Source organism: Chiloscyllium plagiosum, unplaced genomic scaffold (assembly GCF_037043375.1).
Source record: "Chiloscyllium plagiosum isolate Xiang-an unplaced genomic scaffold, Cpla_swu_hap1 HiC_scaffold_1, whole genome shotgun sequence".
Classification (NCBI taxonomy): Eukaryota; Metazoa; Chordata; class Chondrichthyes; order Orectolobiformes; family Hemiscylliidae; genus Chiloscyllium; species Chiloscyllium plagiosum.
Window position 1 is genome coordinate 131,292,230 of NW_028270139.1, and position 72,089 is coordinate 131,364,318.

Here is a 72,089-nt window from a genome sequence, read left to right on the forward strand (position 1 = left end):
GATGGAAGCAGAATGTTTGACAAATGAGAAATAAAGTGATTTGTTTGGGACTTGAAGGAAATAAATTTGAAAGGTTACAAGCATAAACCTGTGGAAGACATTTGCTATATTTTGAATTGGCATGGACTTAATGGACCAAAAGCCTCCTCAGTGATAAAAACCCAAAGGTAACAGAACCAGTGGTGAACCACAGTTCACCAGTCATAGTCATAGAGGTGTACAGCACAGAAACAGACCCTTCAGTCCAACTCGTCCATGATGACTAGATATCCTAAATTAATCTAGTCCCATTTCCCAGCACTTGGCCAATCTCTCTCTAAACACTTCCTATTCATATACTCATCCAGATGCCTTTTAAATGCTGTAATTGTACTAGCCTCCACCACTTCCTCTGGCAGCTCATTCAATGCAAGCACCACCCTCTGCATGAAAAAGTTGCCCCTTAGGTCCTTTTTAAATCTTTCCCTTTCACCTTAAATTTATGCCTTCTAGTTCTACTCCCCCACCACAGGTAAAGAACCTTGTCTATTCACCCTGTCCATGTCCCTCATGATTTTATAAACATCTATAAGGTCATCCCTCAGCCTCTGACACTCCAGGGAAAACAGCCCCAGCCTCTCACTACAACTCAAACCCTTCAGACCTGGCAACATCCCTGTAATTTGTTTTCTGAACTTTTTCACATTTCACAACATCCTTCCTATAGCTGGGAGAAAGACTTGTATGCAGTATTCCAAAGAGTGGCCTAACCAATGTCCTGTACAGCTGCAACATGACCTCCCAATTCCTATTCTCAGTGCACTGACCAATTAAGGCAATCATACAAAACACCTTCTTCACTATACTGTCGACCTGGTACTCCACTTTGAAGGAACTATGAACCTGCACGCCAAGGTCTCTTGGTTCAGCAACACTCCCCAGGACCTTACCATTAAATGTACTTCAGCCCCAGGCTCCTGATCTTGGGCAGCACGGTGGCTCAGTGGTTAGCACTGCTGCCTCACAGTACCATGGACCTAGGTTCAATTCTAGTCTCGGGCGACTGGCTGTATAGAGGTAGCACATTCTCCCCATGTCTGTGTGGGTTTCCTCTGGATGCTCCAGTTTCCTCCCACTGTCCAATGATATGCAGGTTAGATGGATTGGCCATGCTTAATTGCCCATAGTGTTAGGTGCATTAGTCAAATGAAAATGGGTCTGGGACAGTTACTCTTCAGAGGATCAGTGTGTTCTTGTTGGGCCAAATGGCCTGTTTCCAAACTGTAGGGAATCTAATCTTACCGCTCCTGGTGCGGAGGGGTGTGGGCAGTTGGGAGGATCTCCTCTTCGGTCTGCTACTGGGCCTAGCCAGACTGGCTATAAACAGGTCCAGGCAGCGGGCCATGGAGGTGGGTCATCTATGCCAACTGCCTGTCCCTCTTCCACTGTAACGTTTGAGTCCAGGGTCCTTGGAGACGGAGTACATGGTGTCCACCGATATTCTCGATGTTTTTAGGAAGAGGTGGGCACCATGGGGTGGGGGTGGGGAAGGTGTTGGGTGGAGTGCTTTATTTCACTCTCCAACTCTATTTTGATTTAATCTCTACCCCCCCCCCCCCCCCCCCCCACCCCCCCACTTCACTTTCTTCACATAGCATTGCCCTTATCAAGCTTTGTTCGGTACTGCAGAAAAAATGCAAAAAATGAGCTCATGGGCTCCAGGGCAAATTGACAAATTTGGAACCAGGTTTGGCTTAGTGGCAAGAAGCAGGTGATGATCAAAGGGTGTTTTTGTGACAGGAAGCCTGAGTCCAGTGGTGTATCAAAGTTTGTTCATTAATCACCTAGATATGAACGCGGGAGGTATGATCAGTAAGTTTGCAGAAAACATAAAAATTGACGTGGTAAATAGCAAGGAAGAAAGTCTTACATGCGCTGGTCAAATGGGTTAAACAATGGCAAAAGAAATTTAATCCAGAAAAGTGTGAGGTTTTAGGAGGGCTAATAAGAAATAGATTCGATTCTCTACAATGTGGAAACAGACCCTTTGACCCAACAAGCCCTCACGGCCCTCCGAAGAGTAACCCACCCAGACTCATTTCCCTACGTTTTATCCCTGACTAATGCACTCAACACTACGGGCAATTTAACATGGCTAAGTCACCTGACCTTCGCATCTTTGGATTGTGGGAGGAAACCGGAGCACTCGGAGGAAACCCACGCAGACACGGGGAGAATGTGCAAACTCCACACAGATAGTTGCCGAGGCCGAAATCAAACCCAAGTCCCTGGCGCGGTGAGGCAGCAATGCTAACCACTGAGCCACCATGCTGCCCCTAAGGTGTATATGTTGAATGATAGGAGCTGTGGAGATACACAGGATTAGCAGTACTTGGTGTTCATGTCCAGAGATCTTTGAAGGCAGCAGAAAAGGTAGATAAGGTAATTAAGAAGGCATATGGGATACTTGTCTTCATTAGTCGAGACATTGAAGACAAGAGCAAGGAAGTTGTGATGGAGTTGTATATAATTTGAGTTAGGCCACTATTGAGCACTGTGCGTAGTTCAAATCACCACACTATTGGAAGGATATGACTGCACTAGAGATGGTGTAGAAGAGATTCAGCAGTATGTTTCTGGGCTGGAACAAATCAGCCATGAAGAGAGACTCGATAGGCTGGAGGTGTGTTCCTTGGAGCAGAGAAGGCTGAGGGAGGAAGTGATGTGTACAAAATTCCAAGGGTAGATATGGAGAAAACTTTCCCCTTTTAGTAGAGGTGTCAATAGCCAGTGGGCACAGTTTTAAGGCAAGGAGCAGGAGCTTTTGAGGAATTTGAGGTAACCAATTTTCATCCTGTGGCTTGTGGGTATAAGGAGCTCACCAAAGAATGTTAGAGGTGGGAACTCTCAGGGCATTTAGTCTATGGTTAAATACTTTAAATACCATATCATACAAGGCTATGGGCAAGTGCTGGAAAATGAAATTACAGTTGATGAATGTTTTTTTGACTGGTACAGTTAAATTATCACAGATGGGCCTCATTCCATGCTGCAAAAACTCCACAACTATGACCTTGGGATGTCCTAAGGAGAAGGCACCATATAAAATTTGTCTTTCTTCTTTTTCCCTTACACGCACCACTATAACACCTGCTATCTGATTTTGTAATTTTCAGTAGTTTCATCACAGATTGGTGCATCATGGCAGGATTAAAACCTATGTCAACCCTTCAGCCAATACCTCTCCTAGCTACTTCCACTGACAAACACGCACATACACTCATGCTGATCGAGATTTGGATTGGACTCTACTTTATGGCTTCCTCAGTCAAATAAACTTCTGACTCTATTGACTTTGATCAAAGGACTCTACTTGAGGAAAATATTGAAACATTATTGATGCAAATGGAACTACCAAATCTATAGAACCGAAGGTAAATAACTTAGTACATATGTTCATTCATTCATTCATTCAATTCTTTGCAATTATTACAGAAAAATAATTTTATTTTCAAATATACAGCATTCAATACATAAATAGCATTTAACAAGTGTAAGTCCATCATGTACAAAAATGTAGCGAGACAATATATACAAATAAGGCTATGAAACTGGCATTTGTCATTTAAATTATCAGCAGTATAAAAATTGTCGTGGCTTATAGCATTAGAGAGTCATTGCAATGGAAGCTGCGACTAGCGCAGGATGTCTGTAGGCTTTGTAATGGGAGTACAAATGTATTGTGGGAACTCAGTCCATGAGCAGCACAGCCAATGTTCAGGAGGTCTCTTGTCATAATGTGAGTACAATGTGCTAAACAAGCCCTGCAGAACAAATGAAGAAACTGTATGCTGTAGTAGGAATAGTCTTTCTTGAGACAAAGGCTGCGGCAACTCCTCGGGAAGGCATCCAGGAACTTGTCAACTTCAAGTCCCTTGAACATGCTGTAGCGTAACTCCAAAGATCACAGTAATGTTAAAAGTGCAAACTAAAGAAAATAAAAGGGAAAAAATATTTTATGTGCAATATGAAATTTAATAAAGTTCACAAACGCAGCAAGACACAGTCAATAAATCCAATAAATTGACTTAGGTTGAACTATCTACTTCACCCCTCAGGCTCTTCAGAATGCAAAAACAAATTTAATTAATTCTTCAACCCTTTTATGTTTTGTTTTATTCATTCAAGAGTTGAGGGGTTCACTGGCTAAGCCAGCGTTTATTGCCCATCCCTAATTGCCCAGAGGATAGTTAAGCGTCAACCACATTGCTGTGGATCTGGAGTCATATGTAGGCCAGACCAGGTAAGGATGGCAAGATTTCTTCCCTAAAGGTCACTGGTGAACCAGATGGTGTTTCCAACAATCGACAATGGATTCACAGTCAGCGTTAGACTCTTACTTCCAGATTTTACTGAGTTCAAATTACACAATCTAACGTGGTGAGATTCAAACCCAGGTCCCCAAGATATTACCTGGGTCTCTGGATTAACAGTCTAGCGATGATACCACCAGGCCATCCCCTCCCCTATAATTTTACTAAAATGTTATAATGCAAATAATTGTTATTTGCCTCATTGCCACATGTGATAATTTATATGTCAAGTTTTTATATTTTGTTTAGAAAAACATTACACCCATCTTTCTGCTATTCCTATTTCCCAATTTTAATTGTGTACCCTGCTATGTACATGGAACATAGAACATAGAAAAATACAGCGCAGTACAGGCCCTTTGGCCCTCGATGTTGCACCGATCCAAGCCCACCTAACCTACACTAGCCCACTATCCTCCATATGCAAATGTAATCCTTCTCCATGATGCCATGATACTGCCTTTGAGACTAAAAGTGTGCTATGAAAAAGCTTGTTTTTCTCTTATCTCTCACATGAAATATCAGAATGTTTTACTGTCATATGGAGAATGTGAACTGTTTCTTTTGTCCTTGAAGTCAGTTCTGAACATCATGTCTCAGGAGGGGTATGTTGACTTTGGAGAGGGTGCAGTGTGAACTTACCGATGATACCAGGTCTGAAGTTATGTTTCTAGTAGTTGCAATCTTTTGCTTGTGCAAAACCTTATTGCTAAACTCCCCAGAGCTCAAAAGTTTGAAGAGAATCTAATGAAGATCTTTCAGGTAACAAACGAACCTTATGGGCAGGGACTAAAACATTTACCTCAGCTAGAGAATTAAGGATTAGTGGGCAAAATCTTTAAATTGGAGCTAGGAATGAAATCAGAAAACACCTCTCACAAAATAATAGTAGCAATGTTGAATTCTGTTCCAGAAAATGCTATGAATTTTGAGAACATTTATATTTTTGATAAGTTTACATTTCGTAAGGATATCAAGGAAGATAAAAAGTACAAAAAATTGAATTGAGGTACGGATCTGCCATGACCTAACTGAATGCCAGAACCGGGTTAAGGGACTAAATAGCCTACTCCTGTTCATTCATATGTCTTGTGTCTTGCAGTGCCACTCTCTATTTCACCCTATAGGATAAACCAAATGAGAATCTGAAATTTCCATTCCTCTGATGCAGCAGATCAGAGAGAGTGGTCGTGACTTATGTTCAGCAACTCTCCCTGAAAGCACAGTGAACCTCAGAATCGGTTATGATTGCACTGTACTGCAAAACATTAAGTTATAAATGTGCAATAACATTTCCTCTTTAACCCCCATTCTACTGAACAAACAGATTCCAAGTAGACAACAAAAACATGATACTCGATAATATGCCCTCAGTGCAGTAGTGATGAGTTTGCAGCAAATCATGCACTTGCCACATGTGGAAGGTAAAATATTGACTTAGCTGGGTAATAAAAGACTCAGTAATTAGCATTATTAGGTAAATCTGCCAGGCCACAGTTGTGCATCTTTGAAGCCATGGAGTAGGAATTTTGGCACACAAAGGTCTGTTAGTTCTTTGAGAATACAAGGAATTTTTTTTTTTAAATGTTAATGTGAATGTCACTGCCAAGGCAAGCATTTATTGCCCTTGAACTGAGTGGCTTGCTGGACAATTTCAGAGGGCAATGAAGAGTCAAGCACCTTGCTAAGGCTGTGGAGCCACACATCAGCCAGACCAGGTAAAAATGGCAGATCTCACTCCCTCCAGGACATTAGGAAACAGATGGGTTTTTATGACAAAGTTTCATAGGACTACCTTTCAATTTCAGAGAAGTTCACTGAATTTAAATTCTACCAGGTGCTGTGGCAAAATTTGAACCTGTGTTCCTGGAATATTATTATGGGTTTCTGGATTACTTCTCAGTGACAGTACCATCCCTGTTCCCCTGTGAAAGAGGCAAGAACAGCATTGTCAATGGTGCCAACATCAAGCTGGCCTTTTGAGGACCACAAAGACAAGCACTGATGAAAGTCCTCAGCATGTCAGGCAGGAACTCTGAAGAAAAACAGAGCTGATATTTCAATTTGATGACCCTTGTCAGGACAGCTCTGATACGGTCACGCTGTTTCTTATACAGATAATGCCTAAGTTGAGTCCAGGAACTTATTAATCATTAGACTCATTAGTTTCCCTATCACTTTTTTCTCCAGTGATTGTTATTGTGTTTATTTCCTATTGTCCTTTTGCACCTTGAATATTTAGTAACTTTGGAAATATGATTAGTATTTTCTACTGTGAAGACTGATACAAAGTATTTATTCAACTCCTCTACCATTACTTGGTTCCTCATTATTATTTACCCAGCCTCATTCTCTAAGGCCTTTGTTCACGTTGGCTTCTCTTTTTTATATATATTTAAAGGAGTTCTCACAGTTCATCTTGATGTTACCTACAAGATTACCCCCAAAGTTTATTCTCTTCCTCTTCATTATTTTTCTGGTCTTTTTTTTTGTTTTATAAAACTTTCCCAATTTTAGGCTTACCATTAATCTTTTTTGTTCAATTTTGTTCTATCCTTATTTGCCATGGTTAACCCCTAGGTTAGCTTAGCTCCTTCCTAGAATCCTATAGCTCACTGGAATATGTCTTTGCTATAAGCCATGAACTATTACGACATTAACAACACTTGTCAACCCCATTTTAATTGTGATACAACGAGGCTTTACTTTGCATTTTTTGCAAGGGTCAAAGCGCATTCGAAATATTTACAGTCATGCATACTGACTTTATAGATTTGCATTCAATGTTTAACATTATTAAATTCCACTTTACAATGTGCCTTAACCTATAAACAAATCCTAAAGAATACATTAATTCTGCACAAAAATGTTAACAATGAAGTGTTGCTCAGTACCTCATTTTATTTTTTAATTGGCCAGCCATCTAGACACTTCGTGAACATCATTTCCCTTCCCGGTGAAATTTTCATGGTTGAGGGACTGGCCGCACAAAATGTATATCTGTGAATAAAACCAGCTTGAATTTAATTTCATTCTCCACAACCACGTGATGAAGGAGCAGCGCTCCAAAAGCTAGTGCTTCCAAATAAACCTGTTGGACTATAGCCTGGTGTTGTGTTTTTTTTTTAACTTAATTTAAAAGAACTTTTTCTTCCATCTCACCCTTTAGTTTTATCAACTGATTCTGTCTCTCATTCTTTTCTCTTTCTAACTAAAGGCTGCAATGTTTCGCAAGCAGAACAACTGAATGAATATTTCAAATGTCGTTGTCAATCTGCCGATTGGCCAACAGTTGTCACAACTGAATGACATTTTTATTGGATGGATTAAATGCCCATCAGTGATCACACTGAGAAATGGAACACTGCCATTTTGGCTACACAGCAGTCAGCATCGAGACCTCTCAGAATACCATTTTGTAAATAAATTAATTTTGCTCAGTTTTCATAAAAGTAGCATCAGCAGAGGACTTGCTATATATTGAGAAAATGAATGAGTTGGTGTTGCATGATGCTTTCTCTTGCATTTAGTGCAAGACACCATTTGTAGAGGCATTGGGAGTTTGTCCTATAACCATCTGCCCAGAGGATTGTTAAACAGCTGCTGTACTCATTGATGCTGTACAGCATTTTGGAGCATAATGCTTTATTAAAAACACACTCCTCACAGTGATCAATTGATTGGGCTTAAGTATGTGGCTGCCAAGGATTTTATACACAACTTAAAGATTTATAATTTTTTACAGTTCACTTATTTCCAGAGGTTTGAAGACAACTTTTGAATTATGTTGGGAAACTTTATGATCCTTTCTCAAGACTCCACCAATACTTCAGCAACAATTATTCTGGAAATTATCCAAGCTCTTCATTGAATTTATACAGTGTGGAAACAGGCCCTTCGGCCCAACAAGTCCACACCAACCCTCCGAAGAGTAACACACCTAGACCCATTCCCGTACCCTATTATCCTATATTTACACCTGACTAATACACCTAACCTAAACATCACTGAACACTATGAGCAATTTAGCATGGTCAATTCACCTAACCTGCACATCTTTGGATTGTGGGATGAAATCAGAGCACCAGGAGGAAACCCACGCAGACATGGGGAGAATATGCAAACTCCACACAGACAGTCGCCCAAGGCTGGAATTGAACCCAGGTCCCTGGTGCTGTGCAGCAGCAGTGCTAACCACTAAGCCACCATTCTCCCAAGTAGAATAATGCTCAACCAATGCACCTCATAGGAGTCATCAGGCGAAAGGGACTGCTTGCTCAGCTTTCAAGACATCTCCCTGCTTGGCAGAAGGAATGGGAGGAGGAGATAAAGCAAGACAGAGTAGCACCAGATACTACAGAAAAAAGGCACAGGTGGGGGAGCTGGACTTCTCCTCTCTGCAGATACTAGGCATCCTTTAACCTCTAGACCTCCAGTGGTGCATCCAAGAATATGTGTGCCCTTACATTCACTCCTTCAGCACTCCTGAAACATGGTGACCTGTGTCGATCAGCCCACTCCATACCATATTTACTTCTCCATGAAAGTAATGTCCAAACAATGTTTGTGTTTGCACTGCTAGGCAAAATCCAATTATGATAGTCAGCAACTTGGCCTAAGACTCTGTTAAAACCAAATTTCTAAGCAGGTATATGTCAGCAGTACAGCACCCAGCACTGGTGCCAAGGGTTGCTTTCAACACATTCTAAAGGGGGGGGGTGGTGAGATGGCCCCGGGTGTATATGTGCACGAGCATTAAAGGCAGCAGGACAGTTGGGGAGAGCAGTTAATAAAATATACAGTGTTCTTGACTTCATACATAGAGAGCACAAGAGCAAGGAGTTGATGTTGAACATGTATAAGGCACTTTTTAGATCTCAGCTGGAGTATTGTGTATAGTTGCGGGTGCCACATTATAGGAAAAATGTGACACATTGCAGAGAGTGCAGAAGTGATTTACAATAATGTTTCCAGGAATGAGAAAGTTCAATTATGAGGATAGATTGAAGAAATTAGGACTATTCTCCCTGGAAACAAGAAGGCTGAGAGAAGATTTGATTCAGGTTTTCAAAATCATGAGTGGACAGGATAGAGTAGATGGAGAGAAGTTGTTCCCACGCATATAAGCAACAAGAACAAGTGAGCCTGGATCTAAAGTGATTTGTAAAACAAGCAACAGCGATGTGAGAAAAACTTTTTCACACAGCAAGTAGTTAGGATATGGAATGCCCTACCTGGAAACCTGGTGGAGGCAGATTCAAGAGGAAATTAGATGATTATTTGGATAGGAACTATGTGCTTGGGTATGGGAAAAGAGCAGGAGATTGGTAATCAGTAATGATGCTCAATTGAAGAGCCACAGCTGGAATAGTGGGCCGAATCGCCTCCATTTATGCTTTAACAATTCTGTGATGGGAGATACAACTAAGGGCAGCTGTATCCCCCCACAGGTATTTGAGTAACGGCTACAATTGGGGTCCCAGCTGGCTTGGTCTGGTGGTGCGGTCTGTGGCAGTCAGCTGGAGAAAAGGACAGCCCTCCTCTCCACCAGTCCATCATCGAGATTTCCAGGTCTCTGCCTGCGATGCAGGGAGTGAGCTTTCCTTTCCTCTGAGCCCATGTGGTAGCAGTCAAGCATTACAGTGTGTGGGGCCGTTCCTCACTTCCAGCCTCTGAAGTGGAGAGTAGCTGAGCTTTAAGTATGGCAGCAGCAGCATGGAAACTGGAGAGTCAGCAGTGGAGAGCACTTTCACCTCTTCAGCTGCACAGTCCTATGAGGAAAAGGTATCCAAGAGCCCAGTCACAGAATTAATGAGGTGAAGAGCAGAAGATTGTGTGAGAAAAATCACTCTGAGCCTTTGTGGACAAAATACTTCAAACTGAAAATGGGAAATTTCTGCCCAAGGAGTCAGAACGAACTGGGAGCAAACCTACTACATCTGGGACCAGAGCAAATGTAAAATCACTTTCATGATGTGACAGGGAAGATTCAAATTGAAAAAAAAAGGTGTCACAGTAACATTTTTATCTGCTTCTTGTAAACCAGAACACTATGTACTACAGCTCACTGAATGTGAATGAAACCAAGGCTTTGTATTATTATAGGTGCTCCAAGGTCATGGTGACAACAGGATTAGAGCGCAGTGTATTAATATCAGGCCAAGCCTCTTGCATGAGCTGCCCCATTCATCAATTTGAGTGGGGAATCTGACACAACACAAACATGCAAATCATTCTGTTTCTTCATGTGCAAGAGTACATAATCATTATTTTGTAAGATGTAAGCATCATTGGCAAATCCAGCAGTAGTTGCACAACCCCAATTTCCCTTGAACCGAGAGACTTTATTCATTTGTGGGATGTAGGTGTCACTGGCTGACCAGCATTTATTGCCCATCCTTAGTTGCCCTTGACAAGGTGGTGCGTGAGCTGTCTTCTTGAACTGCTGCAGTCCACCTGCTGTGGGTTGAGCCACAATGCCTTTAGCGAGGGCTTCCAGTAACAGTGGAGGAACAGCAATACATTTCCAAGTCAGAATGGTGAGTGGCTTGGAGGGGGAACTTGCAGGTTATGGTATTCCCATGTATCTGCTGCCCTTGTCCTTCTAGATGGAAGTGGTCGTGGGTTTGGTAGGTGCTGTCTTTGATCAATTTCTGCAGTGTATCTTGCCAGACCATTTCAGAAGGTAGTTAAGAGTCAACTACATTGCTATAGGTCTGCAGTCACACAGAGGCCAGGGCAGTTAAAGATGATAGATTCCCTTCTCTAAAGGAAATTTGTGAACCAGATTGGCTTTTAGCAATGAAAAGGGATCATTTCACCAAGGTGGGATTTTCAACTCCAGGCTGGGTTTTTATTAATTGAATTTAAATTCCACAAGCTACAGGGTCAGCAAGGAGCTTGAAACACAAATCTGCATAGCATTGTCCTGGGCCTCTCGATTACTAATCCAATGACATTATGCCCATTTGAATTGCAGAGAGATAAACAGGCAACAAAATCGAGTAGCAGCTGCTGTACAACAGGGGAACTCTTTTCCAAACCAACTGTAAAGCTGATTAAACAGCAGCCTTTTCAGCACATTCTCTTTGTAATTCTGATAAGAACCCAGCAAGAAGGTTCTCATTAAAATCCTGATTCTGGCTCAATGTAGGAATTTCTTGGAAAACCTCTTGAGGGAAGAGTGCATAACTTCTCCAAACAAGGCTATTAATTCAGCAGGGAGCTGTGACAGTGCAGGGGATTCCCTACATCAGCAGTCTCATATTTCCATGTGGTCAGAAGGGTCGAACACTTTGTCAGCACTGAGTGACTGAACTGGGCATTGACTCAGCATCTAGTCAGAATCATTCTCAGGATTCGTGGAAAAATGTCATCTTCCTCTCCATGAAAATGATCTAACTATCTGATAACTATTAGGTTGTGCCAAACATTTCAAAATCTTGATAATGGTGAGTGGACTGCTCCTTGGTATTTCAGGCGCTTATTAGTATAGAGACCAATGTTTCCTTTCAAATATATTTCCTGTCCTGTACAGTCAAGTTTTCAGAGTTTGACTCTCTATATTGCCTCATGTGGTCTGTACATACACTATTTCTCCCAGAATGATGGCTCTGCAGTACCTGTCATGCAGCTGTGGAGCCACATAGTTTAAGCAGGAACATTGATCCAATCATTTTCCTGAGCTGTAAACCTTTGACTTTGTCAGTCATCATGGTCCTGAGTTGGCACTTACCCTGATATTTAACCCTCTCCTGTGGACGTTCAACACCCACTTCAATTTCATTTCACATTTAAAGGCTAGCTAACACAAGAGGTACGTAATGACAGAATGGAGCAGAAATGGCAGGGAACATATGCCAGTAATCTGTGGGGAGTGCTTTCATCCACCTCAGGGGCCCTCACAGTGCAACAAAGGAACATGGCTATTTCTAGATGCCAAGAGGACATCAATTCATCTTACTAACTTTCTAGAATTCTGTTTGTCCCATGATGCTACGACGTTGGAGTTGGGGTCTAATCATAGCTATTAATCTCTATCAGTGGGACTACAACAGACCAATCAGGTGAGAAAAGTCCCCATGGTTTGGTCCTCCCAAGCATGCTATACTTAGCATGCATTGTATGCATTTATTCGTGCACAGTATTCCAAACTCTTATCTTCTAAATGAAATTTAACTACTTTGAAATTAAGTGAATCAACACCATCCACAGTCAACATCTTCTGGGAACACCTGTTCCACAGATTGAACTATTGGCCCCAGAATTTGCTGGGTGGGGTGGCTTAGGATGAAGCTAGTTACAGAACCCAGCAAGGTTAAAGACACAAGGGGCCCTGTTGAACCTAATGCCTGGAGTATAGAACATAGGACAATACAGCGCAGAACTGGCCCTTCAGCCCTCAATGTTGCGTTGACCTGTGAACTAATCTAAGCCCACCCCCTTACACAAGCCCATTTTCATCCATGTGCTTATCCAAGGATGGTTTTAATGCCCCTAATGTGGCTGAGTTAGCTACATTGGCAGGTAGGGCATTCCACACTCTTACCACTTTCTGAGTAAAGAACCTGCCTCTCACATCTGTCTTAAATCTATCACCCCTCAATTTGCAGCAATGCCCCGTTGCACTTGTGGACGTCATCATCCTAGGAAAAAGACTCTCACAGTCTACCCTATCTAACCCTCTGATCATCTTGTATGTCTCTATTAAATCCCCTCTTCGCCTTCTTCTCTCCGATGAGAACAGACCCAACTCCCTCAGTCTTTCCTCATAAGACCTCCCCTCCAGACCAGGCAACATCCTGGTAAATCTCCTCTGCACCTTTTCCACTGCTTCCACATCCTTCCTGTAATGGGAGTAACTAAAACTGTACACAATATTCCAATATGTTCACAATTGTTTACTCCATTTCCTGTCTGGTGAGTGGGGATATGGACAGCTAGGCCAAGGCTGGGACTCTGGGTGGTCCCAGCAATCTGCAGGTTGGAGAGATCCACGATGGGAGGTCTGCAGAACAAAACCAGTGGTCACCCATTTACAACAGAGATCAGGCATTCAAAGGTCTTTGAAACTCTCTTCCTGAAAAGATGATGGAAGCAGAGTCCTTGACTATTTATAAGGTAGAGGTAGACACAGAAAGACTGACAGGGTTAGGCAAGAATGCTAAGATTGTGAGGGCTGAGGGAGGGGGGAATATGGGATGCTAGAAACCTGGGAAAGTATGAGTGACTGGGACCCAGTTTCCATGCTGCTCCTGACCCATAAGGAGTAGCAGAAATGAACCCTTATGAAAACTCGCTGCCTGAAATTACCAAGAAATACTCTTGTTAAATTGACCTTTACCACAATTTTAAACATACAGTGGAGATAATCATATCTTTCAGTGATAGTGTAGATGGCCTAAAACCAGAGAGCCTGCCTATTCCTCAGACACCCTCATGTTGGTTTAAATCATCTTAAATAGGAATAAGAATCATGGGGGTTTATAAATCCAATAATATCATTATTCACATTCAGAACAATGATTATAATTACCCCAGTAAGCCCATACTTACTTCTTCTGCATTTCCCCAGACTTCACACGGATCTTCCTTATTTCCAGCTCTTTCAATTCTTTTCTTTGATTAGAATTTGACCCATACCAGAGATTTTTGAGCTGTGTCCAAAATGACCAGGATGATGAGGAACCTTCCCATATCAGTTTAATGCTAAGCAAATCTCCAATGTCTTCCTCCAGGTAGACAAGGAAGGAGCTTGTCCTGTTTGCAGTAATTTGCTCAGGCCTGGAACAGAACAAACATTTAACACCTCAAAACATAATCCCAAAACTTTAGAGATCGCAATGCAGCTGAACCTTACCACACAATCAATGATGATAGCAAAAGCCCCAAAATTCTGATGCTGTGCAGGGAGTCTGTGGCAGAAGGTCTCAAATTTAGTCTGGGAATAAAATTAAAATTAATATTCTGCCACCAGATTATCAGGGAGAAAGGTGGGGGTTAAACATCAAACTGACCTACTTCAGTGTGGTTGAAGTCAGAGGAGGGAACTCTAAGACGAAAAACCATCTGAATGGTGCCTGGGTTCTGCTGAGTGACTGGGACACGGAGAGAATGCAGGATGTTTGGTTCCTGGGCAAGTCCATGCCCAGTTCTTGACCTGTGACCACAGAGACGTCAACCTGCCATCCAGCCTGAAATAACCTCCTTCATTATGGAATTGATTGACCCTTCTAAAACTAGAGACCAGGCTGGATTTTTAGTGACCCACTGACCCACCCTCTTGGTTCATTTTTGAAATTTTTGAAAGGAATCTTCCCCTGCCATGTTTCGTGCCAAAAGTGCCATGAGACACTCGGCATATTATTATAAGTCTAGTTCAAGGCTTATATGTTTTATAGTATAACTTCTGGTTTTAAGCATTATGGTTTTAACCCTTTAAAAAATGGAGCACCTGTTTGAGAAACTGGTAAAACAACTGACATAAATGCAACTAAACCAAGCCTGGATTTTTTACACCTAAAATGTAACTTGTAAATGTCTTACAAGGTCAGAGGTAATAGTGAACAGATTGACAATGAATGATCCATCTTTAACCAATGTAATGAACCAATCTGGAGGGAGGACAATTATACTCATTGGAAACATAAATTATACATATGAGTTGCAGAATCAAAATGTTGTGCTTAAGGTAAAATAACTCAATCTCATTTCTGTTTGAATCATTCCAAAGAATGCCACATTGTCATGGCAGCATTGACTTAAGGTGGAGCTTGGCTTCAATGTCCTTTTATTTAGATTAGATTTAGATTAGATTACATTACAGTATGGAAACAGGTCCTTCGGCCCAACAAGTCCACACCGACCCGCCGAAGCGCAACCCACCCATACCCCTACATTTACCCCTATACCTAACACTACGGGCAATTTAGCATGGCCAATTCACCTGACCTGCACATCTTTGGACTGTGGGAGGAAACCGGAGCACCCGGAGGAAACCCACGCAGACACGGGGAGAACGTGCAAACTCCACACAGTCAGTCGCCTGAGGCGGGAATTGAACCCGGGTCTCTGGCGCTGTGAGGCAACAGTGCTAACCACTGTGCCACCGTGCCGCCCAAACTGTGCCACCGTGCCGCCCAACTGTGCCACCGTGCCGCCCAACTGTGCCACCGTGCCGCCCAGCTGACAAAAACAGACTGTTCAGATTGGGATTCATGAGGGAAAAGTAGCTTGAAGACTTTCTCTAGCTTGCAACTATCGAAATAAATCTAAGTGTCCCTCATATAATCTTATGGCAGATAGCAATCAGCTTGAATGATTAGTTGAGCAGTGATGCACAGAAGCTGTGATAGCATCTTAGGAAAACATAGTCCATATATGTCCAAAGTGAGACAAGGAACTGACAAGTCTACAGATGTGAGGTCTTTAAAGAAAATTGGAAAATCAGTTAGACAAAAGCTAATGGAAGGATCACCGAGAAATTCTGACCTCATGGAATAGCTGGAAACTAAACAGAAATGAAATAAGTGGAATATGGTGCAGAAGGCTGTCCCATACTTTTGATTGGTTCTAGGAAAAGTGAAAGAACCTTCAAGACGTAAGATAGGAAAACTCTTGGGCTAAGTAAAAAATCAAACTGAGTTTATAGCATAAGTCATTATGAACTACATTATTAGGTTAATAGTACAAATTTTAATTCTTTTTGACACCAATAAAAATGAAAAATCCCATGATATTGTTCTGTTACTTACTGGTTTTGGACACTGCCTCAGTACCCACTTCCACAGTCAGAGGGTCAGCCCTGAGGCAGTATTCCACAGTCAGAGGGTCAGTACTGAGGGAGTGTCCACAGTCAGAGGGTCAGCCCTGAGGGAGTGTCCACAGTCAGAGGGTCAGTACTGAGGCAGTGTTCCACAGTCAGAGGGTCAGTACTGAGGCAGTGTTCCACAGTCAGAGGGTCAGTACTGAGGCAGTGTTCCACAGTCAGAGGGTCAGTACTGAGGCAGTGTCCACAGTCAGAGGGTCAGTACTGAGGGAGTGTCCACAGTCAGAGGGTCAGTACTGAGGGAGTGTTCACAGTCAGAGGGTCAGTACTGAGGGAGTGTCCACAGTCAGAGGGTCAGTACTGAGGGAGTGTCCACAGTCAGAGGGTCAGTACTGAGGGAGTGTCCACAGTCAGAGGGTCAGTACTGAGGGAGTGTCCACAGTCAGAGGGTCAGTACTGAGGGAGTGTCCACAGTCAGAGGGTCAGTACTGAGGGAGTGTTCACAGTCAGAGGGTCAGTACTGAGGGAGTGTCCACAGTCAGAGGGTCAGTACTGAGGGAGTGTTCACAGTCAGAGGGTCAGCCCTGAGGGAGTGTCCACAGTCAGAGGGTCAGTACTGAGGGAGTGTTCACAGTCAGAGGGTCAGTACTGAGGGAGTGTTCACAGTCAGAGGGTCAGTACTGAGGGAGTGTCCACAGTCAGAGGGTCAGTACTGAGGCAGTGTTCCACAGTCAGAGAGTCAGTACTGAGGGAGTGTCCACAGTCAGAGGGTCAGTACTGAGGGAGTGTCCACAGTCAGAGGGTCAGTACTGAGGGAGTGTCCACAGTCAGAGGGTTAGTACTGAGGGAGTGTCCACAGTCAGAGGGTCAGTACTGAGGCAGTGTTCCACAGTCAGAGGGTCAGTACTGAGGCAGTGTCCACAGTCAGAGGGTCAGTACTGAGGGAGTGTCCACAGTCAGAGGGTCAGTACTGAGGGAGTGTCCACAGTCAGAGCGTCAGTACTGAGGGAGTGTCCACAGTCAGAGGGTCAGTACTGAGGGAGTGTCCACAGTCAGAGGGTCAGTACTGAGGGAGTGTCCACAGTCAGAGGGTCAGTACTGAGGCAGTGTTCCACAGTCAGAGGGTCAGTACTGAGGCAGTGTCCACAGTCAGAGGGTCAGTACTGAGGGAGTGTCCACAGTCAGAGGGTCAGTACTGACAGAGTGTTCCACAGTCAGAGGGTCAGTACTGAGGCAGTATTCCACAGTCAGAGGGTCAGTACTGAGGCAGTGTCCACAGTCAGAGGGTCAGTACTGAGGGAGTGTTCACAGTCAGAGGGTCAGTACTGAGGGAGTGTCCACAGTCAGAGGGTCAGTACTGAGGCAGTGTTCCACAGTCAGAGGGTCAGTACTGAGGGAGTGTTCACAGTCAGAGGGTCAGTACTGAGGGAGTGTCCACAGTCAGAGGGTCAGTACTGAGGGAATGTCCACAGTCAGAGGGTCAGTACTGAGGCAGTGTTCCACAGTCAGAGGGTCAGTACTGAGGCAGTGTTCCACAGTCAGAGGGTCAGTACTGAGGCAGTGTCCACAGTCAGAGGGTCAGTACTGAGGGAGTGTTCACAGTCAGAGGGTCAGTACTGAGGGAGTGTCCACAGTCAGAGGGTCAGTACTGAGGCAGTGTCCACAGTCAGAGGGTCAGTACTGAGGGAGTGTTCACAGTCAGAGGGTCAGTACTGAGGGAATGTCCACAATCAGGGGGTCAGTACTGAGGGAGTGTTCACAGTCAGAGGGTCAGTACTGAGGGAGTGTCCACAGTCAGAGGGTCAGTACTGAGGGAGTGTCCACAATCAGAGGGTCAGTACTGAGGGAGTGTCCACAGTCAGAGGGTCAGTACTGAGGGAGTGTCCACAATCAGAGGGTCAGTACTGAGGGAATGTCCACAGTCAGAGGGTCAGTACTGAGGGAGTGTTCACAGTCAGAGGGTCAGTACTGAGGGAATGTCCACAATCAGAGGGTCAGTACTGAGGGAATGTCCACAGTAAGAGGGTCAGTACTGAGGGAGTGTTCACAATCAGAGGGTCAGTACTGAGGGAGTGTTCACAGTCAGAGGGTCAGTACTGAGGCAGTGTCCACAATCAGAGAGTCAGTACTGACAGAGTGTTGCACAGTCAGAGGGTCAGTACTGAGGCAGTGTCCACAGTAAGAGGGTCAGTACTGAGGGAGTGTTCACAGTCAGAGGGTCAGTACTGAGAGAGTGTCCACAGTCAGAGGGTCAGTACTGAGGCAGTGTCCACAGTCAGAGGGTCAGTACTGACAGAGTATTCCACAGTCAGAGGGTCAGTACTGAGAGTGCTCTATAGTCATAGGGTCAGTACTGAGGGAGTGCTGCATAGTCAGAGGGTCAGTACTGAGTGTCCACAGTCAGAGGGTCAGTACTGAGAGAGTGCTGCACAGTCTGAAGGTCAATACTGAGGGGGTGTCCACAGTCAGAGGGGATGTTAAGAGTGATTTCCTGCCTACCCTACTTTGAAAATAAGGAGAGTTTTTCCTGTTGACCTGACCAAACTTTATCCATCAGTCAATTTCACTAAAGCAGATTATCTTATCATTATTGCCTTGCTGTGTACAAATTGCTGCTATATTTCCTCTGGCAATTACACTTTAACAATACTTTATTGGTAGTAAACTGCTTTGTAAGCCCTTGAGGGATGTTAAAAATTATACATAAATGCAAGTATTTTGCATTCTCAAGGCCAAAGCTGTTTCCTGAAAACAATCATGATCCACTTAATTGATGGGTGTGATACACAACAGGAAAAATAAACTTCTAAGTTACAACTTCCACTATTCAACTGACTTGGGATGATTCCACAAAAGTGAAATTATCAATTTTAAATTAAAAATTGTGGAGAAATACTAACATTACTTTATTAATGTAGTAATGTGGTAACAGTAATTTTAGATTCTTTAAACCCTGACAGAAGCTGGGTAGGAGAACAGATGAAATTACCACAATGATGACATGCTCCCCCCCCCCCCCCCCCCACACCAAACCCCAAACCCCACCTTCACAACCCGATGCCTGCAAGCAAATGCTTCTCTGGGAGTTTCCATGTTAATTTACTGTTTTATGTCCCTGCTAAATACAAAAGAAATTGCCTCTATATCCCACATTTATTGTATACATGCATTCCAGAAATAGCCATTTGCAACCTCGTTATTAACTTTCAAAGATGAGGCATACATACATTTCGATTCTGGTCTTCTTGCTGTTAGCTTTGGTCCCATACAACTTAACATGGAGTTCAGGATTTGAATTCTGTATTTCTTCTGCACTGAACAAGTGCAGTTTCAACTGGTAGTGGAAAACTGGAGAAGAAGTAGAGAAAATATTTTAACTCATAGAGGATAACATTTTAAAAGTCCTGTGCAATTCAATTGTTTTTTTAGGAATCTTGACTAAAGATGCCAAAATCTCAGTGATTCAAAGTCAATAAGGACACTTGGGTTGGTGTATGCATTAGCAAAGTGGTAGCTCTTAGAACTTGCCTCTTTTAACTTATTTATTATTGTCGGATGTACTGAGATACAGTGAAAGGTATTGTGGTCACACTAACTAGACAAATCATAACTTACATACGTACATCAGAGTAACAGAAGACATTGTGGGAATGCAGCAAGAAAGATTCTGAGAAAGTACCAGTTTCAAACTAAATTTTAAACTAAATTGTTGTTTTTAAAGGAGGTACCTTGAAAGATTTTGGCCACTTGCATATAAATCTCATATGTGTGAGGCATTTCCAGGCAGAAACATTCTTCTTATTATTCCTTCCAGATAGAAAGTGTAGCTGTTTTAAAACATATATCTGTGTTTTTGACCATGTATGTAAGGCTTTCCTGTTACTCACCTTTAAAGGGCATATCTGCTCGTGTCTTCAGGTACATCTTGTTGAGACGTTTGCTTCTGATCTTGTTGACATTGTAGCCCAGCTTGTTACAACGATTCCTTCGACAGCTGAGGCACATTCCCTTCTCGAATGTCTTAGTGTCGGGACATCGATACATCAGACTCTGTTTATCCTGGTTCAGGATGGAGTCAACGAAGAGATGCACTGAACGCTCATGCTCACAATAAACAACTTCACCAATATCTGCCAATAGAAATAAGGAAACGATTATAACATTCAAAAATCTCCACACATGTTCCTTACACTTTCTGAAGAAACAGACAAGGACCTTTGCTACAGGTGTTGGCTGTCTTCCTATAACATATAGATTCTTCAAACTGGCCGAGAACATCAGTAAGAGTAGCCTAACCTAAATATGGGGCCTACCACAGCCAAACTTATAATGTTCACATTAAGTCTAAACACAGTTTCTACAGGCAATTAAGAGTCAGCAGACTCTTAAGGAGGGAATGGAAATAGTATAATTGTCCATTCACTTCAGAGCCTTAGAAATTTCAATTAAATCTCAATAGGACCTTGCAAAGCAGCTTGGTGTCCCTATTATGAATATGAAAAATGAATACTCGGGGTCCACTGCAGTCTAAATGAATTTTTCAAGCTTGTAAAGTTCACTGGCAAAATTGTTGCAGCATATTATAGCGAAGGCCCAGATGTCAAAGCACGGGCCTAAATAAAATTAAGAAATTTTGCATAACCTAAAATTTGGTGAAAAGTTTTCCACATATGCCGCTGAGCAATAAACCTAATAATGAAGGTATCTTATGGAAGTTTCAATGGATTCAAGAAAAAGTGACTGAACTCTGTAGAAAGGAGATAGGATATTGTGAGAATTAGATGCAGGGGCAAGAGAGATGGTGATATTTGGAATTGGACAGGTTTCTTTAGCTTAGGGATCTTTCTTTCTTCTAAAAGTTCATAAAACTGCTTATTAATTTATGATCAACCAATGCAGAACTAATTGGAAGTCAAACCTGGCACACACCTGACATGTCTTGCAGTTAAGTTAGGCCATGAGCTGGTTTCAAATAATAACCAAATAGACTCAGTGAAAAATAATAGAGCTTTTCTGACAATCAGAAAGAAAACTAAGAAACAGGTAATATTTAATTAAATAACCCATTACAGAAACAATCCTAATGAATAGAAATTACAATGAACAAGCATTTTTAGGGCAGGGTGTCAAAATATTGAAATACATACTTGCATTGGCTATAATACTGATGACATCATGAAGGCCACATCCAGGCTGGAAACTGCCACCATTTGGATACACATCAATATGGCCAATTGGTTGTTTGATGCCAATGCTAACTCCCAGTGTATCATATACAAAAGTGTGTAGTACATCTACAAAGTCTGCATCATCTGGGGAGAGTCGCTGGTCCGGGTTGACCCCCTCAAACATGGGTCCAGCTGGATCCAAACCTGGAAAAAAAAGATATGTTTTTTGTTTCAGTGAAAATGACTCCTCTGTACTCACTGCTTTCTGTCTCTCAGAATTGGCTGGCAGCTCTGAAGGTCTTGGCTGCAACAAAGCTGCATGGTGGGTATTGCCGAGAATGTAGACAGAACTACACATGGCGCCTGATAGAACCCTGTTTACAGGCAAGTGAGTGGCATTTGGGTTGGGGAAAAGAGGGAGACAAAGCAGGGCAGGGCTTGAATTATGATCTGGTACGAAGGAAGGAATACACTCAGCCATGGTATGGAATACTGAGCTATAGGCTATTTTTCCCATTTGCTTATGCAGTTGAAGTCAAATGTAATATCAAGTTCATGCCTTTTTTTTGTCACTGGCTAGGCCAGCATTCGTTGCCCGTAGAGGCTAGTTAAGAGTCAATCACATTGTTGTGGGTCTGGAGTCACATGTAGGCCAGACCAGGTAAGGATGACAGTTTCCTTCCCTAAAGAACATTAGTGAACCAGATCAGTTTTCCTGACAATTGTCTCATTGTAATCATTAGATTCTTAATTCCAGATTTTTTACTGTGGTAGGATTTGAACCCAGATCACCCAGAAAATAACCTGGGTCACTGGATTAACAATCAAGCATTGATACCACTAAGCCATCACCTCCCCACTTAAAATGGACTATAAAATTATGAAGATTTGCAAGGTAGAAGGCAGCCACTCAGTTTATCAAGTCTGTGTTGGTTATTTTCTTCCCTCGTCTCTTAGAGTTGCCTTGTATTTTCTTCTCTTTTAAATATTTGCAACTTAACATTAACATAAAGTCCAACCTCAATTAGTCTATACACAGCAATTCTCTACGGAAAGAAATTGCTGTCAACCTCAAATTGCTGGAACAGTATCACTGACTTGCCAACCTTTCCCAAGATTCAATAATTAATGCTGTATCAGACAATCTCATTCAGCTTTAGTCTCAATGTCACTTCATATATTGCATTATTTCACTGAGGGTGAGGAGACAATTATCAACCCATCTCTACCTCAGAAGAAGGGCCTCTCTCCTTTATGGTAACTCTTACAGGAGAACTGGCAGCAAGTGCTATGAACTACCACAGTAAAGTCAATATTCTACCAATCCTTAGTCAAATGCATCTTGGATATGATACACTAGGTATATATATTGTCAAAACATTGAACCCAACGTCACCAATCATACCTGTTATTCGTCCAATTTTATTTTGTGTAGCTTTTCCTGCAAATCCTGCAACGTGAGCTCCCAAGCTGTAGCCAATCATATGTATCTTATGAAGCGGCACATCAGTCACCTGCTGCAGTTGTAGAAATTTTTAAAATATGCAGTTAGACAATCTTTTTTTCAGAGTAACAGTAGATTAAAAATAAGTAGCTTGTTTCGTACTTTTTTTTAATGTTCCTTGCTGGACAGTACCCTTCACAGGATATATTACTGTAGTTTATAGCTATGCTAGCCACCCAACCAAAATTAATGATGTTTACTTTGATTGACAACTACAATAGAGAACAACTGCTGAGTTGTAACGTTGCATCACTTACCTCCAGCCAGTCAACTAACATGGCAATTTCTCTTCCAACCACCTCTGAGTTATTGACAGCAATTGTATAAAGTTGGTGTGCACGTTCAAGCCAGTTGACTACAATGATGTTTGCATATACTTCTTGTGTTTGCAGAGCTTTAACCATTCCGCTGATCCAAGATTCCATCAGTCCAGTTGTCTAGAAACAAGAGCAATGATTATAAATAAAAGTAACTTCTTCATGTTTCACTGATATACTTTTGTGAACCCTCAGTAGGTTTTAAGAAAATTTAATTTGTTCTAAGCCTCATCAACTCTCCTCCTTTAAGATGCTCCTGGAAACCTAGCTGTTTTGCTTTATTGATTATAGGCATATCAAATAAGTACAAAAGAATACATCAACTCTTGAGGTGAACTATAAGATAAACTCATATAAAAGCACACCGCCAACTCCAAAAATAACAACAATTTGTATTATAACATGTTAATCACATGATAAAAATTCCAATGTACTTCACAGTGGTGGTATTAAAATAATTGACACCAAATCACATAAGGTGAAAGTAGGGCAAATGCCAAAACCTTAGTGAAGGTGTTAAATTTTAAGAAATGTCTTAAAGGAGGAGACAGAAAGGCAGAGACATTTAAGGAATGAATTTCAGGGTTTAGGTCTTGACTGAAGTTGTGGCTAACACAAAAATTAAAGTCAGGAATGTTCAGGAAACCAGAAATAGAGGAAAGAGGAAATTACGGAAGGTTGTAGGTTTGGTGGGGATTATAAAGAGGGGAAGGGGGTAAGGCCTTGGGGTATTTCAAATCAAGGATGAGACTTTTCACTATTGAGGCATTGCTGAACCAGATTCCCATCATTCAGCGAGCACAGGAGTGATGGGCAAATGGAACTTAGGACACAGGAAGCAGATTATTGGGCACCTTTAAATTTATCGAATCCAGCAAAGAGCTGAGATTCTCCCTCAAGGTCTCCCTCTCTCACCTAACTTCAAAATGCAGGCGCAGTAACTGGATAACTGTCAGAGGCATTAACCAACACTCTTGCCACAGTGTAATTATAATTGTCTTCTATTTGATCTAATGATTACTCCACTTGCTCTTACTCTGAAAACAATCTTGGTTCAAATTTGAATTAGTTAACCAAAGAAAAGAGCATTCTTTTAATTACTCATATCCATTATATCTTTCAAGTGAGATCTCACAGATTATTCCCATCTTGTCAATTATTCAAAGATGAGGATAACAGCTTTTAGTTCACCCTTAATAATTGACTACAAACTTCAAAAAATCTGAAAGAAACAGCCTCACTTTTATTTGCCAATCACTATCTACTACAATGTTACTTGGTCATTGATGGTTGAACAACTTGCAGTTTGCATTGGGAAATGTTCTGTATTATATGCGTCATTTACATGATAAAAACCTAAGAATCAAGGATCAGCAATCATTTTTATACATGGTGTTCTTAGAAGCACAACAGTAACTTGCTTTAACATAATAAAGTGCCCTAAAGTGATTTGCAGAAGAGTTTTTAAACAGTATTTGACACAGCAAGCCACAAAAGGATATATTGGAAAAGGTGACCAAAATTTTATTCAAAGACATAAGTGTAAAAGAGTATTTTAAAAAAGGAGGGAAAGGGAGTGAGCTGGAGGGGTTAAGGAGGAAAAACTAAGGTTGGAGGCAGCTGGAGGTAGGACCAAGAATGGTAGAGTAATGAAATCAGAGATGCTAAAAGAAAAATAAGTTTAGATGATGGAACTCAAAGGATTGGACGGCTGCAGTTGGTCAGAGGGACAGGATGGAATGAGTCAATGCGATGAATGCTGTACTGTTATACACACTTTCTTATTAAACTGAAGTCTTTCTGCTGCCTCGTGTCAATGTAAAAGATCCCATACCTTATCCATTTGTGGGTCATCCTGATCTTGAGTAAAATACCTTCACTAAATTTGCTGATTTGGTACTGGGATTGCACAATTTGCCACAAAACTTTCTGGGCTAAATTTAGTGTAGGGTGAAGAAGGCTGACCCACTTCTGATCAGGAAACAATGACCCTGATTTTAACCATATGCATCAATGTTGGGCTTCTTTATCATTTAATTTTGATATACTCAAAGCTTTTATAACAAAATTAAGTCACTCGAATACTCGATCTAATTTTTTTTTAAACCTGTCCTTTTTCAACAACTTAGTGAATCATGTTTTTATTTTTGATAACAGTGTGTGTGAATAAAGCACAATATTTTAAGGACCTTGTTTTAAAACGACTGCTCCCCAGAGTTAGAATTAATGAACTAGATTTTTGAAAAGACTCATTGCAAGTCAATAAAAAGTTTAGTATAGTTTATTTACTGCATAAAATAACTGCAGTTTTAAAGGTTTTAATCATGTTCCCCAAAAGATTAAGATTATTTGTTGATGTGCATCTGAATATTTGCATAATTAGCAAAATGAGATATCTAAGATGGTCAGTACTTCAGTTCTGAGGAGATTAGACAATATTAGCAGACTATGCAACTCACCGTCCACCCATGGATGATAACAAATGTCTTAGACGTCACATTGAAGTTACATTTCACCAGACTCTCTCCCACACCTGCAATAATGTCACAGTCCTCATCATCAGTCAATTTTGAGCTCTGAAGGCTAAACGTTGTCTGAATATTGCTGTAGTCCCAAACTTTATTTTCCTTATGCATCAGATTGTGGCCCGATTTGCCTGTAAGAAAACCACTAAAGGTCAGGTTCAGGAACTCAGTACAAGGTTGCAGTTAAACTAAAAAATGAAATAATAATGAAACACTAAAACTCTGCTCAAACTCTGATATCTGCTCATATACCCCAAGGCTATGTATTGTCTAGAGACACAAAAGGAGACAAGAAAAAAGGCTTACGACTGCTTCAAGAGATTGGATCAGATTGTGCTGGTTTGTTCCGTAGAGAAAATTGAAATGGTACAGCAAAGCAAGATTGGACCCAGCAGTTGTTAAAATCATTTTATAAAGTATGCTGTATATGTTAGTATAAAGATGAAGGTATTATATCCGTTATCAGTTAACAATGCATTCAAGCTTTGTAAACTCAATTGATTTTTGATCTAGAAGACGGTCTGCCTAAATTTGGGATTTGGCCTGATAACTTGAGCTTTAGGTCTCCTTCATTCCATATAAGATATACAAACTGTATTAGCATTCACTATTTTATAATAACCAAATAAGTTATTCAAGTTGTACTGTGACAGGCAACGTTCCGAAAGGTCAATTCTTCAAATCAAATGAAGGCACAGTGCAGAAAATGTGTAATTTTTAATTGAACTGCAACGAATATATTTTAGAAATTCAGAACTGTCATGTCAAACGATAAATCACAACTGTGGCAGATATCCTCTAACTTTAAAGTGAATGATGTAGTTTTCTATACAACGTGTGCCAAGAAAAGAGGAATAAATGAGTAGAGGACATAAAATAAAAGACTTCTGTCAGCACACAAATTTATGGACATCATTTAAAGGAAAAGTTAACGTTAATAGAATTCACAATTTATTTTGCTTATATGAGTAATCTACCAGAAATGTAAAATACCAGAGGAAAATATCATCTATAACATCTAGGTTTTATAGTGGGGATAGTGTCCCTACATCACAGCATGAATGTTGGTTCCATTTAAAAGCCCTGTGGCCATAAATGTAGTTACCCAAGAGCAACAGGGCTCGTGCTAACATTCCTACTGGAGCGTGAGGACCCTGCCCCTAAGTCCCATTCCCATGAGCAGCCAGCCAATGAAATGGGAATATTTGCGACCACAGGCTATCTCCAAATGGGCAAGTAACTTGGAACCTGGACTTGCAGGTAAGTCAGTCTGGGGACACATGCAGGTCAAGATTAGAGTGGTGCAGAAAATGCACAGCAGGTCAGGCAGCATTCGAGGAGCAGGAAAATCGTCGTTTATGGGCAGGATCCCTTCATCAAGAACGATCTGCCGAAACGACGATTTTCCTGCTCCTCAGATGCTGCCTGACCTGCTGTGCATTTCCAGCACCACTCTAATCTTGACTCTAATCTCCAGCATCTGCAGTCCTCACTTTCGCCACACATGATGGTCAATCAGGCAGGCTCCAGGGAGCTGGCTTAAGTGATCAGTTTCAATAGGATGCAATGGAGTGGGCAGTGGAGGAAGAAAAGGTTGCAATATCTTGGTGGGCACCACTAATTAGCACAGGCTACTCAGTCAGAAGGCCACTCCTCCAGCCCAGATACAAGGCTCACCAGGTTTTGCTGAGTACTTGGAAATTTGGCATCAGCATCCCATGGGGTGGGTCAGCAGAAGATGGAAAATGTTGGTCAAATTTATATTCAGTTTAACAATTATGAACTCAGATGCTCATAACTAATTAGTTTCAACATCCTTGATTAAATATGTTAAGAATGTTACTGCAGAAGTAAGGAACATTTGCTTTCTTGGATGACCTTGGATGTAATATTGGGCTTATTATTCTTGAAATAACTGGTCATTATCCTTCAATAAATCTCCAGTAGTTATATCACAATGATTTATCCTTCAGTGGTGAGCTCCTTCATATTACAAGTTAGGTAATTACATCCCACTAAGCCCAAAGGAAGGTCTCAAGTCCTTGGTCAATCACAGAGAAGTGGTGGTCCATCGAATCAACCAGCACAGCAAGAGAAGGCACTGCCCATTCTATCTGTCATTGCTTTGCTACAACTATCCAATAAGTCTTCTCCATAGCCTCATCATTTTTGCGCTTCAGGTATTTATCCACAGTGCATTCCATTTCATCACAATAAGGTGCTGTTAAAATAATTGGTGCAATACCAAAATGACATCCCTTGCACCTGGATTAGAGAGGATGGTGAAAAGTTCTTGAAATCCAGCGACCTCAGTGTAGTGTGTGTGTGTGTGTGTCAATCCTCACAGAACAGGCTCAGAACTCAGATAGGAACCATAACCATTTTGGCAAGGTGAAGGAAAGTAGCTGGTACTCATTGAATTGTCCCCTACAGGAAATCAATCACTGTTTGTGTGAGTGGAGGCCAGTGTATCACAGGAATCAGTGATCATTCCCTTATTGTTTGTGATATGTGGAAACAATATAGCTGAGAATGTAGGGGAGATGATAAGTAGATTTGCGGATGACACAAAGATTGTCTGAGTAGTTAATAGTGAGGAGGAAATAGACTGGTTAATCAGATGGACAGACCAATGGCAGATGAAATTTAACTCTGAGAAGTGTGAGATGATAAGATAAGGAAGTGTTCAATGAATGGCAGGACACTCAGAAGAACAGAGAGATCTTGGGGTGCTTGTCTACATATCCCCAAAGGTGGCAAAACAGGTTAGTAGGGTTGTTAAGAAGGCATGCGTGACACTTGCCTTTATCACTCATGACACAAATTGTAAGAGCAGAAAGGTTATTTTAGAGCTGTTCAAAACTTTGGTTAACCACAACCAGGGTAGCATGTGTGTGTCTGGTGACTGCATTATAGGAAGGATGTGATTCCACTAGAGTGGATGAACAGAAACATTTGGAACTATAGTCAATAAATAGGAGTCTGATGTAGATATCCTTGTTATCCAGATGTTGCAGGGATGATGGTAGTTGGTAGGGAGATGGTACCTGCTGTAAACCTGTTGCGCTGGTCAGCAAATTGTAAAGCAGGGCAATTTGGCAGGCTGGAGCTGATGTCATTTCTAATGAAGGGCTTATGATTGAAACGTTGACTCTCCTACTCCTTGGATGCTGCCTGACCGGCTGTGCTTTTCCAGCACCACACTTTTTGACTCTGGAGTTGATGTCAGCTGTTCATAATAATGGAGGTCAGAGCCACCAGGTGACAGTCATTGAGGCACACTGCATGGTTTCTCTTTGGCACTCAGATGATGATGGTCTTCTTGAAGCCACTCCTGCCAGCTGGTCTGCACAGGATGGCCAGGGACTCTATCCAGTCCACACAACAACACTTCTATTCCTCCGCAGACTAAGGAACTTCAGCACGTCCACAAAGACTCTTACCAATTTTAATAAATGTACTATAGAAAGTATCCTATCTGCATATCACAGCGTGGAACAGCAACAGCTCTTCCCAAGACTGCAAGAAACTACAGAGAGTTGTGAATACTTCCCAGCCCATCGTGCAAACCAGCCTTCCATCCATTGATTCCATCTGTATTTCCCGGTGCATCAGGAAAGCCACTAACATAACCAAAGCTCCCTCCCACTCAGTTATACTCTCTTCCACCCTCTTCTATCAGGCAGAAGATATAAACATTTGATACACATAAGAACAGATTCAAGAACAGCTTCTACCTCGCTGTTATCAGATTTTTGAATGAACTTCTCAAATGTGTTAATTTTGATCTGTCTTTCTGCGTCTTCTCTGCAGCTGTAACACTGTATTCTGTGCTCTGTTCTGCTAAGCTGATGCACTTCGCATGGTTCGATCACCTGCATATCACGCAAAACAACACTTTTCACTGTATCTCAGTATATGACAATGATAAATCAATCTCAAAATCAAACTCAAATGCAGTACCTAGCAGGATGTACACCTCACAACTTTTAAAAAAGTACACAGATGAGCAGTTGAAATGTCATAACATTCAAGGCCAAGGGATAAGTGTTGGAAAGTGGGATTATTGTAGATTGCCCCTTGCAAAGTCAATGGGCAAAAGGACATCTTCTATACTGTATGACTTTACTGTAATGACACTGTTTGGGGGGAAAGTGAATGGAGAAACAAAAACCAAACCCTGAACAATTAAAGAAATACACAGAATTTACACCAGTTTTTAATAACACTGACCATTAGTGTATTACACAAAGTATACAGTGTAATGCTGACTCATGAGAAAGACGTCTGCTCTGCCACTCCTATCATCTTAATCCATTCTTCTATTAATAGCCACTCAGATTCAAACGGAGTTACTGACCTTACAAAGCAGTGTTTCACCTAGGGAGGAGATTTGGTAGGAAAGAACAAAGAAAGATAAACTAAGGTGGAATCAATTGTCAGCACTGTAAAGCTATATGTGGGAGGAGGAGGCAAAGTGATAATTGCTACATTTTTTGGATTTTACTCAGGACATTTCTTTTCCTGGTTTCAATACCTGAGACCGCTCTCTAACTGAGCTTACATTTCCCACAATCAAAATGGTGCTTCTAGCTACTCAATAGTAAGGCCATTGATAACAAGGCAAGCTAATTGAACAGAAAACAACAACCAGCAACTGTTATATTTTGTACCCTTGATTTTAGAAGGTAAGAGAGTAAACCAACGCATTAAATTTATTGGTTTGGCCTTTCCTTCATGTACCTAACCAGTGCTGATTGGGCAAGTTTGGTTTTTGTGTGATAATGTAAACAGCCTGATAGCAAGTCTAGAGTCAGTTCTAAATCTCTCTTCTTACAGAACAATGTAAAACAGACTGTTAGTTCACCACTCCCTGTTTTATGCTATCCACCATAGCAAGAATTAGCTGCAGTTTCCATGTTTTGTAATGATTGTAATGACTGTTGGTCATTGTTTTGCAATTTAATCTGCTCTTAACACTGTAGGTATATTCACAACATGAAAAAAACCACTACCCATGATACAAACAATATTTTACTTTGGTCATGAGGATATCAAATATGGAATGCACTGTTTAATGTGGAACTGAGCAAAATAGTTCCAGGTTCAAACTACAGTCTGAATTGAATTAATTCATCTCAGCCAGGAAAGGTTGATGAGCTGTAATTAACTGCTTAATCATGATGTGGGGAAAATTAAACCAGGAATTCCACATTTGATTACTATTTAACAGCTGAGGATATTGGGAAAAAAATAGAACCAGAATATCAATGATTCCACCCAATGTAGAATGGCACTCTAACATTCCCTCAGCTCAGTTATGAGGAATTGCCACTTGGGTAACTATTATAGGGCAGCTAGTCCCAAAGGAAACTGTTCTGACACTTGGAAAAACTGAGCAAGAAAAAGTAGTCAATCAGATAAGCTATGATTATAATTATACTTTTCCAGGAAACTAGCAGCTAGCCTGTGTGCAATATTCAGAGAGCCCCTACATGGTAACTTGATGCTACGTTACTGTGACAAGCATCTGTTTTGATTCACACATGTGATTGGCAGAGCAGGAACTAGCACATATTTTTGTTCATCATAATTTTTAAATTGGGCAACACAGTGACTCAGTCGTTAGCACTGCACCAGAGTCTCAGGTACAATTCCACCCTCAGGAGACTGTGTGGAGTTTGCACATTCTCTCTGTGTCTGTGTGGGTTTCCTCCAGGTGCTCTGCTTCCTCCCACAGTCCAAAGATGAGCAGGGGAGGTAGATTAGCCATGGAAGATGTAGAGATGGAATGCTCATTGGAGGGGCAGTGTGGACTCGATGGGCCGAATTGCCTGCTTCCACATTGCAGAGACTCAATGAATTGATCTATGAAACTCCCTCATCATCCAATGAGCCCTGTTTTTACCCCTTAACCTTGTTGGAATGTGCCGATGTGTCTCCCTGAAGTATCTGCTGCTTAAGGTATTGCTGCTAATTTTTGTTTATATGTTATCCTGGCTACCTCCCTATATATCAAGTGGTTTGTTCAATCTAAATAAATGTAAGGTGCTACATTTTGGTAGGGAAAATCAGGGCAGGACTTATACACTTGAAGGTAGGCCTTGGGGGTGTTGCTGAACAAAGAGACCTTGGAGTGCACGTTCATAGTTCCTTGGAACTAGACTCACAGGTAGACAAGATTGTGAAAAAGGCATTTGGTATGCTTGCCTTTATTGGTCAGTGCATTGAATAGAGGAGTTGGGAGGTCATATTGCAGCTGGACAAGACACTGGTTAGGCCACTTCTGGAATACTGCATTCAATTCTGGTCTTCCTGCTATAGGAAGGATGTTGTGAAACTTGAAAGGGTTCAGAAAAGATTTACAAGGATGTTGCCAGTGTTGGAGGATTTGAATTCAACTAGGAGACAGTGAGGACTGTAGATGCTCGAGATCAGAGTCGAGAGTGTACTGCTGGAAAATCACAGCAGGTCAGGCAACATCCGAGGAGCAGGAGAGTCAACGTTTCAGGCATAAGCCCTTCATCAGGAATGAGACTTGTAGGTCAGGGCTGAGAGGTAAATGGGAGGGGGTGGGATTTGCGAAAAGGCAGCTGAGAAAGCGATAGGTGGATGAAGATGAGGGAGAAGGTTATAGGTCAGTGGGGGAAGTGATGGACAGGTCTGGAGTTGGAAGCTTGGGACTGGGATAATGTGGGGGGAGGGGAAAATGAGGAAACTGTTGAAATCCACATTTATCCCGTGCGGTTGCAGGGTCCCAAAGTGGAATATGAGTCAGATGGTAATGGTTTGGCGGTGGAGGAGGCCCAGGACCTGCATGTCCTTGACGGAGTGGGAGGGAGAGTTGAAGTGTTCAACCACAGGGGTGATGGGGTTGGTGGGTGCGGGTTTGAACTATAGTTAGAGGCTGAATAGGCTAGACTGTTTTCCCTGGAGCTTTGGAGGCGGAGGGGTGACCTTATAGAGGTTTATAAAATCATGAGGGGCATGGATAGGGTAAATAGACAAGGTCTTTTCCATGGTTTGGGGTAGTCCAGAATGAGAGGGCATAGGTTTAGGGTGAGAGGGGAAAGACATAAAAGAGACCTAAAGGGCAACTTTTTCACGCAAAGGGTGGTGCATGTATGGAATGAGCTGCCAGAGGAAGTGGTGAAGGCTGGTACAATTACTACATTTAAAAGGCATCTGGATGGGTATATGAATAGAATGGGTATAGAGGTATATGGGCCAAATGGGCAAATAGATTAATTTAGGATATCGGCATGGACCAAAGGGTCTGTCTCCATGCTGTACATCTCCATGACTCTATTACTTTAAATAGGATTAGATTGATTCATGATATCCAGTCAGCATGGATGAGTTGGACTAAAGGGTCTGTTTTTGTGCTGTACATCTCTATGACTCTATGATCTATGACTAGAAATGCTAACAAATAGAGGAGTTTATCTTTGAACCATGCATCAGCAGGAAGCAGGATGATTTTTCAGAAAGCATTTGATGTCTCATTGTCTGGATCCATGAAGCAGTCTCCTGGAACCTACTCAACATCCAAAGAATCTCATGCAAGTTAATTATTGAGGTTTGGGTAGTAATGACGCTTTCGACAGCTGATACAAGAGAAGGTGATCATGAAGGTTAAAAGTGGAAATTCAAGTCATAAAAATGTTATGAATGCTTACGTTCAAACTTTGCAGCTGAACTTACTTGAAGAATAGGTTAAACTCAGTAAACATTAAACTCAGTACATGGAAAATCACTGGGGCTGAAGTTATCTTGCATGTGACAGGTGCTTCAGCATTCATATGCAGGTGAGAGCACACACACACACACGAAATGCATTGCCTCAGCTATTGTATTGCACTAATCCATAAGTATCTAGGGAACATGCCAGAAACTTTTAAAGTTGTGAATGAAACATTAAAATAATGGTCCTAATAAGTTGCTGTGGGTTTAACTGTTATTGGCTTGCCGCAATTCCAGATTGGCCACACGATAATCCTCACACCAACTCTCCACCCACCCCCTTCAATTTAAAGAGCTAATTACTATTGCATTTAATTGGAGACATTAATTGGAAACTAAAACAGACATTGCTGGAAAAGTTCAGCAGGTCTGGCAGCAGCTGTGCAGAGAAATCAGATTTAACGTTGAGGGTCCAGTGACCCTTCCTGAGAATTGCATCTGCAGTTTTCCCGGCTTCTATCCAGATGTTAATGGTCTGGTTTCTAGCTACATCAAGGCAAACCTGTCTGCTGAGACGGTGATTCTGCTGGTGCTGCAATGGTTTTTTGGCCACCTTCTGAACAGGTTTACTTTAGTGGACTGGTAGGAATAGCTTTGGCCTGGAAGAGGCAGAACAGCAAGGGAAAACAGGGAAGAACAGGAGCAAAAATAGGAGCAAAAATAAGCTCCACCACCTGAGAATGCCAAATTAGGAGCAGGAGGTGACCAAGAGTAGAGAGTGTCAGAACAGTGTGGCGTGAATGGACCACCAGTGACTCTAAATCCTACAGGTCTCAAAGTGTAACATTCCCATATCTTCAGGGGAGCAATTTACCTACAGAAACCTCAGTGAGAAGAAATGTTTCAGGTGCATTTCCTCTATAAATAATGTGTTAAATGAGCGACTTCACCTCCTGCAGTAACTAATTGAACTTTAGGCCAGGGCACTGACAATGCTTCCTGTGGCTGACACAGTCACCGTGGCTCTATTTTTACCATAGTTTCCTTTCAGCTTGCAGCAGATGAGATGAGTGCCATTTTACAGTTTTAAGGCTGCCAATATGCTAGAGAATGACAAGGGGCTCTTCACATCAGGAAGCATACTTATAACCCTTTCCCATGGTCAGAGAAAAGGAGACTAAGCAAGCATTAAATTTAAGATATATTGGAAGTTTATCTAAGATCCATGTTGCCATGTACAATTCTTATCGTTAGTCTAGTATCTTTCTCAATACATTTCACTTTCTCAATGTCGATCTTATTTGCAGATAATATATTGTGTTTCAATCATCTGTATTGCCTTTGTCCAATACAGCTCATCATGTTAAATGCTACTTTCTGGTTTGGCCACTAATTCCGATTAGAGTCAACAAAGAGCTACAGAGCAGAGTAGCAATGCTGCTACACTGCCACCAGTAAGGTCATTAAGCAGAAAGCTGGCATGCTGAAGTGATATATTGTATGTACTGCCTGGACTATTCCAATGGAGCTCTACAACACATTGCTGTGATTTGTCATCCTCTGGTGATGACTGCACAACTTCCCCAGTGTGAGGGGCCTGCCTTTGGCACAACCTGGGTGGCAAGAAATGGAGCAGGAGATGCAGCAGGAATGAGCAGTATAGCAAAAACGAGGAACACCATGAAGAGTATGGACAGCAAGTGCCCCCAGATCCTAGAACTCTCAAAGAGTTGCTTGAAGAGTGCTCCACATGAAACATGTCGCCTATCCAAAATAAAGCAACAATCCCACAACTTTTATCACCACCCGCCATTATCTTTCTTCTGTCCATCCTAGTGAATCTTTCCCTCAGTTCACTACTTATATAAATATCAAAACTAAATCCAGAACAAAAGGTTGATTTATCAGACAACTGAATTCTATTTGTATTACTATCTGGGAGACCCTTGTTCAGAAAAAACTTCTGTATGAAGGGACACCGTCAGTTAGAGGAAGTTCAGAAAAGGAATAGGAGAAAGGAAAGCTAGTGATTTCAAGGCCAAAGACCAATTCCACTTCCTGGCCAATGTGTGGTCAGATCTGATCTTTTTAAGGAAAAAGCTTCTTGAAATAAGCCACCGTTACACCAATGCAGAAGTGATGTGAGCCTCCAGGGCTCCTTGAAAACACTGCCCCCTGAAGCCAAGGTTGCAGCTCTCTGCAATGTTAGCTACCATGGAAGTAGTCAACCTTGACATCAGCATGGTGGGCACCACCATGGTTTCTATGGAGCTGTGCACTTGACCCATATTGGATAAATGCTTTGGCACAAATTTGGGCAGTTTTTTTTCCACACTGCGATCTATTGCTTGCAGTTTCCTGATGAGTGTCCTTTAGGCCTTGCTGCAGTCTGTGCTCTCGCATTTGATATCTGAGCCCACTGCAGCAGCGTTAGTGTGCATTTTTGCTCTATGTAACTTTGGCTCCTGATGGTTTAGCACCCCTGACCCAGCCTGCGTATACCTGTGATGTACTGCAGAATCTCATCACCTGCTTAACCTTGCGTGTCTCAAGGTTGTGAAACTGTGAGGGAATCATACTGCAGCAAGAAGAGAATGGGGGAAAGTTGGAGCCTGCAGATGTCAAACACCACAAGGGCAACAGGAGGGAAGGGATTAGCCAGACAATACGAAGGAAGCTGCTTTGATAAATGCAGCTTACCCAGCGATGTTAGCGTTCTTTGAGTATGGTAGTGAAGTGCCACTGCCTCACAACAATAGGACACTGCTCTACCTCACCGCCTACCAGTGGGAAAACAGCATCTTACATTAGGGAAGTTTTATTATTACCACTGCCCCAGAGGAAAAGCTCAAGCACCAAGGGGATGGGGCAGGGGATGCCAGGCCACCTCCAGAGTTGAACATTCACAGAATCATAGAATCCCTACAGTCTGGAAACAGACCATCCGGCCCAACAAGTCCACACCAACCCTCCAAAGAGTAACTCACCCAGACCCATTCCCCTACACTATTACTCCACATTTACCCCTGACTAATGGACCTAGCCTACACATCCCTGGACACTGTGGGCAACTTGGCATGGCCAATTCACCTCACCTGCACATGTGGGAGGAAACTTGGATGGAAAGCACGCGGATACGCGGACTGAACATTGAGTTCAGCCGGGAAAAGGAAACAATGTACTTTAACTTTCGAACATCTCGAAGCGCTATACAACTAAACTAAGTACTTTCTGCAGTGTAGTCGCTGTTGTAAAAACTGTTGGAACCGGCTGCTGTGGTCAATTTAACCTGTCTGTTGTTTACCTGCGGATGATCTTTTTTACAGGAGTCAGAGAGGGGGACTGTGTTTCAAACATCTCGGCATCTCTGAATCGTTTTCCTGCTCCCAGACTTCTCTGCCCTCCTACCTTTCTCATTTCTCCCGCACGCCTCGCTTTCTTTGTAAACTGTTGGCTTCTCTCTGTAAGTCGATCTAAAGTTGACTTTTGCTTTCCGTACAGTTCTTTGAAAATCAATTGGAGTTTTGCCTCGTAACACTGGCCTTCTTGCCTAATTCCCTCGCCTCAGTCTTGGGATGAAAACTGACTAAACCCGATCATTGGATCTGCCCACAGCCCCGCCACCCATTCTGCCATCAAGCAGCGTTCAGGGGTTCACCAGGAGTTGAGGACAGCCAGGTGTATGATTGGTAACACAACTACTCGGTGAAGATGTCTTAGAATATACCACGGCCTCTTGTCTTCAGAAGGTATTTGGGTTAGTTGTGCAGCAATCCAGCCGCTTTGCACGGAAGGACATTGCTGTTGTCATTTAAGGAAGATTTTTTTCCCGTTAAAACCAAAGGCTGAATTGCTGGAGAAACTCAGCAGCATTTGAGGAGTGAGAGACAGAATTCATATCGCGGGCCTGGTGACCCTTGTTCAGAGCTGGAGAAGTGTCACTGGAACCGAAACGTTAACTTTGCTTTCTCTCCGCAGACCTGCTGAGTTTCTCCAGCACTGTCTGGGTTGGTTTCAGATCTCCAGCATCCGCAATTCTTTGTTTTGTCGTGGCGTCTTGTTTCTCCGCACATGAGGAGAAGCGATGCTCTTACAAACAAAGCACTAAGGAGCTTAAACCGACCGGATCAGAGGTACAAGTTCTTACAAGAGTAAAAATGGTATCCTCTTTTATGAATTGAAAGACGCCATGAATTTGTATAAGAATATTAATTACAGGAAGATGCTTCAGAAAAGTTTCCAACACTGTTAGTGTTTAATACGCTTGCTTTTTTAAAGTTTACAGAACACTTGATAATAACTATAAAACGCATTCTTACCAGCAATTGTGTCCTTGAAGTCTTTCTCTGAGAAGCCCACGGATAAGAGAGATAGACAGATACAGAGTGTGACGCTAGTCATCGCCTTCATTCAGATGCCCCTTTGATGTTCGGGTGTGCTTTACAAAGGCTGATCTTTGTGAATTAATGTTTGTACTTTTTAATTAATGATGTTGCTGTTAAAGAGCCAGCCCCGATTCCACTGGCCTCAAAAAGCTACTTCAGACCCTGTGAGTGAGTTCAAACTTTTCAGGCACCTTGTTTCAATTGTTTCACATGCTCGAGTCCTGCAGTTGGCTTTTTAAACAAATCTCTTCAGTCATCCGACTAATCGGCAGATAGATATTTGGCTAATGTTTCAGCATTTCTTCCCCGCCATTGGTCGAGCCTTAGAGGTGGAGTCTGAATATTCAATAGATGAATGACATTGGGGGACTGAGTTCTTACCAAATATTCCAGACTCGACAGGGGTCTGGGAAATTGAATTCTCAGAGAAACGGCAAAATTCATAGTCTTATAATCAGTTTAAAATACGTTAATGTCACCTTTAAGGCGTTTGCTCTTTAAGAAATGCAGTTTGCTGGAAGTTACTAAATTGTTTCACAACTATTTTATAGTCTGTGTAACACGGACAAAATGTTTTATTGCAAAAATACACTTTATTCATAAAATATCATTATGTACATACACAGTTACTGAAGTAGTCTTTGCACATGAAGAGTAAACATTTTAATGTGGCATTTGCTGCAAAAAAAAAGCATTTCTTACTTCTGCGGGACAATATTTGCATAGTGTGTAACACGGATGGACGAATTGTCACGGCTGTGATAGGTTAATTTACAACAAAAAAGAGGATTAACAATCCGATATATCAAACCTTCTCTGTCCTGACGGCTTTATGTTAAGGTACCTTTAACATAGATATGGAAAAAAATGAATTAAACGAAATGAGGGAGTGCGTGTTACATTGATTTCGTATTGAACCTCCTTCCGAGGACCCAGACAGTCCACACACCCGTCATAAAGCCACCTAAACAGCTGACAGGTGCCTAAACAGGTTCCTATCCTGTACGGCAGGTAATGTGGGCAAATGAACCTCCAATTCACTCAGTCTTGCTCCTTGGAGAAAGGGCGTGTTAACCTTAGTGTTCGCCGGTTTCACTTTCCTTCAACTCGGTTAGTGGTGTTTGACCTTCTAATGTTACCATGTGGCAAAATTCGCTGCGTCAGGTGTGGACTTTTTTTTCAAATTGCTCCGTTGTGCGAAATGTCCCATCCACATCAATAATATCCCAAATATTAGGTGACATTAAAGCAACAAAAACGGAAATTGATGGAGAAACTCGGCAGATCTGGCAGCATGTGTAGAGAGAAATCAGAGTTCACGTTTACAGACTGTGACCCCTTTTCAGAACACTGAAGATCTGAAATTAGTATCATCATCCCACATACTGTGGAGAAAAATAATAGACAAGATTCCCCATTTCTGATCGTTATTCAGGGATTCTGGCTGGGAAATGCACTAATCAAAGTAGATGAGTTCAGAATAAGACTGGACTGATCAGAGCTTGGATTGTTTACAAAGTCAAACTCACCTCCTGACTCCTCAAAGGCAGTCTAGCATCAATGTGGTGTAAGTCAAGAGTGTGAAGGAATACGCCCCACTTGTTCTGGAAACTCCAACAACATTCACCAGACTCCACACCATCCCAGGACAAAGCAGTTGAATGGGGAATTCGTTCATCCACCATAGTGCACAGAGGCAACAGTGCATACCATCTGCAGGATGCACAGTGGCAACTCGTTAATCTCCTCCAACAGTACCTTCCAAACCCACAACCACAGCCCTCTCGAAGAACAGAAACATCAGGGATATCTGAATACCACCCACCGCATTTTCCTCTTCAAGTCACACACCACTGAAACATGACATTATATCGCCATTCCTTCATTATCATTGGATCAAAATCTTGGAAAGCCCTTCCTAACAGCACCTATGCCAGATAAACTAGTACAAGGAGGCAGCTCACCATCACCTCCTCATGGCCACATTGGGATGGACAATAAACACAAGCATGACAGTATCCACATCCCAAAAGTGACATTTTAAAATACTATGATCCTTTGCACAGAATAATGGTTGCTGTCTGTTAAATGGATAAAATGGCTACTTAAGATCATCACTACTTGTGGAATTATATAAACTAAACAAAACAGTATCTTCAGGTTAAAGAAAACTTGAGGGAGTCATGTTAAATAGATTAATATTCAATGAGATGTATTTATAAACAATAGAATTGAATAAATTGCCCCAAATAGCGTCACAGGGATGTAAACAAAAATTAACACAGAGCTAAAGAAGGAGATTTTAAGGTGACTAAGGCAGGTGAGTTTTAAGGAGGATTTTAAAAGAGAGAGGGGGAAATAGATGTTCAGCAGGGGCAGATTTTTTCCTGTAAATCCAGTGACCTAGGTTCATGCTCCAAGTGACAAGCCTATGATCGCCTCTACAAGCTGTGGAACTCCTTTGCTGCATACAGGGCTCCTTCTCAATAGTGATATCACTGAGAGTGACATAGTGGCAGCTGTTTAGTGAGGTGAAAACCAATAGCTAAAAATCAACTAGGAGAAAGTGAGGACTGCAAATGCTGGAGATCAGAGCTGAAAAATGTGTTGCTGGAAAAGCACAGCAGGCCAGGCAGCATCAAAGGCGCAGGAGAATCGACGTTTCGGGCATAAGGAAGAGTGCCTCATCTTTCACTTAGGAACCCTCCAACCACAAGGGATGAATGCAGATTTCTCCACCTTCCTCATTTCCTCTCCCCCACCTTTTCTCAGTCCCAACCCTCGGACTCAGCACTGCCTTCTTGACCTGCAATCTTCTTCCTGACCTCTCCGCCCCCAACCCCTCTCAGGTCTATCACCCTCACCTTAACCTCCTTCCACCTATCACATTCCCAACGCCCCTCCCCCAAGTTCCTCCTCCCTACCTTTTATCTTAGCCTGCTTGGCACACCCTCCTCATTCCTGAAGAAGGGCTTATGCCCGAAACATTGATTCTCCTGCTCCTTTGATGCTGCCTGACCTGCTGCGCTTTTCCAGCAACACATTTTTCAGCAATGTCTAAAAATACAAAGGAACATCTGTAACAGCAGTTTCGAATACTAAGTACATGCTTAAGAAAAAAGTCAGTTAAAATTAAGAAATACCTAATATTGCTCAAGAATGAGATGTGAGTTACACTGGAGCTATTTAAAAAAGGGGAAACTGAGTCATGAACATAAATTCATTTTATCTGACTCCCATTGGAAGCAGACAGTGCAAGGGATGGCAGTGGTGTAGTGATAATGTCACTAGATGAGTAATGTCCCTAATGTTCCGGAGGTATGAGATTAAATGCCACCATGGAAGATGCTGAAATTTAAATTCTATATTTCTGACATTCAAGCGGGCATTGGATAATTGCTTTCATAGAAATGGTATGCAGGAATGTGGGGAAAAAGCAGGAGGTGATAGAACCAGGACAGCACAATAGGCTGAATGGCCTCCTTATGTGCTGTAACAATTCTGTGAGATATGAAAATTATAAGAAAATTATAAGAATGACATGAGCAGACTGGCAATTACAATGTGTGTAATTTGGAAAATAACAATGTTTAGTTTACCCATTCTTTTGAGCTTCTAGTGAGCTTAGATCTTACAGCAACTCCTTTTAAATGTTATGAACAACAAAGATCTCTGAAGTATGCAGCCCAGTTTCTGGAAAATGACATTTTAAAACTAAATAAATTTTGAAAATTGACAAAAGACCAAGTGAAATGAAACAACTTGCCAGGTCAACAGCACAGAGCCTCATCTTTCACTGTCCCAGCTGACGGAGATGCATCAGATCCCTGCGATCTGAATCATTGAGTAAATAGATCAAGATCAATAAATCATCATTTGGGGCATTGCAATTGTAAGACTATATCTGATCGAGGAGACTCTTCAGAAAAATTAGAAGAGAAAAGGAAACATACTGCTTGACTTTAAGACAGGGTGTTCCAAAATATGGACCATAATCCCTAATGTGGTCATGAGACAAGATTTTGAGGTCACAACCTCCAAAGCAGCAAGGGTGCTGGACCACAGAGCTCGGACTGAGTGCCAAGAGCTGTGAGATTCTGCTCCTATGCCTTATAGTCTTATGGTCTATACTCCAAAGGATGCGATGCATTGCAAAAACTGACCTGCTATCTCTTGTACTTGCAGAGATTAACAGGGATAGATTATCAGCTCAGCAGAATCCATTTCCCATGTGATGCCAAGAACTGTGCTTTAAATGCATTCTATTGGTGGATGTGCCCTGACAAACATATCTTCAAAACCTGATTGTGAAATATAGTTTGGAGAAGATAAGGCTTCTCTTTTTTAAAAAAAAATCCCTGCAGTTTAAACAAATCCCACTATGCTTAATTTGTCGCCCTCCACACTACACACTTCAGTTGGCACAACAAGATTAGCTTAACACAGAACTCTTGCCTCATGGATACCTTTCCGAGTTCCAATATACTTATAATTTAAAAGAAGCTAATTTAAACAGACATTCTTAGGTTAAGGAAAGAGTGAGATACTAAAATGCAATGAATAATAATAAAACACAATACATACACACAGATTAGAAGTGAGAAGTGAGAAAACACATGATAATTGGAAAAATATGTACACATCAGTAATAAAACTGGAATGTGCTGGAGAAACTCAAAAGGACTGGCAGTGTTTGTGGACAGAGCAGCAACATGAATATTTTGAATTTAGTATGGCGCTTCTTCAAAACTTTGGCACTTAGATGATCACTTGAAACACAATAGCACACAAGGCTACAGGCCAAGTGCTGGAATATGAGACTAGAGTAGATAGATGCTTGATGTAGCATGGGCACAATGGGCCAAATGGCCTCTCTCCATGCTACATAACTTTATAACTCTGTAATAGTCATTGGCCTCAAAACAATAACTCTGTTTCTCTCACTACAGATGTTAGGCAAAAGTGAGGACTGCAGATGCTGGAAACCAGAGTTTAGATTAGAGTGGTGCTGGAAAAGCACAGCAGGTCAGGCAGCATCCGAGGAGCAGGAAAATTGATGTTTCAGGCAAAAGCCCTTCATCAGGAATGGAGAATCCATTCCTGATTAAGGGCTTTTCCCCGAAACATCGATTTTCCTGCTCTTCGCTCAGTACAGATGTTACCAGACTTTATGAGTTACTCTTGCACTTTTAAATTTAGTTCAGATTTCTAACATTCAGAGTATTTTGCTTTTATACAAATTAATCTTTTGATTATCCACAGGGAGAAGAAAAGTGGCCATGAAACTGTGGTTCCAGTGGTGCTGACTTCAGCAGTTGAGCAGCTCAACTGGAGATTCTTGGTTCGATAAGTCAGCTGAAAGGAATTTTCCTGTTTCCTTTTCAACAGTGGCTTTGCTGACTTGTGATTTACTTCTAATAATCAAGGATTTTTCTTTTTACCAGCCAGCACAGGGGAATATAGAGAATGTCCTTTATTTGTGAGCTTCATAACATACACCAGCTTCACAGAACGAGAAGACCAGAGTAGTACACAGTTACTCAGGCTGCAGTTGGAGTTTAACTGCTTCACGTGTCTATGTCAGAAATCGAAAACACAAATTGTGTCCTTCACCCAGAACTGTTTTCTTTTACACTCATCATTTCCAAAATCTGGGATATGACCCACAGGAAATGGATTCTGCTGAGCTGATAATCTATCCCTGTTAATCTCTGCAAGAGATTGCAGGCCAGTTTTTGCAATGCATCACATCCTTTGGAGTATAGACCATAAGACTATAAGGCATTGGGGCAGAACTAGGCCATTCAGCCCATCATGTCTGTTCTGCTATGTGATCATGGCTGATACATTTCTCAAGCCCATTCTCCTTCCTTCTCCCCATAATCCTTGATTCCATTACTAATCAAGAACCTAACTACCTCTGTTTTAAATACATTCAATGACTTGGCCTTCATAACCTTCTGCAGCAATGAGTTCCAGGGATGACCTGGCTGGATTGTTGGTTTACAAAGCAGTGTGATGCCAACAGCATGGGTTCAATTCCCATCACCGGTTTGAGGTTCCCATGAAGGACTCTCCTTCTCAACCTCGTCCCTCGCCTGAAGCCTGGTGGCCCTGAGGTTAAATCTCCACCATCACTTCTCCCTAATGAGACAGCAATCCCTAAAGTCTGGTAAGACTATGGCAACAAAACAACAATGCCCTGGCTCAAGAAATTCCTCCCCATCTCAGTTTTAAAGGATCATCTCTTCATTCAGAGGCTGTGCTCTCGGGTCCTCGCCTCTCCTATGAGTGGAAGCAGCTTCTCTTTGTCCATTTTGTCCAGGCCTCTTAGTGTTCTATATGTTTCAATCAGATTCCACCCCTCTCCACCGCCCCATCATTCTAAACTCCATTGAGTACAGACCTACAGTCCTCAACCACTCCTCAAGTGACAAACCCTTCATCCCTGGGATCATTCTTGTAAACTCACTCCAACACCAGCACATCCTTCCTAAGATATAGGGCCCAAAACTATTCACAATAGTCTAAGTGCGATCTGACCAGAGCGTTATACAGCCTCAACAGTACATCTCTGCTGTTGTATTTTAGCCCTCTTGAAATGAATGCTAGCAATGCATTTGCTTTCCTAACTACCAACTGAACTACCATCAGAATCCCGATCGAGAACTCCCCAATTCCCATCATGCTTCAGGTTTCCGAAGCCGTTCTGCACTTAGAATTGAATTGAATTGAATGGAATTGAATTTATTGTCATGTGTACCGAGACAGTGAAAAGCTTTGTCTTGCGAGCAATACAGGCAGATCACCGAGTTAAGTAGCATAGATAGTAAATAATAGGTAAACAGTGGCAAAAACAAAAGCACAGGTACAGGCAAATGTTAAGAGTTTGTGAATTCATTCGGTAATCTAACAACAGTAGGGTAGAAACTGTTTCGAAACCGGCTGGTGCAAGTTTTCAGGTTTCTGTACCTTCTCCCCGATGGTAGAGGTTGTAGAAAAACATTGCCAGGGTGGGACAGATCTTTAAGAATACTGGCAGCCTTTCCTTGACAGCGGGCCTGGTAGATGGATTCTAGAGATGAGATGTTGGCCTTTGTGATTATCCGGGCTGAGTTCACCACTCTCTGTAACCATCTCTGATCTTGAATGATACAGTTGCAATACCAGTTAATGATACATCCAGACAGAATGCTCTCGATGGCGCACCTATAAAAGTTGGCAAGGGTATTCGCTGTCATGCCAAATTTCCTCAGCTGCCTGAGGAACTGGAGACGTTGTTGGGCCTTTGTAACCAGCAGGTCCACATGAAGAGTCCAATAAAGTTTGTGGATGACCAGTCCCAGAAGCTTGACACTCTCCACTCGTTCCACCTCTGTGCTGTTAATGTGTAGGGGGGGCATGAGTAACATCCCACCGAAAGTCAATAATGAGTTCCTTGATTTTGCTGGCATTGAGAGCTAGGTTGTTTTCAGGGCACCATTTTTCCAGGTCTTCCACCTCCCGTCTGTAGTCTGTTTCGTTGCCATCTGAGATTCGACCAACTATGGTGGTATCATCAGTGAACTTGTAAATGGCATTAGTCTGGTATTTGGCAACACAGTCATGGGGATACAGTGAGTACAGTAGGGGGATGAGTACACATCCCTGGAGTGTAGGGTGTTGAGTGTTAGTGAGGATGAAATATTGTCCCCAGTCTTCACTGATTGTGGCCTGTGGGTCAGGAAACAGAGGATCCAGTTGCAGAGAGTGGGGTTTAGTCCGAGATCACTAAGTTTAGTAATCTGTCTCAAGGGAATAATATTGCTGAAGGCTGAACTGTAGTCAATAAGTAGGATTCATACGTAGCTGTTCTTGGTGTCAACATGTTCTGGGGAGGAGTGAAGGGAAGTGTTATGGCATCTGACATGGATCTGTTAGTCCAATAGGCATGTGCTCTGAGTGCATGGCCTGGTACTCCATCTGGTCCCATCGCTTTCCTTGGATTCACACGGTGGAAAACTGATCTGACCTCTGATGCACTGACTGTTGGGATAGGTTTGTTGGGACTTCTCAGAATAGGTGTTACCTCTCTTCCGAAATTCTGCTCAAAGCAAGCATAGAAGATGTTGAGACAATCTGAGAGGGATGTGTCATCATCTGCTATCTTGCACTGTCTCTTTTTAGAACCTGTGATGTCATTCAGTCCTTACCATAGTTGCCGGGTGTCTGTCTGGGTCTCTTGTTTGGATCAGTATTGGTCCTTGGCTGTCTTAATGGCTCTGTGAAGGTCATACTTGGATTCCTTACATTTGAGTGGGTCTCCTGATCTGAAAGCCTCATGCCTGGTTTTTAGCAGGTTCTGTAGGTCCTGATTCATCCAGGGTTTTCTGTTGGGGAACACCCGGATTGATTTCCTCAGTATGCAGTCCTCCACACACTTGCTGATAAAGTCTGTGATGGTGGTGGCGTACATGTCCAAGGTACCTGCAGACTGTTTGAACAGGGTCCAATCAGCCAATTCCAGACAGCACTGGAGTTGATCCTTTGCCTCCTCCGACAAGCACTGGACCTGTATCCGCGAGGGTTTCTCCTGCTTGAACTTTTGCCTGTAAGTCGAGAAAAGAAAGCACGGGCATTGTGGTCAGAGTTCCCAAAATGAGGGTGGGGGATGGAGTGGTAGGGTTCCTTCACAGTGGTGTAGCAGTGGTCTAAAATGTTCGGGCCCTGGTGGAGCAGGTAATGTTCTGGTGGTACTTGGGCAACACCTTCCTTAAATTGTCTTGATTGAAGTCGCCAGTCGCAACAAACAGGGCCTCGGGGTGTTCCGTCTCCAGGGTGTTAGTGGTGGAGTACAGCACATCCAGACCTTCCTCAACCTTTGCTTGTGGCAGTATGTAAACAGTAGTTAGTATAGCAGCGGGAAATTCCTGTGGTAGATAGAAGGGGCGGCATTTGATGGAGAGGAGTTCAGGGTTTGAGGAGCAATGGCTTCCCAGGTTTGCAATGTCCGTGCACCACAAATTAAAAAGTAAACCCCTCCACCCTTTGTCTTACCTGAGGACACTGTACGGTCCATATGATAGATAGAAAAACCATCAGCCTGAAGTGCACAGTCGGGAATGGATGGGTTGAGCCAAGTTTCTGTGAAGCAGAGTGCACAGCAGTCATGCTGGAAGCTAAGCTGTGATCTGAGTTTAGAACATATAGTACGCCATCTTCTATCTACTAAAGTGCATAACTTCACATTTTTCCATTTGCCACTTCTTTGCCCACTCTCCTAACCTGTTCAAGTCCTTCTGCAGCCTCCCTACCTCCTCAACACTATCTGTCCCTCCACATTAGATTACAGATTTTACAGATTACATTACAGTGTGGAAACAGGTCCTTCGGCCCAACAAGTCCACACCGACCCGCCGAAGCGAAACCCACCCAAACCCCTACATTTACCCCTTACCTAACACTACGGGCAATTTAGCATGGCCAATTCACCTGACCCTGCACATCTTTGGACTGTGGGAGGAAACCGGAGCACCCGGAGGAAACCCACGCAGCCACGGGGAGAACATGCAAACTCCACACAGTCTGTCGCCTGAGGTGGGAATTGAACCCAGGTCTCAGGCGCTGTGAGGCAGCAGTGCTAACCACTGTGCCACCGTGCCGCCCACATATCTTTGTGTCATTTGCAAACTTAGCAACAATGTCCTCGATTCCTTCATCCAGGTCATTAATGTATAATGTAAATCATTGTGATCTCAACACTGACCCCTACAGCACCCCACTCATCATCGGCTGTCATCCTGAAAAAGATCCCTTTATCCCTACTTTCTGCCTACTGTCAGTCAGCTAATCCTTTATCCATGTCAGTAGCTCGCCCTAACACCATGGACTCATCTTATTTAGCAGTCTCCTGTGTGGCACCTTGTCAAAAGCCTTCTGAAAATCCCCATAAATCATCTCCATCTCTCCTTTGCTTGTTACATCCTCAAAGCATGACCTCCCTTGACAAAGCTGTGCTGATTCATCTCAACTTTACTGGATTCTAAAATCCTACCAACAACTGAGGTCAACCTAACCAGCCTATAGTTTCCTGCCTTCTGTTTCTCTCCCTCCTTAAACAGGGATGTTACATTAGGCATTTTCCAGTCTTTTAGAGCTCTCCCTGACTTCAGTGATTCCAAAGATCATCACCAATGCCTCCACAACTATCTTCTCCAGAACTGTGGGGTGCAGTCCATTTGGTCCAAGTGATTTATCCACCTTCAGACACTTTAACTTTCCCAGCAATTTCTCCTTAGTGATGACCACTACAGTCACCTCTGCCTCCCGACTCTCTTGAAGTTCTGGTATGTTGCTGTTGTCTTCCACAGCAAAACCTGATGCAAAACCATTACAGCCTGATTTGCCAGTGGTCCAAAGTCCACTCTTGCATCTCCCTTACCTTTCCTGTATCTAAAAGTAACTCATACAGTCTTAATTTATGTTATGAAGTAGCTTACCCTCATACTTCATCCCCCGACCTCCACTTATTGCTTTTTTAGGTTTCCCACTAATCTTCATCACACTTCCCTTGTCAGCCACAATTGCCTCATCCTCCCTTTCATATGTTTCTTCTTCCTTGAAACGAATTTATGCTGTGGCTCCTGAATTAACGCCAGAATCTCCTGTTATTGCTGCTTCATTGTCTTCTCTGCTAGGCTCCCCTTCCAATCAACTGTGGCCAGCTCCTTCTCATGCCATCATAGTTACCTTCAGTCAATTGTAATTCTGTTAACATCTGATTGCAGCTTCTCCCCCTCAAACTACAGGGTGGATTCTTTCATATTATGGTTACTGCCCCCTTCACCTTCAAGTTGCCTCATTACGCATCACCAAATCCAGAATTGCCTGTTCCCTAGTAAGCTCTACCATAAGCCACTCCAAAGATAGACATTCCACAAATTCTGTTCTTGAGATCCGCTACCAAGTTGATTTTCCCAGTCCACCTGCACACTGAAGTCCTCCATGCTTATTGTAATCATGCTTTGTTACGTGCCCTTTCTATCTCCTAATTTATTTTCTTCCCCATATCCTAACCACTGCTTGGAGGCCTGTGCACAACTCCCAATAGGATCTTATTGCCTTTGCAGTTCTTCAACTCTATCCACACAGATTCTACACCTTCCAACTCTATACCACTTCTTGCTATTGATTTAATTCAACTTTTTGCGATCAATTTAGTTTCATTTCTTACTAATAAGGAAACCCCACATCCCTCTGCTCATCTACCTGCCCTCACGATAGGACATGTATGCTTGGATATTTAGTTGCCAGCCTTGATCCCTTGCAGCCATGCCTCTGTAATACCCACAATATCGTATCTACCAGTTTCAATCTGCACTACAAATGCATTTACCTTGTTGCATATACTACATGCGTTTTTGAATAAACATCCTCAGTCATGTATTGACTTCTCATCATTGTCTCCTTACTTGCTGCACCTAAAGTTAGATTCCTGACCCTTTCCATACTCCCTCTCCTATTACTTATTCTGGAAACTTTAATAACCTCTGCTGACCCTTCCCTCCTTTTAATGTTTTCATAATTTCCCACGCACTGAACCTCACCTCTCTATTTAGTTTACGCCTACCCACAACCTAAGTTATGCTATTCCCCAGGATTCGGATCCCAGCGTGATTCATGTGGAGCCTATCCCAAGTTCCTCGACACCCTCCAGGTGTGAGATTTCATAAAGTCACAGTCATGTAGCGTGGAAACCGACACTTTGACCCAAATCATCCATGCTGGCCAGGTTTCCTAAACTGAACTAGTCTCATTTACCTGTGTTTGGCCCACATCCCTCTAAACCTTTCCTATCTATGTACCTCTCCAAATGCCTTTTAAATGTTGCAATTTAACTTGCCTCTATCACTTCCACTAGCAGCTCATTTCATAAACGCAGCACCCTACGTGTGAAGAGGTTGCCCCTCAGGTCCATTTTAAATCTTACCCCTCTCACCTTAAACCTATGCCATCCAATTCTGGACTCCCCTACCCTGATAAAAAGACCTTGGCTATTCACCTTATCTATGTCCCTCATGATTTTATAAACCTCTGTAAGGTTACCTCAAAGCCTCCAATTCTCCAGGGAAAAAGTCCCAGCCTATCTAGCCTCTCCTTATAACTCAAAGCCTGTAGTCTCAGTAACATCTTTGTAAATCTTTTTTAATAACATCCTTTCTACAGCAGGACTATAGACTAGAATTATACAGTACTTACAGACATTTACAGACAGTCACAGAATTACCTCCCCAGAGTTTATATTCTCAATCATTTTTGGTTTGTATGTCCTTTTTTTACACTTAATGTAAAATATCTGTCTTACTTACAAGTTCAATAAGTCAGTAAGTAAATTCACCTTATCTATGTCACTCATGATTTTAATAAAGCTCTATAAGGTCAGCCGTCAACTTCCTACATTCCAGTTAAAAAGTCCCAGCCTATTTAGTCTCTCTTTATGATTCAAACCCTCCATTCCTGGCAATATCCTTAAGAATTTTTTCTGAACCCTTTCCAACTTAATAATATCCTGTCTATAGCAGTGTGACCAGAACTGTACACTGTACAGTACAAAAGTGGCCTCACCAACATCCTGTAAAACTGCAACATGACGTCGCAACTCCTAAATTCAATGGTCTGAGCAATGAAGGCAAGCATGCTCAAAGCTTTCTTAACCAACTTGTGATGCAACTTTCCTAGAACTATGTACTTGAACTCCTAGGTCTCTCTTTCGACAAAACAACCCAGGGCCCTACCATTAACGGTAGAAGTCCTACCTTTGTTTGTTTTACTGAAATGCAATACATCGCATTTATCCAAATTAAATTCCACCTGCCACTTCTCAGCCCATTGGCCCAATTGATCAAGATCCTTTTGTAATCTTAGATAACCTTCTTCACTGTCTACTATACCACCAATTTTTGGTATCATCTGCAAACTTAATAACCGAGCCTCCTAAATTCTTATCCATAAAAATGACAAAGTGGATCCAGCACTGATCCATGTGGAACACTGCTGGTCACAGGCCTCCAACTGAAAAACAACCCTCCAGCACCACCCTCTGTCTCCTACCGTCAGGACAATTTTGGCAAGCTTCCCTGAATCCTACATGACTAGATTCCCTACAGTGTGGAAACAGGCCCTTCAGCTCAACAAGTCCACACCGACCCTCCGAAGAGTAACCCACCTAGACCCATTCTCCTACATTCACCCCTGACTAATGCACCTAACACTACGGGCAATTTAGCATGGCCAATGCATCTAACCTGCACATGTTTGGACTGTGGGAGGAAACCGGAGCACCTGGAGGAAACCCATGCAGACACGGGGAGAACGTGCAAACTCCACACAGACAGTTGCCCAAGGCGGGAATTGAACCCAGGTCCCTGGCGCTGTGAGGCAGTAGTGCTAAACACTGAGTCACTGTGCCACCCATGATCTAACTTCACTAACCAGTCTAGCACGCGGTGGAAAACTATCGTGTTTCAGAGAACACTCTGCCTCAGACAGTGGTGAAAGTGGGACCACTGAATATTTTAAAATCAAAAGCCAGTTGATTCTCTTGCCTTACAAGAATCTAAGGTTATTGGTGGGTAAGTGGGAATATGGAATTTGAAATACAAACAGATCTTAATAAATTGCAGAGCAGATGAGAAGGGCCTACTTCTGCACCTGATTCAGTATGTTTGTGATGTGGAGGTGCCAGTATGGATTGGGTGGACAAATTTAGACGTCACACGACACCAGTATAGTCCACCAGGTTAATTTGAATCAAGCTTTCTGAGGGCTGTTCCTTCTTCAGGTGAAATGGAACGAAGCACATTTGTGAATTTGTTTGTACATCAAAATATCTTATTAAAACCAACTGTTCTAATTACTTATTAATTTGATATTGTACACAGTTCCAAAATCTAATGTCATGATTCAAGCTATTGTCATTTTCATAAAAAGTATTTGTTAAAGAAACAGTAGTGTTTGATTTTTATTCCTTTTTAAAAAATATCATAAATGAATAGTTATTAAAATGAAAATAAAGATTGAAATTGTTTCGCAAAAAAAGGACAATAAACAAAAAACGAAAGAACTGCAGATGCTGGAAATCAAAACCAAAATGAGAAAATGCTCAAAAACTTCAATAGGTCTAGCAGCATCTGTAGAGGGAAAGCAGAGTTAACATTCTTCCTTGGAGCATCGAAGGTTGAGGGGTGACCTTATAGAGATTTACAAAATCGTGAGGGGCATGGATAGGGTGAATAGACAAGGTCATTTCCCTGGGGTGGAGGAGTCCAGAACTAGAGGCCATAAGTTTAAGGTCAAGGGGGAATGATTTAATAGTACCTAAGGAGCAACTTTTTTACATAGAGGATGGTGCATTTATGGAATGAGCTGCCTGAGGAAGTGGTGGAGGCTGGTACAATTACAACATTTAAAAAGCATCTGGATGGGTATATGGAGAGGAAGGGTTTAGAAATATATGGGCCGGGTGCTGGCAAATAAGACCAAATGAGGTTAGGATATCTGGTTGGCATGCACAAATTGGACCAAATGGTCTGTTTCCATGCTGTACATCTCTATGACTCTATGACAACCAACTCTTCCTCAGAACTGAAAGACAATAAATAATCTGGTAACCTATTTCAATAATCAATAAACACATCTCATCCATTCTACTTGTCATTTATGCAAAGAAATCAAAGAGATTTTTCAAACAAGATTTTCCATTTATAAAATCCATCTCAACTCTGCTTAATGCTATGATTTTCTAAATGTTCTGTTATTAGGTGTCCAAATAAAAATTAGACCCTTTTAATTTTTATTGATGTTAAACTACAAACACATTACAATTTATTTTTGAGAATGTATTGGAAGGACTCAGCAGGTCTGTCAGCAAGAAGAGTTATATTGTACTCTTAATGTTATCTCAATTATTCTATGGGCAAACCAACTCCATATTGCTGGTATTGCCATATGTGCCACGTCTTCTGGTAAGATGATGGTGGAGTAGGGCTTCTTAGCCCAGGGCCCTTCCACTGCATCCACTTTTCATTTCTTGCTTTTCCCTCTTCTCTCAATATTTTTCTTTATTGCAGTCGGTTCTGATATAATGTGATGTTCGCGTTGTCGTGCAATCTTGCGTTATAAGAAAATCATGCAATAGCAGCGCCATTTAAACTGCTGGGGCCGGAATCACATTATAGCCAATATAGGTAAGGAAAGTTCGTGTTCCACAAATAACTGTCTAAATTCTTCAATCCATGATGGAGCACCTAACAACAAGGACTGTGAAGTTGGACAATTTCATTATTTCTTCACTTTTCTGCCTTTATATTTAATGTTTTGGTTTATTTTACTGTGTTTTCAGATAGTGTTTTCACACAGTGGCGATGCTATACCTTGAGGAGGTAGTGTCAGCTGCCTTAATGAACCAGTGCAGTCCACGAGGTACAGGGACACTACAATGCTGTTAGGAAGAGAATTCCAAGATCTTGACCTAGTGACTGTAAAGGAATCGTGATATTTTCTAAATCTGATAATGTCTGCTTTGGAGGGGAATGTGCAGCAATGGTGTTCCCACAAACCTGCTGCTCTTGTTCTTTGAGGTGCTAGCAGCTGTTGATTTGGAAGATGCTGTTGAAGGAGCCTTGGTAAGTTATAGTAGTGCATCCTTGTAGATGGCACAGACTGCTGTCAGTGTGCATCAGTGATGGTGGGAGCAAATGTTGAAAGTGGTGGTTAGTGTGCCAATTAAACAGACTGCTTTGGCATGCATGGTGATGAGATTCTTGAGCATTTTTGGAGCTGTACTCATTCAAGCAAAAGGAAAATATACCATCATGCTTGTGACTTGTGCCTTGTAGATGTTGGACAGGCTTTGGGGAGTCAGGAGGTGAGTTAACCACCTCATATTTCTGAGCCTATGACCTGTTGCTGTATCCAAAATATTTACTTGGCCAGTCCAGTTCAGTTTCTGGACAATGACAACCTATTAGATTGTTGATAATGGGGGATTCAGCCATGGTAACACAACTGAATATCAAGTGTTGATGGTTGGATTCTCTCTTGTTGAAGACGGTCATTGCCTGGCACTTATTAGTTGTAAATGTGTCTTGCCACTTGCCAGTCTAAGCTTGGATATTGTCCAGATCTTGTTGTATTTGAGCATGGACTTCTTCACTATCAGAGGAGTCTTGAATGATGCAGAACATTGTGCAATCATCAGCGAAAATCCTCACTTCTGTCCTTATGATGGATGGAAGGTCATTCGATAAAGCAGCTGAAGATGGTTGGGCCTAGGCCACTCCCCTGAGGAGCGAAGAAGGTTACCTCAGAGTACAACAGGATCTTGATCAGATGGGCCAAAGGGCTGAGGAGTGGCAGATGGAGTTTAATTTAGATAAATGTGAGGTCCTTAATGATAAGGTCCTGGGGAGTGTTGCTGAACAAAGAGACCCTAGAATGCAGGTTCATAGTTAATTGAAAGTAGAGTTGCGGTTAGATAGGATAGTGAAAAAGGCATTTGGTATGCTTTCCTTTATTGGTCAGAGCATTGAGTATAGGAGTTTGGAGGGCATGTTGTGGCTGCACTGGACAGTGGTTAGGCCACTCATGAAATATTGTGTGCAATTCTGGTGCCCTTCCTATCGGAAGGATGTTGTGAAACTTGAAAGGGTTCAGAAAAGATTTGCAAGGATGTTGCTAAGAATGGAGGATTTGGGCTATAGAGAGGGGCTGAATAGGTTGGGGCTATTTTCCCTGGAGCATCGGAGGCTGAAGGCTGGCCTTAAGAGGTTTACAAAATCATGAGGGCATGAATAGGATAAATAGAAAAGGTCTTTTCCCTGGGTGTGGGAGTCCAACCACTGTGCCACCGGGCGGCACGGTGGCACAGTGGTTAGCACTGCTGCCTCACAGCGCCAGAGACCCGGGTTCAATTCCCGCTTCAGGCGACTGACTGTGTGGAGTTTGCACATTCTCCCTGTGTCTGCGTGGGTTTCCTCCGGGTGCTCCGGTTTCCTCCCACAGTCCAAAGCTGTGCAAGTCAGGTGAATTGGCCATGCTAAATTGCCCGTAGTGTTAGGTGAGGGGTAAATGTAGGGGTATGGGTGGGTTGCGCTTCGGCGGGTCGGTGTTGACTTGTTGGGCCGAAGGGCCTGTTTCCACACTGTAAGTAATCTAATCTAATCTAAAACTGGAGGTCATAGGTTTAGGGTGAGAGGGGAAAGATATAAAAGAGACTAAGGGACAACATTTTCATGCAGAGGGTGGTGCGTGTATGGAATGAGCTGCCAGAGGAAGTGGTTGGGGGCTAGTAAAACTGCAACATTTAAATGAATGGGTATATGAGTAGGAAGGGTTTAGAGGGATATGGGCGAAGTGCGGGCAAATAAGATGAGATTAGGTTAGGATATCTGGTCGACATGGATAAGTTGGACCAAAGGGTCTGTTTCCGTGCTGTACATCTCTATGACTCTATGACTATCCATCCCAGAATTGACGTGATTGACTGCCAAAAACACATAACCATCTTCCTTGTGTGTTAGGTTGGGCTAAAGGAGAGATTTGCTTTGGATTTCTATTGACCTTAGTTTTGCTAGGGATCCTTGATGCCCTTATGGTTAAATGTTGTTTTGATGAAAAGAGTAGTCACATTCTCACCCCATGGAATCCAGCTCTTTTGTCTTTGTTTGGACTATGTGCTTTCACCCACTCACTTCATTCCCAGCATCACCAAAACCTGTGTCCATTCCTTTGTCATATCAGTGAAGAGAAATTCCTACAGACCTGGCCTGCTTCAAGGAACCATGCAAGATCACAGTCTGATTCTTGTTTCAAAACTGGTGGGCCCTTGGCCAATCGAAATTAAACCTCAGATCTCATTCAAATAGACCAGAAAGCTGCCTGCACTGACACATGGGTATATCTTCGACATAAAATCCACAGCACAATATGAACGAATGGCTTGGTCATCCAGCATTTCAGTGAGTACATATTCACCAACCAATGTAAATTGAGTATTCCGTGAAAATAGAATGCCAAGATACCAGAACCTTGCCAATGCTGTAAAATTATTATAAGACAACAGAGAGGTTGGGATTCTGTATCCATTATCAGTGGAACTTCATAATCTGAAGTAACACCTTCCTACCTGCTAAACAAAACAACAAAGAAAACTTCTTACCATTTAATATCAATAATTGTTCTTCTTTGTACTGTACTGAAGTACAGCAAACATAAAATCCTGATAAGGGCAAAACAGCAACAGATCCGGGGAAAACACATGTCAGTGTGTATTTTGTATTGAATTTAATATGCCTCGCCCATTGACACAAACAGTGCACGCATCACTGTTTCTGTGGTTGGCCGTTTGTTTGTGAAACAACCTTTTACACACAATGGTCATAATGCATCTGGAAAAATTCTTTAAAGGATGATTGCTTCAGGAAAAAATGTTCTTCATTTGTAAGAACATAACAAAATGATTTAACTCGAAACAAGTGTTCACTGGCTTCCAATGTCATCCAAAAAAATACAAAGCACAGCTCTTTTGGTTACCTTCCAGTTCCTAAAAAGGATTGAAAAATACTTGTTCATGAAAAATATGCTCATAGGAACATAGGATATTGGTTGACGAGTAGGCCATTCAGCCTCTGGAGACTGTTCTGTCATTCAACCAGATCATGACTGACCTTTCAATTCACCATCAATTTCCTGTATTAACCCCATAACACTAGGTTCATCATTATCCAGAAACTCATCAAACTCTGTCTTGAACATATTTGATGATTGAGTTTCCACAGCCCTCTGGGTAGACAATGTCAAAGATTTGCACCTCTGTGTGAAGAAATTTCTCCTCAACTCAGTAATAAATTACCTATTCCTTATTCTGAGAAGGTGTTTTTTTTAAAGTTTTCTTTACCCCCTCCCCTTTCCGGAAGGTGCCAATGCAGCATTGAATGTGTTTAGCTATGCAGTCTGATGCCTCCATAGATACACGCGCTGTCAAAACACATTGTTTGCTATCAAATGTGAAGAAAATCAATTGGGTGGAATATCAGAAGTCCGTTGATAACATTGGCAAATGCTGACCCTTTCAGAAGAATAGGGAAGTGAACGAAATAAACTGAAAACAAAAGTGGGACAGCCTGTTGTCGCAAAGAGATTTGTTCTTCACAGCTGATTTAAGTGCTCTATTTGTTTTCAAACCATTTGTATCATCATTTATAAAATGCCAGGAAAAGTTCTCAAAGATTTACAGTAACAGGAAAAGTTAACTGAATGAAGTAACACAGTAAAAGGCGGAGCTAGCACACTGCGAAGTACAAGGTATGAACCACAATAGGTTCAATCAAGAATTTGGGTGCTTGAATTAAATAGACGGTCCTAAACTGTAAAGTTGATTTATTGGCAATTTATTGGCTGCTTATCAGATCTAATGATGAAAATGTTGCTTGCACAATTCCAAATGCTCTACCTAATATCAAGATTTGAGTCAGTCAAAACTTACACAGCTATTGTGCTCACACCAACATCCCAATCACTCACACAATCCTTTTCAGTTTCCATTAGTCTTCCATTACCAGTGAGGTACTTACAAATTTTCATCCTTGCAGTCTAATTTATCTATGCATGGATGAAATATTAATTGAGATTCTTCATTACCACACAATTATCTTTGCAGACCTTCAAGGATTTATCCTTGGGCTCTTTTATTTCTCATCTGTTTACTGCCTTATAGTGTCATTATACAATGACATGTATTCACAAAGGAGAAAGACATGGTAGCTGGTGATTTCAGTTGGAGTGGTGAAGTTCTAAAGCATTAATAAGAGGAGGTATTATGTGTTTCAGCGGTCTAAAGGCGCATAAATCCCCAGGTTGTATCCCAGGTTGCTACGGAAGGCTAAGAAGGAGATTGCTAGGTTCCTGGCAGAGATATTTCATACTTCACTGGCCATAAGTGAGGCACGAGATGAATGGAGGATAGCTAATAGTCCCTTTGTTGATTTCTTGATAATATTTATTGATATCACATGGTGTAAATCGAATTGGCTGAAGACTGATATCTATGATGCTGGGACCACTGGAGGAGCCTGAGGTAAATAATCCACTTGGCACTTCTGGCTGAAGATTGCTGCAAATGCTTTTGAACTGATGTGCTGGGCTTTCCTATCTTTGAGAATGATGATATTTGTGGAGCTTCCTCCTCCAGTGCATTGGTTGATTTTCCACCACTATTCACAACTGGACCTGGCAGGACTGCAGAGCTTAAATCTAATCCACTGCTTGTGGAATTGCTTAGCTTGGTCTATCACTTGTTGGTTATGTTTTTTGATACACAAATAGTCATGTTTTGTAGCATCAGGATTGACACCTTATTTTAAGGTATGCCTGTGCTGTTCCTGTACCCTTCATTGAACCAGGATTGATCCCTTGGCGTGATGGTAATGGTACAGGTGAGGAAATGCCAGCCTATGAGGTTGCAAATTGTGTTGGAATACTGTTCTTCAGTTGCTGATGTCCTACAGCTCTTTATGAATGTGCAGTCTTAAGTTATTAGATCTATTCAAAGTCCCATTTAGATGGTGATGGTGTCATGACAGAGCATATCCTGCATGTGAAGGCAGGATGTTATCTTCACAAGAACTATGCAGTGGACATTCTTACCAATATTGTCATACTCAGATCTCAGGAAGGCAGAGAGATTTGGATGAGGTTAAGATGTTTTCTCTCTTGTTGCCTGCCTCACCAGCTGCTGCAGACCGGTCAAGTAGTTACGTCTTTTAGGACTTGGACAACTGAACAGTAGGAGAATTCTGTAGTCATGCTTGATCTAATTTCACGAGACTTCCTATACTCTGGCATCAACATTGAGGACAACCTATACAACTCCCTCACTACTGTATGCCACTGTGTCACCATCTCCCCTGTGTCTGAGCTCCTGGTGCGATAAAATATATCCAGGGATAGTGATGGCAGTGTCTGGGACATAGTCTTGAAGGTATGATTCCGTTGTTTGACCAGTCTGTGAGATAGCTCTCCAAATGCTGGCACTAGCCCCCAGATGTTAGCAGGGAGTACTTAGCAGGATCGACAGGGCTGTTTCTGCTGTTGTCTTTTCCAGTTCTGTAAAGTGGTCCACCCAGTTTCATTCCTTCTGTGAGACTTTCAAATGGTCGATACAAATGATTGGGCCACTTCAGAGGATGGTAACAAGTCAACCACATTGCTACAGATTTGGAGTTACATGTAGGTCAGATCAGGTAAAGACAGAAGCTTTTCTTAAAGGGCAGAACTTTTATGGGCTTCTATGACAAATGAAATTATTTCATGGTCAGCATAGACTCGTAATTCCAGATTTTTTTGTTGACTAATTTTGCATCTGATGTGATTGTATTCAAGCCCTTGTCCCCAAAACAATATCTGGACCTCTAGCTTACTAGAGCTGCAACATTACCACCATGCCACCACATCCTCCACACATTACATGGTTATCTTTTGTCTAATATTGCAATGATCTAATTTTATGTTACTGTAAATAACTTGCAGGCTCCATCTGCCCCACAATTTCCCCTAATTTTCATGATTTTTTTAAATGTTGCTGACATTGTGGCCAGCCTCCCTTCATTTCGATTGATTTCCTTTACATAAATTTGTCTACTTTATCCCCAGAACCCATAACTCTGAAGGTGTCTATGTTTTTGCTGTCCCTACAACCTTCACATATATGGTCAGAGTAATTATGACCAGCTTGAAATTCCCTTTTAAAAGATCCCAGTCCCCTCCAATGAGTTAATTAAGCTAGTTAATTGGTGAATTATGTAAATGAGTTCAAAGTTTGTGAGAAGATTTGTAGCTCGGGTGCTCGTTGTTGTGGTTCTGTTCGCCGAGCTGGGAATTTGAGTTGCAGGCGTTTCGTCCCCTGTCTAGGTGACATCCTCAGTGGTTGGGAGCCTCCTGTGAAGCGCTTCTGTGATGTTTCCTCCGGCATTTATAGTGGTTTGTCTCTGCCGTTTCCGGTTGTCAGTTCCAGCTGTCTGCTGCAGTGGCCGGTATATTGGGTCCAGGTCGATGTGTTTGTTAATAGAATCTGTGGATGAGTGCCATGCCTCTAGGAATTCCCTGGCTGTTCTCTGTTTGGCTTGTCCTATAATAGTAGTGTTGTCCCAGTCGAACTCATGTTGCTTATCATCCACGTGTGTGGCTACTAAGGATAGCTGGTCGTGTCGTTTCGTGGCTAGTTGGTGTTCATGGATACGGATCGTTAGCTGTCTTCCTGTTTGTCCTATGTAGTGTTTTGTGCGTATGTAAATGAGTCCTCACTTTAATGTCTCCAATTGCCCCGTCACTGACACTAGCAATCCAATACAATGAGGCACACTTCATTAACTTTCCCTGTTTCCTCAGAATGCCATGGACTAGCCCCTGATAAGCTCCCTGACTATTAACCTCCAAGGACTGACTTGGCAGGACACCCTTGACTAACCCGAGTCAGCTCCCCAGAGTGGCCTTTTGACATCACTAGACTCATCTACATGTAATTCCCAGTTTGGCTACTCATTGCACATGATCTTGAGTTTTGTCCATCATCTAATCCAGGGACTGCAACAGCACAGATCCACGGACTCATGTAGGACCAAGTGGCTGAGTGACTATGGCCAGTACCCTGGATTGGAATCAAACCTGCTTCTTGACAGACTGTAGTGGTATCATTTGACTTTCACATCAACATCTCTGTCAAGCAAGCACACACTGCTGGTACTTTCTAAATCACCATGTCTTTTAGCGACATATCCCTGACTGGTACACTTACACCTCAGTGCTCTCCATCACCACAAACTACTTGCTTTTCCTGCTGTACTAAACCACGAAGAATGCCTGAATCTAAACAGCGCTGAAAGTCCTGTGTACATCCATGAGAGGCCTGGCTGCCACTAAGCGTGAACCACCTGTCACCAGTATGCAAGTTCTTGCTGTTCCTCACCTCCAAAGTACATGCTTGAAGAATTTGAGTTGCGGATGAGATGGTCTGAAGTTAAGCATGATGATGTCATGAAGCTAGTGCTTTGCCGAAGCCAAGTTGTGGATGAAGAGTCCAGGAGGATTGTGAACATTGACATCACACAGAAGAAATGGTTCCATTTGATGAAAGGTCAGATTCACGTTAAAGCCATCCTGTGAGCTGTATTAGGTCTGATGAGACTAATCACCAGAAATTTGCCCTGCTTCATCAGTTGAGTTTTTGCACTGTCACGTTTCTTGTGGAGCGGAAGATTGGAGCTGTAATGTTAACATTGTAATTTGTGTTATTAACGAGATGCAAATGAATGGAAATAAGCATCTCATCATCTAGCATTGTGATCCTGAACTCACCATCTAAGACATGAGGACAAAATTGATTTTCTCAACATTGAGAATCTGATTTTTGGACTTAACCAATTAACTCATCTCACTGCCATCATTCTCATCACCCTCGAGAAGAAAATATTCCACACTGTGAATGCAGTTGTAGAATGATTGAAATACTGAGTAAGAAATGTGCTGGCTGGAAACTCTAAGTTTCCTCTGAATCATTATTATATAAATCTCATTGCATTTCTATTATGGGTACCTCACGGAGATTCCCAATGATGGTTGAAGATTTTCCATTTCTCATCTATAAAATACTCACCAACAAAAATGCTTTGTGTTATTAGAACGAAATCTTTGGCATTGTGGGTTCTTTGAATTATTAGCTCAGAACCTGACATGTCAAGGTCTGGTCCTTTTATAGACAGTCACACATATAGCTGAAAATGTGTTGCTGGAAAAGCACAGCAGGTCAGGTAGCATCTAAGGAGCGGGAGAATCGACGTTTCGGGCATGAGCCCTTCTTCAGGAATGAGGAAAGTGTGTCCAGCAGGTTAAGATAAAAGGTAGGGAGGAGGGATTTGGGGGAGGGGCGTTGGAAATGCGATAGGTGGAAGGAGGTTAAGGTGAGGGTGATAGGCCGGAATAGGGGTGGGGGCGGAGAGGTCAAGAAGAAGATTGCAGGTTAGGAAGGTGGTGCTGAGTTCGAGGGTTGGGAGGGGAAATGAGGAAACTGGAGAAATCTGAGTTCATCCCTTGTGGTTGGAGGGTTCCTACGCGGAAGATGAGGCGCTCTTCCTCCAGCCGTTGTGTTCCTATGGTCTGGCGATGGAGGAGTCCAAGGACCTGCATGTCCTTGGTGGAGTGGGAGGGGGTGTTGAAGTGTTGAGCCACGGGGTGGTTGGGTTGGTTGGTCCGTTCCGCAAGTAGGCGGCCTGTCTCCCCAATATAGAGGAGGCCACATCGGGTGCAGCGGATGCAGTAAATGATGTGTGTGGAGGTGCAGGTGAATTTGTGGCTTTTATCTTAGCCTGCTGGACACACTTTCCTCATTCCTGAAGAAGGGCTCATGCCCAAAATGTCGATTCTCCTGCTCCTTGGATGCTGCCTGACCTGCTGCGCTTTTCCAGCAACACATTTTTAGCTCTGATCTCCAGCATCTGCAGTCCTCACTTTCTCCTCGAGTCACACATATAGCTCTTTGCTTGGAATTATTATTCATTGTTGTCAGACTTTATGAATTTTTACCTTCACTGCTTGGCAGAGAACTGACAGAGTGGATTAGTTTCCATTTAATGCATTTATCTAGTTTTTATTTCAATGACATCAATAGAAATTATAATCAAATGGGTTCTGTAAGGAGTGAACAATTCACACTGCCGTGTTACTGAACAAGTGAAGAAGATAACAGTGATACCTCGAATGTATATTCAGCCTGCCTCCCAATACTTTTGGTATTCAATTGCATGTACCTTCCAACTGATTAATGTGTCATTGGAAATGAGGTTGCCATTGTCCCAGAAGACCATAGACTGCCCTCTTATTCGTGGTGGTAGGAATGAGTTTAACCTGAGGGTCACCACACCTCAGGTAAAATTGAGAAGGTAAGGCCTTCATTGTGACCTCAGCCAGTGCAGCAATTGAACCCACACTATTGGGATCACACTGCATTGCAAACCAGCCATTAAAGCAAACCAATCCCCAACTCCCAACATTAGAAGTGCATATCTGGCCAGCCAATATCCATAAAAAGCAAGAATGTGTGGTTAGATTTCTTTATTGATCAAGGCATGTCACTGTCAGGCATTTGTTGCCTGTCCTTAATTACCCATGAAATGGGTTGTTTACTAGGTCATTTTAGCAGACAGTTAAGAGTGAACGACATTGCTGCAGCTCTGGAGTTTCATGTAGACCAGACCAGAAAAGGATGGCAGATTGCCTTCCCTGTGTGCTAATTTAAAATCAATAATACTGAGTGAGCTGCCCATTCTACATCTCTCTTTGTTATGATTTCCAATTATGTCATTTGAAACAATAGTTGAGAGAGATTTAAAACAGACTGCAGATGTGCTAAGACCTGATTTACACTTCATCTGAAGTATATAATCCTCCTACGGCAAACATGTGTGAAATGTGAAAACCTATATTTATCCAGTGGGGATTAGTAAATAGAGATCAGGAGTAGGAAATCTGTCTCAGTTTCACCTCCCTAAATCTGGTTAATTGTACTCTCCTTATTTATTACACTTGAGACCTAGTCATGCAAGAACTCATGTAATCACTTAAGTAGCCAAGGATAACATTTTTAATAAGAGATATTGAGGTGTTAGCATATCCAGTCACTTTGGGAAATCAATAAAGCAAGGCAAGTATTCAACAGTAATGCCAAACCAGTGGAGAATAAGCTGAAACTTTACTTTTTAAATTAGTCTTTACCTCGGATTTCAGTCAAATTTTAGGGCATAAGAAGCATCTAGACTAAAGGAAAATTGAGACGGATGTAGGATTTATCATTAGACAGTTACTCAATGTGTGTGGTGAAGTTCATTTGTGGGGGCTATGATAAAATATGTGATAACAACATGACAACTCAGGTTACAAGCCCAAAGTGAATTTGAGACTCGTGGGACTAACATTGAGGAAAGCCAATGGGAAGCAAAATTCCTCAAATTATCTAACAGACAGTATCATACAAAGAATTTGTGAGCTTGTTCCAAATGATGAGCTTCCTGGTTGTTATTTTGTGCAATTCTCCTAAAGACAAATGGCCACAGATTATTGATGTACAGTAACATTTATGCAAGTTGGCGGTTTCTTCTCATGCTTTTGAACTATTTCAATTCTCTGCAAACCCCTGCTGAAACTTTACAGTTTCTGACAACAGCTCCGACCTCTGAAGCCTGTAGAGGCTAAATGTTACATTTTCCTCAGGATTCAGTTCCACCATTTGCTGTGTTCTCACATTTCTGCATGAAGTACCTCTTGGTAGCAGTTCAGTTTCTACGTTACTGCACCCCGTAATGCTCAGTCAGGTGCTGTCTTTAACCATAGCACCTTACTCCTGAAATTTAATTTCTAAAACATTAACACCCACATGGCACCTTTAAACATGATAATTATTCCAAGGAGTGAAGATTGGAAAGCAGAGTACAGGATTTTCAAATTCAGAAGCCATTGGGATGCCTTCTTGTGGTGTAGTAGTAGTGTCCCTACCCCTGACCTAGGCTCAAGTACCAACTGCTCCAGAGGTGTGTAATAACATCTCTCAACAAGTTGATTAGAAAAAGCAGGTTAATTTGTTTTTGGAAGGATAGGTTACTGATACATGCTCAGAGGAAAGTGACTGCAGAAAATTGGCTGCAGTTCCCCTTGTGTTAAAAGCCTGTTCATTACCATAAAATTTACTAAATATTCTGATGACCCCTAGTGGCTGAACCATAATGTTACAGCAGCTTTTCATTTTATTCCAATAACACAATAAATGAACTATCTGCAAATGATCCAATTTAGATATTAAGCATCTGTTGGATAGTTAAATATACAATTAGAACTCTACTCCGCTGGGACATTTGCCAGCAGAATGAAAGTAAGTGGTTGATAGAATTTCAGTTCTTTCTCAGTTTTCTGCTTAATGAACACAGTTTCATAACCTTCAAAATAAGGATGCAGGTCCCAAGTCTAGCAGGAACATGGACCGAATCTATGCTGTTAGCATCATTCTGCTCCAACTGAGCCAGCAGTGCAGATGATGGCTTAATGGCATTATTGGCATATTCTGTGGACCTGGGCAGATCGCAAAATTTGAATACAATAAAAATCTGCCATTAGGAATCTCATGGTGACCATGAAACCCTCGCAGGTTGTCAAAACAAAACCTGTCTGGTTCCCTAATGTCCTTTAGGGAAGGAAACTGCCATTATTACCTGGTCTAGCCTATGTGTGACTCCAGACCCACAGACTCTTAATTGCCCTCTAAGCAGTTAGGAATGGGCATTAAATGCCAGGCAAAGCGGGCAATGCCCTCATCCAGTGAATGAATTTTTAAAAAACCAAGTCCCCCCAACCCCCGGAATCAGAGTCACTGTGGCAGCATACATGTTGACCAGAGTATAGGGGCTTGGTTAGCGCAGTTGTCTGGATAGCTGGTTTTTAACGCAGACACCAACAGCATAGATTCAATTTCTGCTTCAGCTGAGGTTACCATGAAGGACTCTCCTTCTCAACCTCTCCCCTCACCTGAGGTGTGGTGACTCTCAGGTTAAACCACCACCAGTTGTGTGTCTCTCTCTAATGAGAGAGCAGTCTATGATCTGATAAGATTAGAGCGACTTTACCTTTAGACCAGAGCCTCAAATTGATTTGATGGGCGCTCCAATTTTCTTTCTACCTCATGACTGACTAGGAATCTCTGTTCTCTTATTGTGTTAACATAAAGTCCAAACAATTCCTATTTCATGTCTTTCCAACAACTTTCTTCCCTCCCCACTTGAAGATATTGACTTCTCTTGCTTCCCTCTGATATTATGACACATCCACATTTATTCACGTGTCAGCCTTGAATATTAACAAGTTGTTTGTCTACAAGAAAGCATTACCAGGTGAATCCAGTCTCCTCACCTGATCTTCACCCCAGGACTTTCATAGTCCTTCCTTATTTCAGGAGATTCCTGATGAAGGGCTTTTGCCTGAAACGTCGATTTTCCTGCTCCTCGGATGCTGCCTGACCTGCTGTGCTTTACCAGCACCACTCTAATCTAGATTCTAATTTCCAGCATCTGCAGTCCTCAATTTTGTCTTATTTCAGGTACCTCAAGGCCAATTGTAATATTCCTTTCATGACTGCTACTGAGGTTGGAAAGTCAACAATCAGCACCATCTTGGATCTTCCTGGTCTGCATCACTCAGCTAAGCAATGATAGAGTAGATGAACCCCCAACAAGCTGAATTGCTTTTAAATAAATCTTTTAAAACAGGCTTAATCCGTTTTCTCTTTTCACAGGTGAAGTACTGAGTATTTCCTCATTTTGATCTTAGAGAATTCCTTGACTCAGAAAATATAATGGAAGCAAGATTTTTTTAAAAAATTGCTTTTATATAGCACCCTTTCACAACATCAGGATGTCACAATGTGATTTACAATCAATGAAGTACATTTGAAGTGCAGTCACTGTCTCAATGAAAAAATATTCAAGCAATTGACTTGGCCACCATCTTGACTTCCCCATTTCACTTGTTTTCCAAGCTTTCATTCATCCCTGCCCTAGTCATATGTCACTCTGCAACGTTCACTGCTTTAAAGGTGTTAATATGCAAGCCACTATAATTAAGGAGATTCTACAAAGTTGGTTTTGTTGTGCAATTTCCTTTGCTTTATACAAAGATGCCCTCTGCTGGCTAATGCGCCAGTATTAGTGCTGGCCCAAATTGGGAGTTACAACATAATTGCAAATACACCGCAGTTTACATGAAGGAGCCTTCTAGGATAGCACCCATATCCATCTGCACTTGTGTTTCTGTTTTAGTTTAAGGACTTGCATTTGTATGTTTCCATTTATTCGCAGTGAAACTAACTGCTTCAAAGAACCTACATAAATTGGTTAAACATGACTTTCACAAAATCTGTTCCTGCTGATCATCTTGAACTTTTCTAAGTACCCAACTATAATCTGGTTAATAATCAAATCAAACACCTTCCCCGCAATAATATAGACAGCTTAATTCTCCCGCTCCTTGGATGCTGCTTGACTTGCTGTGCTTTTCCAGCACCATATATTTTTGACTCTGAGCTTTATTTCTACCCCAAACATCTTTTTCCCAACCAAACTCTCCTCCTCTGCCACCAAACGTCTCTCTATCATGAACAAGAGAAACACGACACCACTGATGAGAAAGCATTTGATCGTACAGTTACAGGCACCAGCTCAGGTAGTAATGCTCCCTAAGTTTAATAGGAGGTACATATTTGGATTTAGCATGTGATGAATGAATGGGCAGAGGGTGGCTGTACCAGGGAAAACTGATAGTTCATGTGCCAGCTCACCAGAGGGTGAGGTGACAAACGTTCTGCTGAAGTGGACTTTGACAGGACAATGTACATAACACTTCGTTGGACATGTTCCATTTATACATTAAAGTCCACAGCCATCCCTTCGTACTTTCAAACCTATATTTTATTTAAAGAAAGTATTTAAAGACTCAACTTCCACTGAAAATTTGGAGTTGAACTTTAGCTTGGAAACCAAAGCTCTGGCCATGTGAGTCGAATGCACCTGGAATAGTCTGACTCAAACCAAAATACCTAATTTTCTGTAATCTATCAATACCGAGCAGTAGCTAAACAATTACAATATTTTTTCTTTAATTGCTAAAGCTGTTGGAACAAAATCTACAAGACAAATTCCAAATATGCTTTCAAGTAAAGTTTACATTGATTTTTATTAAACATAGAGGCATGTGGAAAGACAGACTGCTGGTCGGCGATTGGCTTCAGATTTTGATTCTGCTCCATAATCTTCAAAAATAAACATTTAGTAAGACTGAGAGCTTACACATCTTTCTTCTTTGTAGTTTGAGCTCCTTGGTTAAAACAAAAAGAAGGGGAAAGTTTTAAGTCATGAGCCTGTAATATTCTTCGGTATTCAGTCTCTAATTATCATGTAATTATCACCTATGTTTATGTTAACACATACCATGGTTTCTAATTACTTCTGATTATAACCTCTAATAATGTCTGCAGTCTAGTAATCCTGACAGCATCCAAACTGAACATCATTGAGCAGAGTATTGGTAAGAGACATTTGCTAACTCTATTGACAACACCTTCCATCACTTTGCTATTGGCTAGGGGAAGGGACAATAAAGTGGTGGTGATTGACCTTGTTGAATTTGCCATGAATTTTGTGGACAAGAGATATCTGCAGATGTTGCACCTTGCCAAATTGATACAATTGTAGTTATACTGAAAAGGTCTGGGCTAGCAATGTAGCTAGTTCAAGAGTGTAAGCCCATAGCACCACATCTGGTACATTACCATCATTTGCTCTATACAATGCACTTAGACATTTCTAGATGTCTTGTGGAAACAATTGAATTGGCTGAAGACTCATATTTATCAAGACCACAGGAGGAAGCCAAGAAGGAATATCTGCCAAAAGAAATTACATATATTTAAAAGTCAAAATTTAAAAACATAAACATAATATTAAAATCTTGAATTAAAAGTCAAATGATCACATTAAACTATTGTCAATTGTCAAAAAAAAAAATCTGGTTGATTAATGTCCTTTAGTGAAGAAAATTGTGATCCTTACCCAGTCTGGACCTGTCTCCAGACTGACAGCAATGTGGTTGACTCTTCAATGAAATAGCCCAGCAAGCCATACAAATGTATCTAACTGATCAAAAAAGCTCAAAGGAATGAAACTATTTTGATTGTTTAGCAACCACCATCTTGTGTCAGAAATGACAATGGTAATCTCAGCCCTGCCGAACACTTCAAAGTCCTCCTTACTAACTTTTTGGGACTCCTGCCAAGGTTGGGAGAGCTGTCTCACTACTAGAACCATAGAAAATGCTACAGTAGAGAAGAGGCTATTCAGCCCATCTTGTCCATGCAGACCCAAAAACACCCAGATGCCCTTTCTAATCCCATCCTCTTTCAGTTGTTGCACAGCACTGCAGCTTACAGCGATTAAGGTGCAGATCCAAGTACTTTTTAAAAGAGTTTAGAGTCTCTCCCACCACCTCAGGCAACGAATTCCAGACACCCACCATCTTCTGTGTAAGAAACATGTTTCCTCATGTTCCCTCTAATCCTTCTGCCACTTAGCTTGAATTTATGACCCTTGGTTTATGAATTCTTGGCCAAGGGAAACTGGTTTCTCCTGTCTACTCTAATTCTACCGCTCACAATTTTGCATACCTCAAATCACATCACCCCTTTTGTTCCAAGGAAAGCAACCCAATCTCTCCAATCTCTCCTCTTAGCAACAATTCTCCAGCTCTAGCAATATTCTAGTAAATCTTCTCTGCACTCCCTCCAGAACAATTACGTCCTTCACATAATGTGGTGACCAAAACTTCACACACTACTCCAGTTGTGGCTTCATCTGTGTCTTATACAGTTTCATCATTACATCCCTACTTTTACATTCTATGGCTATGACGATGAAGGAGAGCATTCCATATGCCATCTTCACAACCTTATCTACCTGTACTACTGCTACCTTCACTGCTACCTGTGCCCTTGCATGCCCAGATCTCTCACTTAGTCTACCCCTCTCAGTGTATTCCTGTTTTCATGTATTCCGTTTTACTATTTGACCTCCCTAAATGCATTAGCTCACACTTATCAGAGTTGCACTCCATCAACCATTTTCCTGCCCAATTTACCAACTCAGCTATATCATTTTGGAGCTTACAACACTATCCATCATCTGCAAATTTCACAACTGTGAAACCCTTTCATTCTGAGGAAGGGTCATTGGACCCGAAATGTTAACTTTGACTTCTTTCTACAGATGCTGCCAGCCCTGCTGAGCTTTTTCAGCAATATCTGTTTTTATGTCCCAAAGTAAGACTAACTGTTATAGTTTGGCATTTCCTTTGTACCCTTTCTTAACAATGGAACCACATCTGCATCCTTCCAGTTCTCCAGCACCTCACCTGGGTCTAGTGAAGATTGGAAAATAATCCTCAGAGCATCTGCTATTTCTTCCTTAATATCCTTGGGAACAACCCATCCAGGCTTTTCAAGGTATCCACTTTCAAGAATTCCAACTGCTCTAACATTTCTTTCCCCTTAATCACTTCTTTGCCCCATATTTCACACTGCTCCTCTTTGGTTAGTATAGCTACATCATCCTATTCCTTTGCAAATACGCAGAAAAAAGAAATTAAATTAGAGTCATAGATTCATAGAGATGTACAGCATGGAACTGACCCTTCAGTCCAACTCGTCCATGCTGACTAGATATCCCAACACAATCTGGTCCCACCTGCCAGCACCTAACCCATATCCCTCCAAACTCTTCCTATTCATATACCCATTCAGGTGCCTTTTAAATGTTGCAATTGTACTAGCCTCCACCACTTCCTCTGGAAGCTCATTTCATTCATGTACCACCCTCTGTGAGAAAAAAGTTGCCCTTTTTTTCTTTCCCCTCGTACCCTAAACCTATGCCCTCTAGTTCTGGACACCCCCACCTCAGGGAAAAGACTTTGTCTATTTATCCTATCCATGCCCATCATGATTTTATAAACCTCTACAAGGTCACCCCTCAGCCTTCGACATTCTAGGGAAAACAGCCCTAGCATATTCAACCTCTCCCTATAGCTTAAATCCTCCAACCCTGGCAACATCCTTGTAAATCTTTTCTGAACCCTTTCAAGTTTCACAACATCTTTCCGATAGGAAGGAGACCAGAATTGCACGCAATATTCCAACAGTGGCCTAACCAATGTCTTGTACTTAATACTCTGACCAATAAAGGAAAGCATACCAAATGCCTTCTTCACTATCCTATCCTATCTACCTGCAACTCCACTTTCAAGGAGCTATGAACCTGCACTCCAAGGTTCCTTTGTTCAGCAACACTCCCTAGGACCTTACCATTAAGTGTATAAGTCCTGCTAAGATTTGCTTTCCCAAAATGCAGCACCTCGCATTTATCTGAATTAAACTCCATCTGCCACTTCTCAGCCCATTGGCCCATCTGATCAAGATCCTGTTGTAATCTGAAGTAATCTTCTTCGCTGTCCACTACATCTCCAATTTTGGTGTCATCAGCAAACTTACTAACTATACCTCTTATGCTTATATCCAAATCATTTATATAAATGATGAAAAGTAGTGGACCCAGCACCAATCCTTGTTAAACTCTATTGATCACAGGCCTCTAGTCTGAAAAACAACTCTCCCGCCACCCTCTGTCTTCTACTTTTGAGCCAGTTCTGTATCCAAATGGCGAGTTATCCCTGTATTCCATGAGATCTAATCTTGCTCACCAGTCTCCCATGAGGGACCTTGTCAAACACCTTACTGATGTCCACATATATCATATCAGCTGCTCTGCCCTCATCAATCCTCTTTGTTACTTCTTCAAAAAAACTCAATCAACTTTGTGAGACATGATTTCCCATGCATAAAGTCGTGTTGACTATCCCTAATCAGTCCTTGCCTTTCCAAATACATGTACACCCTGTCCCTCAGGATTCCCTCCAACAATGTGCCCATCACTGATGTCAGGCTCACTGGTCTATAGTCCCCTGGCTTGTCCTTCTTGAACAGTGGCACTACATTAGCCAACCTTCAGTCTTCCGGCACCTCACCTGTGACTATTGATGGTACAAATATCTCAGTAAGAGGCCCAGCAATCACTTCCCTGGCTTCCCACAGAGTTCTAGGGTACACCTGATCATGTCCTGGGGATTTATCTACCTTTATGCATTTCAAGACATCCAGTACTTCTCCTCTGTAATATGGACATTTTTGAAGATGTCACCATCTCTTTCCCTACAGTCTATATTTTCCATCTCCTTTTCCACAGTAAACACTGATGCAAAATACTCGTTTAGTATCTCCCCTATTCTCTCCCGATTAACCCTTTTGTCCTTAATATATTTGTAAAAACCGTTTGGATTCTCCTTAACTCTATTTGCCAAAGCTATCTCATGTCCCGTTTCTGCCCTCCTGATTTCCCTCTTAAGTATATTCCTACTGCCTTTATACTCTTCTAAGGATTCACTCAATCTATCCTGTCCTGACATATGCTTCCTTCTTTTTCTTAACCAAACCCTCAATTTCTTTAGTCATCCAGCATTCCCTATACCTACCAGCCTTTCCTTTCACCCTGACAGGAATATACTTTCTCTGGACTCTCGTTATCTCATTTCTGAAGGCTTCCCATTTTCCAGCCGTCCCTTTACCTGCGAACATCTGCCTCCAATCAGCTTTTGAAAGTTCTTGCCTAATACTGTCAAAATTGGCCTTTCTCCAATTTAGAACTTCAACTTTTAGATCTGGT

The 72,089-nt window shown here is 42.0% G+C and overlaps 1 protein-coding gene across 1 annotated transcript; it reads right to left on the reverse strand.

The window, feature by feature from the left end:
* Nucleotides 1-3,463: 3,463 nt before the first annotated feature.
* LOC122564440 (endothelial lipase-like) lies at nucleotides 3,464-37,945 on the reverse strand. Its single transcript, XM_043719344.2, has 10 exons — nucleotides 37,636-37,945; nucleotides 25,568-25,764; nucleotides 23,049-23,228; nucleotides 22,693-22,804; nucleotides 21,267-21,491; nucleotides 20,007-20,249; nucleotides 19,347-19,467; nucleotides 13,908-14,135; nucleotides 7,247-7,352; nucleotides 3,464-3,967 (listed from the first exon to the last, which is right to left on the reverse strand). The coding sequence occupies exons 1-9, from the start codon at nucleotides 37,724-37,726 to the stop codon at nucleotides 7,253-7,255; spliced, it is 1,497 nt and encodes a 498-aa protein (XP_043575279.2). The 5' UTR covers nucleotides 37,727-37,945; the 3' UTR covers nucleotides 3,464-3,967; nucleotides 7,247-7,252.
* Nucleotides 37,946-72,089: the final 34,144 nt, after the last annotated feature.

Bases quoted from the DNA above. Each gene is read 5' to 3' on its own strand.
- LOC122564440 (XM_043719344.2), bottom strand. From the start codon at position 37,726: ATGAAGGCGATGACTAGCGTCACACTCTGTATCTGTCTATCTCTCTTA. The intron at 19,468-20,006 runs GTGAGTAACAGG...CTTCTTCTCCAG, and splicing joins AGCAGATATGCCCTTTAAAG to TTTTCCACTACCAGTTGAAA. The intron at 7,353-13,907 runs GTAAGTATGGGC...TTTTATTCACAG, and splicing joins TCTGGGGAAATGCAGAAGAA to ATATACATTTTGTGCGGCCA.